Source organism: Convolutriloba macropyga, chromosome 6, assembly GCF_964194025.1.
Source record: "Convolutriloba macropyga chromosome 6, txConMacr16.3, whole genome shotgun sequence".
Taxonomy (NCBI): Eukaryota; Metazoa; Xenacoelomorpha; order Acoela; family Convolutidae; genus Convolutriloba; species Convolutriloba macropyga.
Genome location: NC_134473.1, coordinates 35,992,489 through 36,053,436, shown reverse-complemented (window position 1 = coordinate 36,053,436; position 60,948 = coordinate 35,992,489). Strand labels below are relative to the sequence as shown.

General features: G+C 39.3%; 1 protein-coding gene across 1 annotated transcript; it reads right to left on the bottom strand.

Moving 5' to 3' along the window:
• Positions 1 to 903: 903 nt before the first annotated feature.
• On the bottom strand, positions 904 to 37,550 carry LOC142340954 (uncharacterized). Its single transcript, XM_075391739.1, has 10 exons — positions 37,023 to 37,550; positions 23,811 to 23,928; positions 21,627 to 21,783; positions 20,812 to 21,165; positions 20,048 to 20,238; positions 19,438 to 19,578; positions 16,806 to 17,083; positions 3,080 to 3,245; positions 1,843 to 2,299; positions 904 to 1,341 (listed from the first exon to the last, which is right to left on the bottom strand). The coding sequence occupies exons 1-10, from the start codon at positions 37,310 to 37,312 to the stop codon at positions 983 to 985; spliced, it is 2,511 nt and encodes an 836-aa protein (XP_075247854.1). The 5' UTR covers positions 37,313 to 37,550; the 3' UTR covers positions 904 to 982.
• Positions 37,551 to 60,948: the final 23,398 nt, after the last annotated feature.

Genomic DNA, 60,948 nt, shown 5'->3' with positions numbered 1-60,948 from the left:
AGTTAAGAGAATTATGACACTTTTATGATTAGCGAAACCATTTGTGACCGATATATGATTACAGGGGAATCATTTATGTTCAAAGTATGATTACCAGGAAATTTGCTGCAAGGAAATCATAAGATCATTAATGACCATGTACGATAACCAGGAAAATTCATTACCATGATTGGAATAAATTGAACTGATAGCATAATTCAACTTACTTAAGTCGAAATGGGAGTGACAATTATGACCTTTTAAAAAGTTGTATGATCCTTGTTTGATTACCAGGATATCACACAAATCATATATGACCGTCTATGATAACTGGAATCATATATGACTTTGTATGATTACTGGTATTTTTGTATGATGAGCAACCCGGGAGCAGATAAAGTTTACTTGAAACAAAAAACACTCATCTGCAGTAAATTGGTCAAACCTGACCTTCCTTATCGAAATCAGTTCATCTTGGGATCTTTTACAGCTTTTGTTAGAATGAAAAAATAAGCAATAGTCACAGATCGAAAATTGTTCTTGATCCATTTCACCCGCACTTTTTTTAAATTACAAACTATTGTTTTTTCCTTCCGTTTAAATTTGTATCATCAGATCTCTCTTTGTTCCAAAATTATTTTGAAATTAAGAAACAAAATTTATTAAAATTGTGCCTTTTCGTACTCGATGCGTTACAAAGAAAGCTTCAAGGTAAATGTAAGATGAGACCATCACATGAGATTTTACCTCAACTTAATTCAATGTGCATTCAAATATAATCATTTTTGTTTTTTTTTTCAAGAACGACTGGAAAGAATACTTTGGAAACAACATTGAATGTTGTATTTCTAGTATTCATTCGAGTCTAGATAAGATTTATTGCTTTTGAAGATATCAATTCATAGTCCTGAGTTAACATTGGAATCACATAGAAAAAGAATTGATAGAAACACGAAATAAAAACTTACAAAACATATTTCAAACAAAGCACGCTAAAGAACATCTAATAAATTGGAGGTTTTAGTGGTTGATTCATTCTGATCTCCATTTGTCTTTGTTTTTCTCTCAATGTACAGAGCCAGTTATCTGGATCAGCTCGCCAGGGTTTCCCAAGTTTTCGCATCATCTCAGATTCCGCTTTTTCTTGTGCCGGGTTCTTCTTCTTAGCTTTGTTAATAACTGATTGCCTATAAGCTTCCCAGTTGCAGTTTTTCCTATATAATTTGATCATGTCTTCTTCAGCTGGGCAGAAAGATTTCAGGTGTTTTATTTTATTGATGAGCAACAGATACACGTCTTGATTGCGCAAACTGCGAATGAAGTCGAGGACTTTCACTTTCAGCACTTTGCAAGTTTCGCTAACTGGAACACAAAATCCAATTATGAAACAATTGTTTTCTCAATAGTTAGAAGGCTCTAGTTCTACCAATCCCACGTCAGTGATTACTCGAAATTGTTGACAGCAGAAAAATGTCTTTATAAGGTAGTTGATCGCCGAGAAAATGCAGATATCTGAACGTTTATTTTTATGCACTGTCGATGAAAATAAACGATACACCTTGTCAAGATCTTGATAAGCCAAAACTGTCATGGGTTATTTTGGTATGATCTTGCAACTTTGTAGATATTACGATATTTTTTGCTTTATGTAACATGGCAAGGTCTGCGTAAGATTAACCATGCTTTATCATGTTTATTAGCAAGAATATCAAGCTTTATTTCACTGGGCAAATGCATCGGTCAAAATATTTTTCCCTAGAAGCTGAAACACAAATTTAGCGATTTTTCGTATTTAGCTAGTTTTATCCTCAGCTAATGTAAACAACTGCACGTTTCCAGAACAAAACTGAATGGAAGCTTTACCTAGAATGAGATCATTTTGGTTCTCATCTGCCCCCAATGAGTCCCTAATGTTGAACACATCCCCTCTCTGCAATCTGCCAACTTGCATGAAAACTGCAGTTTTGTTCTTCAACCGCGCTGCCTTTTCGGTCAAACTCATAAACACAGTGAACGAGTTCGTGGAGTTTTTCATAGTTTTTAATTCTTTGTCTCGCTGAAGTTTGATCTTGGAAGTGAAATCCATTTCGCGTTGTTCTTTCATTAGCTGTTCAAGAACGTCCCTATTTTTGGAGGAACTTGTTCCGCTAATGTCACTATCGTACGTCATGTCCATAGCGTGAAATAAACTGTCTTTAGTAATTTCTCGGCTTTCGCTCACTTTCCGTAGCTCCTCGCCTGCTGAACTCTTTTTCTTCACTTTGGCCTGGTCGTTCAGAAGGTCTACGAAGTCGACGGAGCTGCTGGCCTTGTCACTGTCCTGTAGCAAAGAGTTCTTTTAAAACATATAATTACATTTCCCTTCTATTTCAGCTTCCTTTGTCTGAATGCTTGAAAGACTGAACTTGGCTGAAAAAAGGTAGAAGTTGACTTAGCAATGCAGGTTTTGCTCATTTATCAAAAAAATAGCTATACCGTTTTTTTTTTAGTAATTGACTGTTTTCAGAATTTTATTCCTTTTATTCAGAACTTATAAAAGAAAGATCAATTTTCGCTGCGTTAGCTACAGTTGCTTGTTCTATCGATGAAACAATTTATAGCACCCATTGAATAATATGAAAACCTAAAAAGTGGGAACCCTCTGCTTTGGATTTATTTTTCCCGTCGATATTTTATCGCCACTGCTGCTGCTGTATGAAAAGTCACGAGAAAAAAGTGGTGGAAAAATAGTATCTGATCAGCTAAGAAATTATGTAATTTATGCAAATGCAATCTCAACGAGTGTTGATTTAAAAGGCCCTCTCGAAGCTAATCAACAACTCGGTTCTCCCTCGGAGTTTGGTAACTTCTCGATGGCGACCACAACCGTGTGTTCATATTCATTGAATTGCTCCCCTGACTTTCTTTGCTTACTAAAATCTATGCCTAACTATTTCTTAGCAGCAGTGAAATCTTCTAGTATGTTTTTAGTACTAAGTTCGTCGTAATTTTTGAAAAAAAACTTTTATATTTGCTTAAAAAAATGTAATTTTCGCTGTTCGAAAAAACATTTTTGAACAAACGAAGATCATTGTCATCAAACGAAGTTTAAAGCCATTACCGCGTCTGGATCGGGAGTGACTGTGACTGTTATGCTATTGGTTGGTTTGGAGGGCTGTTCGTCCAATGAGAGGCACTTGACCACTGTGCAGAATCCGTCCATGACAAAGTACATTTCTGGGTCATCGAAGGCATTCTTGCTGATCACTTGGTTTATTGCATACTCTCTAAATTCAGAAAACTATTGGTCAGTACCAATTCACGGAGATGGAATGTTAGAGGCGAACGAAATTCGTATAGCCATCAGGAAAAACGATTAAAGCACTTAAAAGCGGTACTTCAAAATTCAGTTGACGCTATAAAGTACTCAAGTGTCCCTAAGAATTATCTTCACATTTTTAAAAAAGTTAAAGTACATATGAATTGAGAGTACCTTTTTTAATGTTTTGCATATCTTTATCTGTACTCAGTGTTACCAAGCCCAGTGAATTTGATTAAAAAAGTAACAGGATAGTGAACATTTAAAATTGCTTGCCAATTGCTTTAAGGTAAATAATTTAGAGCTACCGGGTTAAAAATGTAGGGCGGGAAAATTGGTTGAGTTGGAATTAAACTCAATTTGTGAAAATGCCCAAATTTCGAGAACATTATTCAATTTTTAATTGTTTTCGTAAACTATGTTTCTGTGGCGACTATTTTTATGATCACACGCCTACATTTTTTTAATAAGCGTGTATTGCAGTACCTATTTTAAGTGCCTCAATTAGTATTCGCATAATTTCCACAAAAGTTTACCTCGTAGTTTTCTCTTGATGTTACTGAGTAAATAAAATAGCAGCGAGAAAACAAAGCGAGAAATGAACAATCTAATACGTCATAATTTCTTAACCATGTAAGCCTTACAAAGAGATTAAATGCACACAAAATACGTTCTATTTGGCATAGAAAGCTCGGAAAAAACTCGTTTAACATAATTTTCGTCGAGCCTAATAATATACTAAATCGATTGCGCTCTTTTTGGGCTTAATATTTTTATGTTACGAAAACGTATCGGTGACCAATCTGAGCCGAAAATCGGCTCAGAAAAAATACCTGCTAGCAAATGCAGATGGATTTGCCGGGCCATTTAGATGTGCTCTTTTGCCTTGATGTGTTCCAATATTTTAGCTTTATCGTGGTTTACTTGAGAATTGAAAAAGTTCCGATAGACTGTATTTATCAGCTATAATTTTGATGCCGCGACGGCTTACGAACCCGCATTTTTGTTTGTTTTAACCTAATTGCTGTGATAAACTTATCAAATAGATTAATATGCAGTATGATGAAATTTTGCAGCAACAGCTATTGTCCACGAGACGAGCCAATGTGTTGTCATTATGATCAAATGGTAATTTGTTACTTGAATTCTCGGAAATAATCGAAGAATAGCTTGCCTTAGTTTATGTTATTACCAAAATATTTTGCAGCGTGTACCACAAACAGCCTTAATTCTACTCCTGCCTTAAATTGGTGATTTTTTGAGAGAGTTGTCCAAAATTGTCTCACTAAATTATTGGGAAGCAGTTCTGTTGTCGACATGCGTGCTTTGTCTTCCATTTTCTTCAAGGGTGACTAATACTGGATTACTTCCCAGCGTGGATCAATATGCCCTAATGTGTGGCGAACACTTTACTGGAATACTTTCTTTGCTTGCGTGGAAATATCACATTGACATGGACGCCAAATTTTTTCTGTTGGAGAAACGCAAGGAGTATGATCTCGAGGTGAAAATGAGGTTCTAGTGGCAACTCATGACATCTGAAGAGTCGATTCTGACGTCAAAAAAACTTGTAAGACTCATCCAAATTCTCATCAACTTTCCCTCTTCTTGATGCTATATTTTACCGGCAAATCTATGTATCCCCTCATTTTTCCGTTTCATACCCATATTAACAGTTAAAAATCTATTATCCAGGTCACCGATAGCCCACCCCATACACTTTTTTGTTGAAAAATATCGAATTTGAAAATTTTTGGTCAACATTTTGGAATTGACCAAATCTGGCTAAATACTAGTAATTGGAACGGGTAAAGTCTTATACGAAATAAAATCAGCGAAGCAAAAAAAAAGTTTGAAAAAATTGACCAAATTTGAAAAATTGAGAAAAAAAATCTATCTGATCATTCTAGCATACTTATATAGTAGTTAAATAGATTAAAGCGTTGTAAAAAAAAAACAAGTTTGGTCAAGTTTTTCAAACTTCACAAAAAAAAGAATCAGATAACTGAATTTTTTGCAAATAAGCGCTTATTCTTGGTAACTCGTGAAAATTGTGCACTTAACATCAGGGTTCGGAGTTTGAGCAAAGCTCAAATCAATTATGTTGTAAAACACATTATATGGTTTTCTTATAAGCTGCAAGTTCACTGCATCACGCCATAAAAACTCTGCCTGAAGCGTTACAAGCCCATCCTAACGCGGTGAAAGTACGAAAAACTGCTCATTTCCAATTGAGTCATTTCTTCCGTGATAAAAAGAGGCTAGTTATATGGCATGATGTGGTGAACAATTCATTATCCCGTCATCGCAGTAACAACAATAAGCCTCTAACACCTTCGCAGGTTATTGCAGTGCTTGAAGAGTATCAGGAGCGCATAGAAGCTATAGTGTATTGCCCCAGAGAGGGACCTCCTAATATTTACAATCAGCTCAAGCGTAGTACTCTAGTTACCATCCCTTTAGTGAAAGACATTGTGTCCAGACGTAAACAGAAAGATCTTAGTTTACTTAAAGAGTACAAAGCGTTACACCGAAGGCCTGCGCTTGAGCTGAAAACACTCACTATATTGTCAGCACATAAGAACAACCTCCGGTCATTAATAACACGCTCCCGACCAAAAAAACTTTCAAAGCGCCGCCGTAAAACGTTCCGCACCCGGCATGCTTTCGAGGAGGCAGAACTCACTCAAGCCTTTGATAACCTGAATGTCACTTAGTCTTGCGTTGTTGTGGGAGTCGCCGTGTTTCCTTCTATCCCCGTTTATATCTTGTATTATGTAGTATGTTGAGTTTTGCTGTAGTAAATTTACTTTCTGCTAGTATGCTGGTTGGTTGTTTAGTCTCGTTCCTCGCTAGGGTGTGACTTAAGTTCTTTCTGGAGTTACGGCTGGTTTGTTTCTTGACTTTCACCACACTTGCTTGCTAGCAATTTGTTGTAGCTTGATTAATATTGGTAGTATACCCTTCTGTTGTCTGGGTATGCTGGTTTGCTAGGGTGTGACTTAAGTTTGCTCTGGAGTTACGGCTATTAAGTTTCCTGACCTTTCGACTTTTGGTTATACTACTTCGTTGCCGTAAATTATTCTAATTTTTTGATGTTTTGATACCATAGATAAAGTCCCATAATGTTTTGTGCTAGTTTACCTGGCAGTAGCTTCTCTCCCTCTTTCTAGGGTGTGACTTAAGTTTATTCTGGAGTTACGGCTAGTTTGATTGGTTGAATTCGTTGCTGTGGTCTGCTAGCATTGATCTTCCCGCCTCCTCGCTTGTGGTTTACCGTCTCCCACCCGTGCTACCCCGGTTTCCCGTCCCGTCGCGCGCTATCCGCTCGACGTTTCCTTCTCGTCCGTACCGTTTTCCCGTTTCGTCGAGCGCCCTCCGCCCGACGTTTCCGCCCTGCCTGTGCCATTTTCCCGCTTCGTCGTGCGCTGTTCACCCGACGCTCCCGTTTGTCCGTCCAGTTTCCCGTTGAGTCGTGCGTTACTTGCTCGGCGCCTCTTCCTGTCTCCCGTTCTGTCCCGTGTCGCGCTTTCTGCGCTCACCGTTCTTTCCTTTTCGCCGGGTACTATTGTACTCGACAAACCACTTTGCTTTTTGGCGGTTTGCTAGGCAAACCGTCACACTTGGGTTCGGTTTAACCCATTTGTGTTGTGTTGTGGTATGTGTGTGTACTTTGTAGTAGTACCAAATTAAACTTTTGCTTCCTGTTTTGATAAGATCATGGCAACATTGCCGGACAAATTTAACAAACTTTATAGTGCGAGGGCAAAATTAGAGGCTGAACTTAATAACATCTTTGGTGAAATTAACAATGCTGTTGATAAGCAAGACAGGAAAGTTGAGATCGAACGTCTGATTGTTAAGTGCAAGGATGCTTTTACTAGAGTAGTTGATAAGAATGAAGAGCTCTTTGATCTGGCACAAAAGACTGAAGATCCAGATGCTGCCTGTAAGAACCTTGAAAAATGGTTAGAGACTGTAACAAAAAAAAACATATGAGTTCATTGCTGCTGCTCGAGGGTATATCAATTCGGTCCATGACAAAGAGACAGCAGAGCTGTATACCTCTCACTATTCAAGATCAGGTTCACATATGACTTCCTCAAAAAGATCAAGTCAGCGTCAACGAGACTTAGAAATATCAAGACTCAAAAGGGAGGAAGTTGAGAAGCAACATGAGGCAAAGCTTCGCATTGCTAGACAGCGTCTTGAAATTGAAAAGCAAACAATATTTCGGGAATTGGAAATTGAGCAGCTTGAGGAGGATCATCGCAAGGAAGTAGCTGCTGCAGCCCTTGAGGAAATTAAGTTGATGACAAAATCATCAGCAGACGGGTCTGGTACAGGCAAAATGAGTGGGCTCTTTACCGAAAGAAGTTTAGTCAAGAGCAAGAAACTTGTTCAAGATTGGGTTAATTCGTCATCGGCCGGGAACATGGCTGATGTCGCAAACAAACCGAGTTTGCACTTCTCTGGTTGCATCGCACAATCAAACCAAGCAATTGTCCAACGACCTTCTTCAGCCCAACTTCTAAACTCACACTCCAATCTCAATACACATGGTCAAGTTGAGGCCAACATCAACCTCCCTGTCCATGAGCCGCAAGAACCAAGTAGTAGAACCAATGTAACCAATGATGCACATGTTGCAAACAGCATCATGCAAGAGCAGCGATAGCCTCAATATACGCCTCCATCATCACCAATAAACTTTGGTATGCCAACTCAACTAAACGCCCCAAACACAGCCCGACAACTGTCTCAAGCAACAATGCACTTCGATGGTTTACAGTTAGATCATCACTTCCCTCGCAGGCCGAGCATGCCGGGACAGTTGATTTTAGTCAGCCCTCCGCGTTCACCACCTTTAAATACACTCGTTAATGCTCCGCTAGCACTTAATCCGCAACAGGCACACAAATGTACCAGCCCCTCCATCCCCAGTTCTAAACCCCGCACCACCGCATTTCCCGTTAATCCCACCAGCATTCCGCTTTCCTCCTTCGCCGCTACAAGCACTCCCACTACACGCCACTAACTCCGTAGCGAATAATGACAATCTGTTACCCCATTCTCCGCCTGCACCATTCATTTCCTCTGCAAACGTTTTTGTACCTCAATTAATTCATCCACCACCCCCACAAAAGAGTTTTCAGCCCCAAAATGTTGTCCCTATAACCCACGCAGCTCCTGCTCCTCCGGATCCAAATGTCTGCCGTTTTCCGGCAGCAGTCCCATCTAATGCAGTACCACTTTTCCGAACATCTGCAAACTTATACACCGTACAACCGCCCATGTTAATCAACCCTCATATTACTACATCGCTCCGCTCTTCTCATGTACAAGCAGCAGCAGGCCCTCAAAATTACGTAACATCAGATTTCATGCAAGCGAATCCCTTTAGTTCTTCCACAGGTATCGCCCCCACCTTTGTCACTCCGATCATTCCGCCAACGTTTGGAGCTACCGTTCCGAACTCGTTGTGTTGGTGTGGCCCGCTGCATCCCACCCCTTCGGATCCTTCTTCGGACTCTGCGGATTTGATAAAGCAGTTGGCAGAGGCAATTACTTGTAAGAAGAACGATCCACTTCCCGAGTGGAAGTTGTCACAGTCCAATGGTGATCCACTGCAGTGGCACGAATGTTTCGGACAATTTAATGGCGCCATAGACGCACAGTCCTTGACTGATGATGTCAGGTTAACATACTTAAAAATCCTTGTAACTGGAAAAGCTAAAACCGCCATCGCTGAGTTCGCATACTGTGGTGTAATGTATAAGGACGCACTTAAGACACTCGAACGTAATTTTGGCCAACCACAGGCAGTAGTCAGTGCACACTTAGACAAACTCAGCTCTTTTCCTTTTCTAAAAATGCACAATAGTGATAACATCAAAAACTTTTCTGCAACAATTTCAAGTCTTGTTGGGGTCTTTAAATCACTTTCATATGACTCGGACCTTAAGAGCGCCTCACTTCTTAACACGGCTGTGCAAAAGTTGCCGCCCAATCTAAAAGAGTCTTGGTCACTCTTTACAGTGAAGAAACATTGGGTTAAGCCAACACTCCTTGACTTCAACGATTGGTTGAAGGAGAAGGCGGAGGCACATGATTTAATGAAACAAACTTCATCAAAGGCAAGAACTGAGGATAACACCAACTCAGTAGTAAAGACCAAAGTTGCCTCAAGAACTTTTGCTGCTAAAACGCAATCTAAGGGCACTCAGAGACCAGCCTCAACATCGGCAACGCCTCCAACCCCTTGCTGCGTTGTGTGTAAAGGTAACCACCGCATCTGGGAGTGTAGGGTATTTAAAGAAAAGTCTCCCACTCAGCAAGAAAAAGTAGTGGCGGAAGCAAAGCTGTGTTTCTCATGTTTGAGAGAAAAGCATATGTTCAGGCAATGCCAAAATCCTCGGAAATGCAGGATGGACGGTTGCAACAGCTCCCATAATACACTTCTTCATGGAGCTGGGAAAGTTTATCCATCCAAAACCCCATCAAACAACAATAGTAATTCTAATGCTGGCGCAAATCAAAGTAAACTTTCTAGTGTCTAATCATCGAGTAAGACCACCACTTTGTCATTTGTGAGTAATGTGAAAGGCCTCCTTCAGGTGACTGAATTACAGTTGAAGAGCTCTTCTGCTAAAGATACCACGGCTTTAGTTTCGTGCGACACCGCTTGAAGAAACTCTTGGGTGTCCAATGATCTTGCGAATAGGCTTTGTTTGCACGGCACAACATTGAAACTAACAGTCAAGGGTATAAACACCGAGGAGGTTGTAGACACTAAGTTAGTTGAATTAATTGTAACACCGAGCGACAACCAAGCATTTGAACCATTTAAGCTCAGTCCTTACGTGAAGGAATATTTGTATGTAGGCGCCAATGTCATCAACATTAAAGCACTTCAGAAAACATACCTGCACCTAGCAGTTCTAGACCCAGTTACATATTGCTATGGAAACATTGAAATGATACTTGGACAGGATGTGTATCATGCCATCCGCCAGTTAGAGTACTTCGCTGCCCACGAGAAGTGCTCGCCCTTCGCTGTTCGCTTACCCATAGGTTGGGTTCTAAGTGGCCCTCTACCGTCGTCTTCAGGTTTAGTCTCGACTTGTTTTAAAGCAAATATGGAGCAGGATTTTGAACTCGCTAGTCAGGTAAACTCTTGGTACGACATGGAGTCGTACGGCGCACTTAAACAAGTAGACCCACGATCCACGTCAGATGCGCGTGTGCATGATATTCTTGAAGACATCACAGTGCATAATGGAATAAGGTACAATGTCGGAATGCTATGGACTGACAACAACATCGAACTGCCCGACAATTATTTCTCAGCGCTGGTTCAATTAAAATCTTTGGAAAAGCGGCTAATGAAAGATCAGACTTTATGGGAAAAGTACTCGAATACCATCAAAGAGGACTTAGACAATGGCTACGTAGTAAGGGCCAAAGATGCTAATAATTTGGAAAGCCGCTCGGAACGAGAGTGGTACCTACCACACCATCCGGTTGTTAACCCGAACAAGCCGGGCAAGGTCCGCAGGGTACTAAACGGAGCAGCTAATTTCCATGGCGCATCTTTTAATAATTCATTATTCACCGGACCTGACTTACTGCAAAACCTAATCTATGTACTCCTACGGTTCAGACAACATCCATTTGCCGTATCCGCCGACATCGAGGGAATGTTCCTCCAGGCTGGAGTGTTACCATGTGATCAGCCATCATTGTGCTTTTTGTGGCGGGAGAACCCCACATCAAATGTTGTGGTACACCAGTATACACGCCACATCTTTGGGGCAAAAGATTCGCCCACCTGCGCCAACTACGCACTTCAACGCACGGCAAGTGATAATGCTAAGGAGTACCCAGAAGCTGCAAAAGCCGTCCTAGAGAACTTCTACATGGACGATTACTTAGACTCAGTGGAATCCCCCGAGAGGGCCCTCATTAGGTCGAAGGAATTGGTACATCTCCATCTAGGTGGGTTCAAGTTTACTAAATTTGTAAGCAATGTACCAGATCTGGCTGACCGAATTGATGGGTCAGCTCAATCCACTGAACCGAAGGTCATCATTTCATCCAAGGAGGAATCAATGTACGTGCTTGGGCTTAAGTGGGATCACAACAACGATACTCTCGCTGTGAGTAGAGGTACTAACAGCACCATCACAAAAAGTCTAACACAGCGCTTGGTTTTAAGTCTAGTGTCAAAGGTCTACGACCCAATTGGTCTTGTCGCACCGTTTACTGTTGGTGCTCGTTTAATCTTGAAAGACATCTGGCGTGTCAATGGACAAAGTTGGGATGACGAGTTGCCTAAAAACACAGTTGACAGATTCCTTGCTTGGTGTGTGGAACTGCCGCCGTTAGCTGAGATCACTATACTGAGAAGTTACTTTTCAGGACCATTCCAACATCTTGAACTCCACATGTTTGGTGACAGCTCGCAAGACGTATTCAGTGCAGTAGGTTTTCTTAGGGCTCAAGTATTTTGCACCTCCGGGGAGTTTATAACAGAGCTGGCGTTTGTCTTGGGCAAGGCCCGTGTTGCACCTATGAAGGTAATGACAAATCCTAAGTTGGAATTACAGGCCACTCTCCTCGTTGCCCGTTTAAAAAGGGAAATCTGTCGAGCGTTAACGGTTACTGTGGACAAAGTCTTTATGTGGACAGATAGTACCATCGTCTTGCAGTGAATAAACTCAATAAACAAACAACCCATCTTCATTGCAAATCGTGTTAGTGAAATCCTGGAGAACCCCAGCGTTGACCAATGGAACCACGTCGCCACTTGTGATAATCCGGCAGATGCTGGCACGCGTGGTATGTCCATTGAAGTTTTGCAATCCAGTAGCTGGGTGAGGGGTCCTGACTTCTTGAGAACTAAGCAATTCCATTTTGTACCAAGTATGGACGTCGTTGATAACATCAAGCTCGGCGTTGTAACTAAGGAACAAGAAGATGACTCCATCGCATCTCTAGCCGCATCCTTAACCAAGCTCCCTAAGGAACAAAGCATTAATCTAATCTCGTTGGATAAGTTCAGTTCTCATCAAAAATTACTTCGTGTCATCGCATATGTGCTCCGTCTCATTTACCATCTCATGAAAGTTACCTTACCGTAGACGGCAGCATAGCCGACCCTGTTGAGCTTGACGAAGCCGAGCCGCATCTCCAGTACTTGGTTCAGGGAGAGTCCTTTAATACTGAAAGAAAGGATCTTCTTGACAACAAATCCGTTAAGAAGAGCAGCCGCATTGCTTAGTTTACTCCGTTTATTGGGCCTCATGGTCTCATCCGTTCTTCTGGTCGACTCCGACGGCTAGGGGAAATTGACTTTGACACTAAGCATCCTATCGTGCTGGATGCGCGTCATACTTTTGTTAAACTGTTTCTGCGGCATACTCATTTGAAGAACCATCATCAGGGCATCGATTACTTAAGGTCAAAGGTACAGGAACGTTATGCTATCCTTAAACTACGTTCCACACTGCGTTCCATCAAATCAAACTGCGTCTTGTGTAGAAAGTTCCGTGCAGCAACCATTCAACTGACTATGGCAAACCTCCCAAAGGAGAGACTCGCATACCAGTCTCCTCCTTTTACCAACACCGGGGTTGATTACTTCGGCCCATTCTACGTCACAGTTCGTCGGACTACCGAGAAGAGGTGGGGATTTCTCTTCACTTGTCTCACTAATCGTGCTGTCCATGTTGAAGTTGTCCCGTCCATGTACACTAGTTCCTGTGTAATGGGAGTGGAGCGGTTCGTCTCCCGTCGGGGTACTCCTGCTTTGATTTGGTCGGATATTGGTACGAACTTAATTGGAGCGGAGAAAGAGCTCCGTGAATGTGTGGACAAATGGAATACGCTTAACATTGCCCCCGAACTTGCACATAAGGGCATTAAGTGGAGGTTCAATCCACCCAGTGCGCCACACCAAGGTGGCATCTGTGAGAGGTTAGTTCGTAGTTCTAAAAGAGTACTGTACACTATCCTCGGTACGCGTCGCCTCACAGATGAGGTGTTGAACACTACTTTTTGTCTGGTCGAATACGCACTAAACTCACGTCCCTTAACGCCCGTAAGCGGCGACCCGTCCTACCTAGGCGCAATAACACCTTACCATTTTCTACTCGGTAATCAAGCAACCGGAAATCCGTCTATCGTTGGCGCCGACGAGTTCGATCATCGTAAGCGGTACGCCCGTGCACAGTCCTACGTCAATGCAATTTGGGCACGTTGACTTAAGGAGTATGTACCTGCGCTGAACCGCACCTAGGGGTTACTATCCAACTGCTCAATTTGAAGAACTCCGTTACGGCTCCGAGAGCGCCTCCCGCTCCGCCGTCGTACGCGCGTCGTCTGGATTGCTCATCAGCCCACTGGTTAAGCTTGTACCAATCCTCCCAACATTTTCTTCCGGGCCGGAGGATGTTACTGAGTAAATAAAAGAGCAGCGAGAAAACAAAGCGAGAAATGAACAATCTATTACGTCATAATTTCTTAACCATGTAAGCCTTACAAAGAGATTAATTGCACACAAAGTACGTTCTATTTGGCATAGAAAGCTCGGAAAAAATTCGTTTAACATAATTTTCGTTGAGCCTAATGATATACTACATCGATTGCGCTCTTTTTAGGCTTAATATTTTTATGTTACGAAAACTTATCGGTGACCAATCTGAGCCGGAAATCGGCTCAGACAGAATACCTGCTATCAAATACAGATAGATTTGCCGGGCCATTTAGATGTGCTTTTTTGCCTTGATGTATTCCAATATAGTAGCTTTATCGTGGTTTACTTGAGAATTGAGAAAGTTCCGATAGACTGTATTTATCAGCTATACTTGATTGATGCAGAAATTCTTTTTGCTTAATCGAGTTTTCGACTAATATCCTACGCCCCCGATTAACTGCATCATAAATCGCGAGTACAGAAGTTATGGACAGAAAAACTGCCTACTGACTACAAAGTCCCTCAGATCGCCATCCGAGTGTTAGTTAGTAGGTTAAAGAACTCAACAGTTCAACTTCGAACAGCTTTTCGAACCAATTAATTAAATAGGTTGACTTTCTTCTTGGTAGTTAATTTAACATTCACGTGGCATAAATTTTCTCTGAGACCAGAGACCATGGTGACTTTTTTGATGAAGAGCACGGGAAAAATTAATGGCTTGGCAACGAAAAGAAACTATTTCACATTTTAAACGGCGAAATAGGCGTTGAAATGAGATGGGTAAAGGAACTGGAAATTTGGCAAATATTTATGCACTCATCAATTTAAACTCACCTTTTGGTGTTAGTAGAAATCCAGAAGAGAGTGGAATTTCATGCAGCACAGTTTAAAAGATTTTTTAGAAGAATGAACAGGTTGCTAATTTGAATCAACTTTACCCAAAATTGTCTCATGAAGAAAAAAATGCAAAAAATCTACTCTTCTGGTACCTAGTAATGAATTTTCACCCCTATTTTAGCTATTCTTGTTAACATATGTAATCAGCTTACAGTCTAGATAAGCTCATATATCGTGGGCCACTTATTACGGTGAAGCCGAGAAGCTCACACACTGGTCTGCCAATTAGAAATTTTTTAGCTTTATATTAGCTTTCGGCTAACCGCCATTTCAATGTATTATTTAATCTATTAAGCATAACATACAGTGCGCATGCATGATAAGCTTAATTCTTTTTTCTGATTTCTCACCTAAAATCTATTCAACAATCTCCCCCTTTGCGAAGGAAGAGTGTTGAAATGATCCATTTTTTATTTTTTTTATCAAGTAAGAACATATAGTTAGCCTTGTCCCGGGACTCAATTGCAAACGTCATGTTCTAACAGGTAGAAATAAAATTTAAAATCAGAGCAACTGTGATTTACCTTGTTTGGAAAACCGCCGTTAAACCACTATTCGGTTAAATTTTTGTGTTATATTTAATAATCCGGGCAACGCATAAATCAAAAAGGATGAAGATGAACGTCAATATTGGAACGTAAAAAATGCCGAGGTTTGAATAGGTCAAACAGTTTCTGTTAGGGTATTGTTCCAGGAATCATAAGGCAATTAGAACTTAAAACGTAGGACTGAGCTCGAATTTCCGATGGCTTCCGAGAACTATACTCTATCTAATTTAGAACCTCTTTTCGTTGTTCGAAAAATCCAATTGCATTTTATAGTACCATTTCAATGCTGCATATTTAATTGTTCTATTTGCAAATCTTTACGCTCTTCTGACGTTTCAACTTCAACAATAGTTTTTCTGATAGTAGAATGCAAACGAAAATTGCTCTACTTGCAGTTTCTGAAAACTTCCGAGAGCTACACTTTGTTTTTTAGACCCCTTTTCTTTCTTCAAACCTCCAAGAGTTCAATTGAATTTTATGGTAACATCGCATTTCTGCAACTTTCCAAAAAATATTTGTTCATCAACTCGTTTTTTAAAGATAAATTTGTTTGTTTTTTCCCTTTCCAGTTCTTTACGCTCTTCCTGCGTCCCAAACAAAACAAATTGTTTCTCCAAGTTACAACTATCATCAAAATTTTTCTCTGCATCCAATTTTTTGATAAATCTTTATATTCGGAATTGTTGACGTTTCAACTTCAACAATTGTTTTTCTTGTAGCAGAATTTAACTCAACATTCTCTGACAGTTGGCTTGCAGATACGACAAATCAGTTTTAGAAAAATTTAGCAAAATCTTTGCATTTTTTTAATTGAACCAAACGTAGACCTTAACAAAAATCCTCTTTGCCAATTATGCTACTTTTCTGTGACTGTTAACTATTTTTAACTATCCCCTTTGATTATTTTTGAAGAAAAAATTGCGTTTTCTTATAAAATTTTCCAGGAAACATGCCTTAAGACTTCCAATAATTTTTTTTGAAGTGGTTGGCTCAGTTTATTGCTCATTTTATACCATTTAGACAACTTTATTTGTTCGAGACAACTAATTTGGTGCTTGATCAACTCTGAGAATCAGTGATCAAGCTTAACTCAATTGTTGATTTTCATTAAAAGCGGAAGTAAGGTCTAATGTCGGTTATAATTAACGTGTGCTTGAAACTGTGACCGTTTATTCTCCCATTGTCAATTAGTGCTATCTGTAATTGATTTCTTAGGGCCTTTGAATATTTTCGTTCTTGTTAAAATTCTGTTCAGGCTATTGAAACTATTACACAGCTCATCATGAGAAATTTTTTATTAATGAAAAAATAAAAAGTTTACCAAGTAATTGCAACAATCTTTAGTAGAGTGTAATAAATTATGCGACCTGCCAAGCACTGTGTTTCTGGTCTTCGTCAAATGCAAGCTTTTCTTTTACTCATAATATTTGGCGCACTATATAACCTCTAAGCGGGGACATGATCCAGCAATAATTCATTTTTATACTAACCCTAGGCACAAAGTATATCCGCACTGGAGTAAAAAAATTGACGAACGCATTTAATAAATGAGAACATTATTGAGTTCATTGTTGTATACTCACTGAGAACATTATTGTATACTCACGCCACAGATGAAGACAAAGCCATGTTGTATAATGCCAGAGCATCCCACCCCTCTACAAAGAGATCATGAGTCTGCATGTATGCCACTCTGTTCTTCAGTTCATCGTCAAACATCTGAGGACACACTTTGGCAAAGGTGTCTTTGTCAACACAGAGCAGTTCGCACCTCTCTCGCGCTATCACAGTCGCCATTCTGTTCGTCTCTCGCAGCAGTGCTACTTCCCCGAAGGCTTCACCTCTCGTAAGGATGGCACGAGTTTTTTGGTATTGAGTTTTCCTCTAAAAAGACCTCAACTTCTATACTTAGAAATAACAGAATACGGAGACTGCACTGATTGGTAAAAATTTCATTTCCACAAATATTCTGTATGCTGCCAATGGTGCATTTTATCGAGTAAATTTACTCAAAAATGTCACTGTTTTTCAATACCATGTTTTAAGGTTAATGCTATAAGCGTCTACGGATAACAGGAAAACCGAAAGAGCAGACAAAAACTAGTTAATATGTGCTTCAAAATTGAAAAATCTGATACATTTGTCAGTTTTTGAGGAACCGTCGACAACAGAGACATGATTTCGTCCCTACAGTCCGCTTTTAACGCCACAGATATCCACACCATCCATCACTGTTCACCATGGTTACAGTATCTAATTTCCACGATAGTTAACAACCTGCCATGTAGACCAAAAACAAGGAAAGGCTAATTGGCGATTAATTAGCAGACAATTAGCAGTTTTGCAATTATCACTACCAATAACACTACTCACAGACACAATTTAGCTTGGCTAATGAATTTTATCTCAAGTAAGTACGTGCTAAAAGAAAGCGGACAATAGATTTTTAGGATATCTGGAGAGTTTTGCAAACCTCGCTTGCTTTACCTTGCTTGTTATTATAGACACTCAAATTAACAAGTATATTCTTCAATCTAATTTTCAAATTCATATGTATTTACAGCACAACTTCTAAAGAAAATTTACAAACTGTCCACTACCAAGGCCACCTAAAAAAATTGCACACACTATTTTGTACAGCTATGTATTTCAGGACATCGTCATCCCTCCTTCTAAAGAAAAACTCAGTAACAAGAAGCTAATATGAAATTTAACAAAGTATTCAACCTCAAAAACTTTTAATGCTTAATTATTATAAAGTTAAGCAAAACGAAATTATTTATCTTTGTAACTTTTGATGTTTTGATTTAATACTTATGGACCGATATGGGATGTACTGAAATGTGCTACACTCAATAATATTGTTTGATCATCTTAGTGCTATTTTGAGAATTGAGTTATAGTGATTGAAGCACAAACTTGATTTGGATAGAGTCCAATTGAACATGTGAACAAATTACTAAGTAGTTTTGAATAAACTACTATTTTCAGATCATGAACTTGAACTGAGAATACTACGACGTGATTATATCACGCCACTTCGAGAATATCAAACTAACCTTGATAATTTTGTCGACACTGTTATCTCTATCCAATGGGATGCTAAAGAAACTTGTGTCCACAAGTATAAAAGGAGCTTGCACGCTCAACCACCACCTCTTTTTGGTCCCCAATAACTCTTAAGTTACTTGAGATAGGTTTTAACTTAGATTTTTTTGTGACTGGTTCTAAACTAAAAACTCTCTAAGTCATAAACTATTAACTTAGCACAATTTTGGATTTAAGGTAAGTTCAAATTAACATCTCTTGAAATCTATCTTAGTAACAGTTTAACTTAGAATTATTCAACCTGTGCTAACTAGTGCTATTTCAATCTTTTTTACTTGACAGCTCTATCTCTTCATGCGCGGTTCACATTCAATGTTGTTTAACATAACTTATTAATTCATATTAGCATTTAACTTTCTTTAATACTTAACTATATACCAAGAGTAGAACCAGGGGTTGAGCTCTCAAATTATACATGTGGTCCCGCGAATAACCCCGTCGTTTAAGTATCGTATAGTACGGACCAGCATTATAGCGTCATCCGCGAATACGAGTGACGACACTCATGACAATTTAATCACTCTCATCCGCAGTTAACTATATCTTTTTCAGTGCAAACAACAGGGTAACAAGATAATTTTCACCGAATTCAACACTTTCGTTTTATATGGCATCTTTGAGGAGTTTTGAGGAAAACTGTGGATTTTAAGGAATCTTCGTGAAGTTTTCCCGAGCAATTTTTGACAGTGTTCATCGTATTTTACTCAGCGTATTCCGTCTTTCTTTTCTGACAATTTTGACGTCTGAAGAATCTTGGCCAAGATTTGCATTTAGACTTAGGCTGACAAGTTTTAAATGTGACATGTCCATAGTTAAGTTAGACTTGTGATTAAAATTGCTCAGTACTGAAATTGACATGGCGTTAGGCCCCGGCGTATGCCCATCACTCGGTGGCGAGCACTCGATGATCTACTTTATAATTATAGTAAACAATTATAAGCTGTGATAACCAAATTGTAGGGGTATTAGCTGTAGATTTAAATTCAGTATGAAATGATCACTTTTGACAAAGAAAACGAAGACAACTCTTTTAATTTGACTTTTTCTTGTTAAAAGCCAGTTTATTCTTCAACGGCGTGAATTAAGTTCTAGATCGCGTGAAACTTGAGATCTATAAAGCTCGGCCATACCCTATCGTTAGCTGTCTCTGTGATGTTGATGAAGACAGATCCAGTGTAGATAAAGTAGAAGGCCTGACCTTTGTGACCTTCACGCAAGATTACCCTCATCGGCTCTACTTTCAGTAGGGTACACGCTCTGCTCAGTTCTATCTGAAAAAATAAAGCGACATCTGAAAAAAATTGAACAAAAATACGATCCAATTCTATGCAACGCGAAGCATGATCAACTAATTCAGCTGCTTGAACAGCAATTTCTCAGGGATTATCATTTAATTTAGAAAAATTCTAAACCTGGAAATTTTACGAACTTGAGAACCTTCTCAACTGAGATTTGACGATAAATGTGCAGTGTAATTTGCCTGTACTTCGTAAACCAAAGTCTATCAAAGTTTCTTAGTTTGACCAATTCCGCAGTTTTTGTGCAAATAACGAAAAAATCTGCAGTGAATCATCTTGTTATTTTTTCTAATAAAACAATGCAACGTTTGAAGCGGAAGCCCCTAAAGTTCTTTTCAAATTTTTTATCCGCTTATTTTTTGGAGAAAAATTCTCGTCTCAAGTACGCGATTGAATCCCGTCAAATTCACGTGGAGGGCATTAACAGAGAATATTTCTATACCTGCACTTTCTGGGTGAACTTTTCGAAGTGACTGAGTCCCCTGAACATATCATGCAGCTGTTTCACATCATTCTTAGTCCTGTCTGCAGGGTGTTTGCTCAATATCTCCTTCATCCATTTGGCCATTTTGGTCTGTTTCTTCTGCTGCTCAAAAGACGCACGGTCGAACTCAAATTTCTTGTGACGGTGTTCTGCAAAGGACATCAGAGGTCGGAAGTTAAACAGACTAGAAACATTCTGACCTCGAAAAGCGTCCCATTCATGGTAGAAAAAAAACATACAATTACAATAAGAAATGCAAGCGGAAAACAACAAGGCCCAGATGTGATTCAAAAAAACGCTTTGATGAGTTGCGCGGCATTTTTCAAACCTCAATTTTTCTTCCAGCGATGAAAATTTTTGATTGGTTGCTATATTCTATGGTGTCCTTATTTTTGTTGATAGAGTTGGGGTGCCATTTTTAATTTGAAGTTATGGTTCCCATGGTTTGCGTATCCACAAAGCTTTGTTCATCAGAAAGTTTTTGGCGCTATCCACTTTTGTGATCACCATAGTAAGTTCTTCGATGACGTGCATGTTTTTTAGTAGTTGAAAAAGAGCCTTTTTTCATTGAATTCTTCTCTTCCTTTTTACGAATTTACTTAGAAGATTTTTAGGCATGAAATGCTTATCTCACAGAAGTCGGAATTGAAGTCTATAAAAACAGTTGCAAACATAAACGCCGTCAATTCTGACTACAAATTATAGAAACAAAAAAGAGCTACCTCTTAGATATGATTCCTCCCATTGCAGTTCTGAAGCTGATCTCTCTGTCTTTGCAATTGAGAATGCCACGAGAGACTTATACCACCTGTAAATGAGCATTATAGCCTTAGCTCGTTTCTTAAACAAACTCTTGATGTACAGTCTCCGCTTCTCTATTTCCTCAGTGTTGGCCCTGCTTTTGGCTAGAGTAGCCAGTGCTTTGTTTTTCCACTTGATAACCCGGAAAGCCATGCGAAGACTGAAGTATTGAGTGAGGGTTTGTCTCTGATTGCGTGACTTCTTGTAGAAAACAAAGTCTTGTGGTGTCATGCGTTTCAGTCTCCGCAGTCGAGATTCCTGGCGTAGACGATTGACTGAAAAAAAACGAGGAAGGACGACGTTCAGAAGAGAAGACAGATTAGGACCTCGAGTAAGATTTTAATACTTTGATCATGTTACCTCAGAAACCGGAGTCGCTTGAAATGTCTACAGTAAGTAACTTCCAAAACATTGCAGTTTAAATGTTTTTGAAAAATTTTGTCTTTGAGCTTTGATATTTTTTCACTTTTGAGCACAAGTGCCATATTCAATTAATTCATTACATGGAGGTAAAGGACAAAGCCCCTTTGAAAACAAAGCAGTTCGAGACCATTTCAAGGGCTCAGCTTGGAAATGATGCTTGAAATGTTACCTTTGAGAAAATATGGCAATATTAAGAACTGCCCTGCCCTGTCTGTCTTTAGACACATTTACCATTTTGCGTCAAAAGTTTTTTTATGGAATCTGTAAATATGAATTTATAATAAACTCCTCGATGTGATGGAAATATATTCACCTATGTTTTGCTGAGTGAGAGTATTGTAGTGGAAGTACTCGGTGTCTCTGAACCTGCCAACCTCCTTCATAGCCTCACACCTGTACATGTCACTAGACAGAGACATCCTCTCATCTCCTCTGAAGTTGATCGGAGCAGAGAGAGACGTCGAGGGACGCTGAATTTCAAAGCAAATCATATTCTACATATACACGCAAATGATGGTTCCCGGTTTCCATCATCCCAGACAAAATCAATTCTATCTCTGGTAAATTCAAGATCAATTCAGTATGGCCTCTGATCAACCAAAGTCGTTATTTCTTAATGGTCATACAAGGATTATATATGACGTAATGCAAATCATAACGAATTTCCAAGTGCGATTCTCACATGGGTACTAAGAAATCGTACAAATCATATGTGACGGTGTTTGACTGCTTAGAGTGACTGGTAAGATGCCCTCGACATTTTTTATTCAAACTGAGCTCAAAAGTATCATTTATTTTTGTGGTTAAATAGACCCTGTTGTTTTACGTACCAGGTATTCAATGGTTACTAGAGCGCTACTTGGCGCCACTATATATACTCGCACTTTTTACTGTTTTCCATGACAAGATGTTTCAGATAAGGACAGAGTGAGCAAGAGTGGAAATTAGTGATATCAAGATAATATAATAGAAGTGCCTTTTAACTGGCAATGTATGTCACTACACTCGGCAACTGGAGTTTTTGAGTGTCCCGGTTCTCACCCCTATATATTAAACCCCCTATCATCTCACCCCGATATATTCAACCCTCTATCATTTAACCCCACTGTCATTTAACCAATCTATCATTTCACCCATAAATAAATTTTTATAAAAATTAGGACCACTAAATTAGCAAAAAATCATTTGGCTATACCTCGCGGGCCATGGCCACGCCTCAGTTGCCCGTGGGACTTGATTGAATTGCTCGGGTAAGGAGTGCTATTATTTTGTAACTATAATCCGTAGTTATTGAATGAAATGCGTTTTCAATGCTTTCCGCAAAAATCATTTCAATAGAGATAAAAATTGCTTATAAGAGCTTCGTTATCAAGTACCTAAGATTAACTTGAGATACCAAAAATGCTCTAGATCTGAGTTATTGGTGAAAGCTAATCAGCAATGAGTCTTTTTAATACGCAATTAGTAAACCTACGGATTTTTATGAATCCGTTCACCAATTAATTTTTTTTAATTGTCTTTAAATTACTCCAAAACCTAGTGAAGTTACTGGTGGCAAAATTCAATTTATTGATTATGCAAAGCGCCAACAGTTTCCGCGGTTAACGTGAGGTTTTTTGACGCAAGAAAACTGATGCTCAGCGCACATTAGTGACAAAATGTTTCTATTGCTGTCCACAATTGGCCCAAAATCCTAAGCAAGAGCTCTTTCTTAGGTAACTGTAACTTGAGTGAATCTTATCTGAAGTGATTTTGGCTGCAGGACACACTTTCAATGTTAACTGCGATTCTGCGCTTGATTGATAAAAAAATGCGCGTTGTTGATAAAAAACTTAAGCATTAGGGTTACGCTTTTTATTGATTTATTTAGAAGTCACAAGTATGTATAATATTAGAAGGCATTATCCTTATTATCAGCAATGTTAACGTTCGTCACATAACTGTGATTCCTTAAACTCCAGGGGTCTTTCCCATTATAGCCCCCCTGAAAATATAGCGCCCATTATGGTATATTTACCATGATTGTGGGGGGGGGGGGCTATAGGGTATCTGACCACTAAGCTGGGGGGGGGGGGGGCTATAGGGTATCTGACCACTAAGCTGGGGAGAGGGGCTATAATGGGAAAACCCAAATCCTGATTAAGATTGAATAATCAAACTCCGAAAGACATTATAATCGTTTTCAGATTTCGGATCCCACTCTCCTCAGCTAAGTGGGCGAAGAGTTAGAGCATTATCGTAATTGTAAACATAGTAGGGAAATAGCTTTGTAATTTTGTGGGGATGAGAGTGAAATCTATAAAGGGAAAAATCCAAGAAAACTCTTTTTTGTCCAATTGGTATGAAAGAAACTTCAAATTACATAAAATTTAGTAGAAACTTCTATTGGTGGCAAGCGGCTAATTTGTGTTAATAAGTTTAAATATTTAATATGTCTGAAAGCCAAAGATGGCGAAGGTGTTTCAACTGCCGCCAAGAGCCATATAACTTTACTAACATATTGCTGTAGTGCAGCTGTGGTTGAAGAGTTGCGTGGGCGTGTGATGCGACTGGTGGCACTGTTGATCTTGCGTCTGGGCTGTTTTGGACTAGGGGACCTGATGTACGTCAGACCACTGAAAAATATTTTTTTCAAACTTTCTGCATAAGGAACTGTTTCCTTATCTCCAGTTCATTATAACTATATACAATTGAAATAAACATTTATATCGGTGAGTATTTACTATAATGGATAGTCCCATTTCTGATCAGGCTAAGTATGAAAAAAACAATATCAATTCAGAATCTCAGAATAGTTCGATCCCGCGTAATAAAAAAACAGAAATTCTTAAGCAACGAGTTAAGAAACTGATAGTGATTGTCGATTTTCTATAAACGCGTTTTGTACTTTCCATGTCGCTAGACTAAGTTTCCTAATTTCAATCGATTCATTCGAAAAAAATGTTCACCAGGAAAAAGAAAAGATTCCACACCTTACCGGCAGCCTGTGTGAAGCGGTTTTTTTGCGGTTGGTATCCACCACCATCCGTCCACTACCCAACCCACCAACCATCTCTTCCGTTTAATTTAACCGCCCATGACGGATATTTCTGATATATTTACTCTTTTATAATGGCACAAACAAAGTGTTATTAATGGTTCCGTTTCTTTAGAGATTCTGTAAATTGAACTCAATTTATCATTTGCAGATGTATCATTTGCTAACGAGAGCAGTATTCTTGTTCACGGCAAGTAAGGAAGGATCCAACGGATTCTCTTTAATTTCAAAATTTCATATGATGCCTGTTATTGCTGACCATAAATTTTTTTGAAGGTCTACCAATGGACTCACATTTTAAAAAATTACCGTCATTATCTCTGGTTGATATCCGATGGCAGTTATGACCATAACAAGGTTAACCTAATATTCCTAATTTTGTCGACGAGGACTCATCCAATGAGAGCGTAATGTTGATTTGAAAAATTGTCAAAATTGTGATACAATTATTTGCATTAAAAATTCGATTGTGTGGGATAACGCGATAATAATGTGCCCCAAATGATTGTTTATTTTTTCATGATTTGAACTAGCGAGAAATTTCCTATTAACCAAGATTGTTTAAAGAAACGGATATCTAAAAAATTTCTATTTCCTGAAACTCCTTAACCCAGATCTCATTTGTTGACATTGGTAATAATATTTCGGATTGGCTTCCAATCATAAGTCGAAATGTTTAAAGTTTTTGATTTGTGCACAATAGATATAAGCCTCTGGCGATAATGTTTGCAAACTGTATAGCTAATATCATCCGGAATTGAAAGATGAAAATTATTTCGTCAAAATTTTGAAAATTACGGTTAAAATGCCAAATAATTTTTGTCCTGCTCATTTAATTAAGTCGGAACATTTAAATGTCTGAAAATAACTGCTTGCATATTAATTTGGACAAGTGTCCTATGTAACGGCTGCTCTCCTTGTGTTTCACAAAGAAAGTTTTACACCGCCCAGTTCGTTCTGAGTGGTTACAAAATCTGTCCGGATACTTCGTTTATGCAGTTCGCTTTTGTAACTGTATATCCACTCTGCTGTACTTACCGTTGCATTAACTATTTTAGTTCGTAACTATTTGCTGATCTTAGTTTTTTCAACTATCAATTTGAACTGGGTTGCTACAGATCACACAATACGGGATCTCTTTATGTATACCAGTACAATCCGATAGAAAAAACAAATCGAAGACAAAAATTTATGTCTAAGACCTGTTTGTGCAAAAATATTTAATTTTAAACCTAAGTTGGCTTTTGCTGTTTGTACTCACAAGTTGAGAATACCAGAAGTTGGGGTTGTAACAGTTGAATTTCAGCTCCAATAATTCGTTGATGCAAGACACAGTAACAGAATTTACTGCTCAAGAATAATATTTTGAATACAAGACACAGTAACAATTTACTGCTCAGGAATATTTCTAGTTCAAGACACAGTAACACGTTATTTACTGCTCAAGACAATTTGTTGTTGCAATTTTTTTGCTGAGTTATACTTTAAGCCGTTTTCTGCGGCTGCTACGTTGTGTTCTGTGTGTTGCTTTTGTTATTTCCCCCTTTTTCTCTTTTTTCTCACGTGACAAACTGTAACTAGAACTAGAACTTCAACTATAACTATTAAATGACTAAGACAACAGAAAGTGTTTTGTTTCTATTTTCCCCAACTACGCAAGCTTGTTATTCCTTAAGCTCAGCTCCAACATCGCCGGCCCTGTTTTCCTTCGTGAAAACATCTTCGTCCATTGATAGCACTGGAGCGAGCGTCACTACTGGTCTCTTGTAGTATCCATCTTTCGTTCGGATTGTTGCTGATCGAATCACTCCGTCGGAACCTTCAAAGGTTTCGATTATTCGACCCAGATCGTAATATCCACAATTGTCACTGTCTTCCACTAACCACACAAGGTCACCCTGCTGAAGACTTCTGTCCGTTGTGGTCTGCCATTTTTTTCGACTATTCAACGTTGGCAAGTATTCTTTACGGAATCTGTCCCAGATGAGGTCTGCGTAAGCTTGTGTTTGTCGGAAGAGCTTTCTATGATCAACAAATTGCTCTGCACCTGATAGATACGGTAAACAAAGGTTCTTGTTGCCAAGTAGGAAATGGTTTGGAGTAATAGCTTCTAAATTGATAGCATCAGAACTGACTTTTGTCAGCGGTCTAGCATTCAGCGTCTGTTCAACAAGACACATCGTGGTTGACAGAACATCCTCCGTGACTGATCGATTGCCCAGCACTGCGTACATTGCCTTCTTGCAACTCCTAACCAGTCTTTCCCACACTCCTCCAAAGTGTGGTGCTGCAGGTGGGTTGAACTTCCATCTGATACCCTGTTGAATCAGATGTTCTTCAATTCGAACCTTGTTCCATGCTGCTATATACTCTGCCAGTTTTTTTTCAGCTCCATCGAAGTTTGTCCCGTTATCGCTAATCATTTTGACCGGTTTGCCTCTTCGTGCAATGAACCTCATAATTGCGTTCAGACAACAATCAGTGTCTAGTTTTGGTGCAATCTCTATATGTACCGCACGTACAGTAAGGCATGTGAATAGACAGCACCAACGCTTTTCGTTTCTTCGACCAATCTTTACTGTGAATGGTCCGAAATAGTCTACGCCCACATTCGAAAATACTGTTGATGCGACTAATCGTTCTTCAGGTAGATCTGCCATTACTGGTGCCTTTGTTTGGGCTCTTCCCTTTCGACATCTAATGCATTTGTTTTTGATCGATCTCAAAGCATTTCGTATGCCTAGGATCCAGAATTTCTGCTGAACTATGTTTCTGACATGTTCAGTACCTTCGTTATGACTATTCTTATGTTCATTTCGCAAGAATAATTCAACTACATGGTGCTTCCAATGTAACAGTATTGGATGCTTCGTTTCGAAGCTCAATTGACTTTTACCTATTCTGCCTTGGGCACGAATAATTCCTTGCTGGTCTATGAATGGTGAAAACTGGAGGATTTTGCTGTTTTTTGGAATTTCCCTTTCAGCCTTGAGAGATTTCATCTCTTCAGTAAACTGTTCTTGCTGCAGTAGTCTGAAGATGCTTGCTTGTGCATCCTCTCTTTCTTCAACACTTAATGTTTTTGTTGCCGGTTTGTGTTTTTTGAATACACGCTTTATGTATGCCATTGTATTTACTAGTCGATTGTAATTGCTGAATCGTTCCCACTGAATCACCGGCTTCTTCTCTTCAACCTTTGCTGAGAAGACCATTTCGTCGTTTTGTTCATCTGAAGCAAATGTTAAATTCAACTGTTCAGGCCATTCGTTCTCTCGTAGCTTCAACCAGGCCGGCCCAGTGAGCCATTCGCTTCTCTTAAGTTCGTCAACATTGATCGCTCGTGTCCCGATGTCAGCTGGATTGTTAATACCACTCACATGATTCCACTGTGAAACTTTAGTTGTATCCAAAATCTCAGCTACTCTGTTTGCAACAAACACCTGTTGCTTACGGTGGGAGCTGTGAATCCATTGCAGAACAGTAGTGGAGTCTGTCCAGAAGTTGCAACTCTGAATTTTCGATTCGTGTTCCTTCACTGTCTGTTCTTTAAGTCTCACCGCCATCACTGCTGCTTGTAGTTCTAAGCGTGGTATGGAAAGGTGTCGCATCGGTGCGACTGGGCACTTTCCGATTACAAATGCTAAGTCTGCTGAGTATTCTTTGGGCTTTGAACGTAGGTATGCCACTGCACACATTGTATCTTCAGATGCGTCAGCAAACACATGAAGTTCCCATTTGTCCTTGGCTGTGCTGAAGTATCTTCTATCAATGCTGGTTTCTGCTACTTCTGGAAGCTGCGCCTTCCACTTCAGAAACTCTTCTTCTTCGTTAGGTTCTACTGAGTTGTCCCAATGTTGTCCATTTTTCGTCCAGATGCTCTTCAGGAGTCGTCTCATATGGACACTGAATGGTGCAAACAGTCCAAGAGGATCAAACACTGAAGAAACTAGAGATAAGATCTTCCTTTGTGTGATTGGGGTCTCAACTTTTTTGCTTGTACCTCTACAAACCTGTAGACTATCATCGGTAATCGTCCACTGAAGCCCAAGCACTGATGACCCTTCCTGGCTGGGCTCTACTTCAACCTGCTTTGTTTTGCTGATTGATCTTAAGTCCTCTGGGATTGCGTTGGTTACCACGTCGCTGTTGGTGATCCACTTCTTCAGTTCAAATCCATGTTTTGAGAGAAGAGGTTGCAGTTGTTTGAAAACCTTGATTGCTTCCTCAGGTGTTTCGACTGACTTGATGAAATCGTCCATGTAGAAATTGTTTTGGATTGTTTTTGCTGCAATTGGGAACTCGTCCTCGTTATCGACCGCTACTCGCTTCAGAGCGTAGTTGGCACATGTTGATGAACTCTTTGCTCCGAAAACATGACACTGATATTCGTAAATTTGCACAGGTTCGTTCATTGTTGGTCGCCACAAGAATCTCAAGCAGCTTTTATCCCGTTCAGGAACTTGCACTTGCAAAAACATTGATTCAATATCTGCGGTTAGGGCAATTGGTCCTTCTCGAAATCTGAATATTGTTCCGATCAATCCGTGTAGTAGATCGGGTCCGGCTAACAACTTGTCATTTAGACATACATCCTTGTATTTTGCTGCAGCGTTGCAAACACGGCGAACTTTAACCGGTTTGTTGGGGTTTAGTACTGGATGGTGTGGCAAATACCATTCCTTTCCGAAAGTGCCTTTGACTTCCGATTTACTAAGGATCTTCACAAATCCTTTTTCAACATCTGTATCAATTGACTGTTGATACAATTCTTTTAAATTTGGGTCTCGTTGGAATCTTCGTTCCAGTGAGTAGAGCTGACCAAGGGCCGAGCCGTAGTTGTTTGGGAGATTGAGTTCTGGTTCACTCCAGAGCATGCCCACTTCGTACCGCTCGCCTGTAAACTTTGTCGTGCTCTCTAGAGATTTCTGAGCTTGCTGCTCTTTCTTTGATTGACTTACAACATTTTTTTTGGAAGCGTAGGTTTCTATGTCCCACCATGATTGGATATTTTCTACCACTTTCACATCTTCTGTGAAGGCGAAATGACAAACATTTTGACTTTTCTTGCCTGTCATGGGACCACTGACTACCCATCCTAATTCTGCTAAGACTGCGAAAGGCTCACTTTGTGTTCCAATCTTATAGTCTAATGGACGTTGAATTTCGTAGGCATCTTGTCCAAGTATGATGCCTACTTCCATCAGGTTGAATCTTCTGTTTGTGAGAACATTCAGGTGTCTGAATTTGTTCTTCAGTTCCTTGTAATCTTATGTTGTGTTTCCCAACGAGATTGATGGGTGTGCAAACGCTTCAACTGAAGGCACTTTTGAATTTAGTCCCTTTATTGTGATAGGAACCTTCTCTGTCCTCAAATCTTGCGTCCCATGTATGCCAGCTATGTTCAAGGTAACGTCCGTGCCTTTGGCTTGTAGTTGATTCTTGACACTTTGGTCGATGAATGAAACTGTTGAACCACTATCGAGGAAAGCATAGGTAGTCAGCCTGTTACCACCACTCTGAACCGATACAGGAACTATTTGAAGAAAACTAGTAACTTGGTTACTCTGGTTGATTGTTGCTGCGCTTACATTAACTGCGTGACTACCCTCGTCCATTTGGTTTTCTGAGTGTAGCAGTCTGTTGTGCTTTTTGGTACATCCATTTATACCGCACGGGTGGACTTTACAATCTTTGATTGCATGCCCTTTCCCCAGACATCCATAACATAAACGTTCTTTTCTCACTGATGAATAGCGATCGGTGACATTCATATTCTTAAATATTGGACAGTTCCATATTTTATGAGTGCCATCCGCTAGTGGGCAGTTGTTGTTTTGCATTTGCTTCGTTTCGTTCGCATTTGAACTCGCAGTAACGTTTGACGATTTTGAGAATCGTTTTTCCTTGTTAGCGTTTGGTCGATCATCTTCCTTCCGTTCGCTCATGGTTGATGGCATTCCTTCATGGACAAAAGCCATTCGAGCTAACCATTTTTCAAGGAGAGTGAGATCGGGCCTATCTTCTTGACACTCGTCAACGAAAAAGAACCACTTTTCTTTCAAGTTTGGGGGCAGTTTTTCAATTGCCACTTGCAGTGTTGAACTTGATTGCAGGTCGCCCTCATAGTTGTATTGCTTCAGTACATTAACTAGGTTGCTGATTGTTATTGAGTAATTAATTATAGACGTTGAGTCGTGCATTCGAATTGGTTGTTGTTTGCGCAATGTGTTAAGCTGAGCGTCGACAATTAGGTAAGGTCGCCCAAACTTCCGTCCCAGGAGTTCCCACGCTTGAGCGTAGAATTCTCCTGAATAGCCCATTCCTGATATAGCTGACTTTGCTTTACCAGTCAACAAAGTTTTCAAGTGGCTCATTTTCTCTGGTTCGGGTATATCGCGATGGTGAACCGTCGCTTTGAACATATTCGACCACTCCGGCCACTCTAGCGGGTTTCCGTCGAATGAACTCAACTTCAACTTAGGTAGCTGACTACTACTGCTTGGTTTATTACGCTTAAATTTGTCTTGTTCCCGGGCTGCGCTGGCACGCTCTCCACTTGGTGACCGTGATTTAAGTACACCTTCGCGATTGAAGCTTACGCTGGGATAATTGTTGTCGATCCTGGTTTTCGCACGCTCGAAACTATGATTGTGCAAGTTGGAGACTTTATCCGAGTCATCGAGCCAACCGGAAACATCTTTATCCTTCGGGGTTTTCCAGTTGAATGGTGATCTACATCGAATACTAGGGGTTGCACTGTCATCAGATTCTGGTGCTCTTGCGTCAAGAGCTTCTTTCTCGTATTCCAGTTTCAGTGCTCCTTCTTCTTCAAAAAGTTGCATCTCCATTTCAAGCTCCTTCCTTTTCAATTCGAATTCAATTTTCTTCAACCTCAATTTTGATGCAAAGTCTTTCTCTAGAGCCGCAAGTTTTTCTGCCTTCTTAGCTCGTTTATGAGAGGAGGCCTTTGAATTGTTGTCTTTGTTTGGGTTTCCATTTTCAGCAGTTTGTTGAGAAACTCCTACAACAAATTGTGAAGACTTAGCGGCAGTTGGTTCTGCATCGCTTGTCAATTGTACGGTTTGATTCTGTTGATCCGTCATATTTGTTTCTCCGTGAATGTATGGTAACCAGTCTGCGTTTAATTTTTGTAAGAAATTTAGTCGTTCGGCTTCGTAACGTTCAAACAATGCAGAATCACGAAGAAAATTTGCTCGCTTTCGGTTAAGAATGCAAAGAGAGTCGTCAAGTTTCAGCACCTGTTTATAGATGGTCTTGAGTTTGCTTGATCTATCGTTGTTTCTGATTAGCTCCTGGCCCTCCTGAATTTTTGCTTCGATTTGTTTTTCGGAGTTGCTAATCTGTCTTTGCAAAATGTCTTGACTCTGTGACGGAGTCACTGCGTTTGTACTTTGGGACTGCAGCTTGAATCTCTACAGTACCTTTTGTTTATTTGCTTTAATTAAGCCTTGCTATTTAACTTCTAATGCACTTTGCCTAATTGGCTTTGCGTTGTTGATTTGCTCGTTGAGTTTTGTTCTCGTTCGTCGATGACTTCGTCACTTCGACTGTTGGGTTGGACAGCAGTTTATTCCACTGTCCGGGTCAGCGGACCAAATGTAACGGCTGCTCTCCTTGTGTTTCACAAAGAAAGTTTTACACCGCCCAGTTCGTTCTGAGTGGTTACAAAATCTGTCCGGATACTTCGTTTATGCAGTTTGCTTTTGTAACTGTATATCCGCTCTGCTGTACTTACCGTTGCATTAATTATTTTAGTTCGTAACTATTTGCTGATCTTAGTTTTTTCAACTATCAATTTGAACTGGATTGCTACAGATCACACAATACGGGATCTCTTTATGTATACCAGTTAAATCCGATAGAAAAAACAAATCGAAGACAAAAATTTATGTCTAAGACCTGTTTGTGCAAAAATATTTAATTTTAAACCTAAGTTGGCTTTTGCTGTTTGTACTCACAAGTTGAGAATACCAGAAGTTGGGGTTGTAACAGTTGAATTTCAGCTCCAATAATTCGTTGATGCAAGACACAGTAACAGAATTTACTGCTCAAGAATAATATTTTGAATACAAGACACAGTAACAAATTACTGCTCAGGAATATTTCTAGTTCAAGACACAGTAACACGTTATTTACTGCTCAAGACAATTTGTTGTTGCAATATTTTTGCTGAGTTATACTTTAAGCCGTTTTCTGCGGCTGCTACGTTGTGTTCTGTGTGTTGCTTTTGTTATTTCCCCCTTTTTCTCTTTTTTCTCACGTGACAAACTGTAACTAGAACTAGAACTTTAACTATAACTATTAAATGACTAAGACAACAGAAAGTGTTTTGTTTCTATTTTCCCCAACTACGCAAGCTTGTTATTCCTTAAGCTCAGCTCCAACATCCTAGATCCTAGATACTTCTCCTTATCACTTGCATGCATCAGCTGGTGTTTTCCCCGCTTCTTCGGATAAAAGCAGTTTATTTGTTGGGTGGTCTAAGCAGGCTACAGAACTGTGAAAATGGAATGGTATTGGACTTGATCCAGCATCTCTTACTTTCAAGTCTAGTGTGCTGGCCATTACACTATCTGATCTTAAACTCTAGATCTTGTTCATCTCTATAAAACCATTCTCTTGTTCTTTCTTGTTCCTCGAGGTTTCATCTCTCTAGCCAATTACACGCTGAACAAGCAGTAGAGCTTCTTGTCAAGCTATGTCAAGCGTATCTTATGGGATCTTTTATGTTTTTCCTTCCAGTCCTATATACCCAGTATGTTTGCACCCCACAAATGTGAACTTTTTCCTCCTTAGAGATCCTTCAGTTTACTGACAATAAATTGACGCTATCGCTAGACGATTGGATGGATTTTTGTTTATGGTTGTCAGAAAAATTAGTACCATGAAGCCTATCCTATGAAAGATAAGCGCGAAAATAGTAATACTACAGAAACAGAAACAAAATTGTAAAAGATCCATCTTATGCACATTTCACATTAGGTTGTTCTCCTTCAAACTTTAAACATTAATTTGGGAGAAACCTTTGCATATTAGATTGAATTACTGTTGATGTTTACCTGTCCCATCAGCAGGTGGTTTCACTCTTAATCAAGTAAAAAAACATTTTAATGAAATCTGGAATTGATTTCTCTTATATTAGGATGGACTAATGTTCGTATGTTTGTCAAAAAATTGAGTTTGCAAAAATTTAATTTTATATTTTCTTTTATGGTAATTTAAATGTCTTTAAAAATTTAATAGCCCCCCCCCCATTAAGTTGGGTGTTTTCTGCAGCTTTCAACCGCACGTGCTGTATATCATTGAAACCATTCGTTCACTAGACAAGTTGCCCAATTTATATGCTCAGGACTGGGGGTTGGGCATCAACGAAAAATATACCAACCCGGGTCGAGGTGTCAACGCTAAAAAACGCAAAATTATGTAAGATTGGCGTTGAATGCGTAGAATTTATGTAAGATCTACGCTTGAGCGTAGATCTTACATAAATTCAACGCATTCAACGCTAATCTTACATAATTTTGCGTTGAATTTTGGCGTAGATCTTACATATTTAGCGTTGAATTTTAGCGTAGATCTTACATATTTAGCGTTGAATTTAGCGTAGATCTTACATAAATTCAACGCATTCAACGCTAATCTTACATAATTTTGCGTTGAATTTTGGCGTAGACCTTACATATTTAGCGTTGAATTTTAGCGTAGATCTTACATAAATTCAACGCATTCAACGCTAATCTTACATAATTTTGCGTTGAATTTTGGCGTAGACCTTACATATTTAGTGTTGAATTTTAGCGTAGATCTTACATAAATTCAACGCATTCAACGCTAATCTTACATAATTTTGCGTTGAATTTTGGCGTAGATCTTACATATTTAGCGTTGAATTTTAGCGTAGATCTTACATATTTAGCGTCGAATTTAGCGTAGATCTTACATAAATTCAACGCATTCAACGCTAATCTTACATAATTTTGCGTTGAATTTTGGCGTAGATCTTACATATTTAGCGTTGAATTCAGCGTGGATCTTACATAAATTCAACGCATTCAACGCCAGTCTTACATATTTTGGGTTGAATTTTGGCGTAGATCTTACATATTTAGCGTTGAATTTTAGCGTAGATCTTACAAATTTAGCCTTGAATTTAGCGTAGATCTTACATAATTTCAACGCATTCAACGCCAGTCTTACATATTTTGCGTTGAATTTTGGCGCAGATCTTACATATTTAGCGTTGAATTTCAGCGTAGATCTTACATATTTAGCGTTGAATTTAGCGTAGATCTTGCATAAATTCAACGCATTCAACGCCAATCTTACATATTTTGCGTTGAATTTTGGCGTAGATCTTACATATATAGCGTTGAATTTTAGCGTAGATCTTACATATTTAGCGTTGAATTTAGCGTAGATCTTACATACACTCAACGCATTCAACGCCAATCTTACATATTTTTTGTTGAATTTTGGCGTAGATCTTACATATTTAGCGTTGAATTTTAGCGTAGATCTTACATAAATTCAACGCATTCAACGCTAATCTTACATAATTTTGCGTTGAATTTTGGCGTAGACCTTACATATTTATTGTTGAATTTTAGCGTAGATCTTACATAAATTCAACGCATTCAACGCTAATCTTACTTAATTTTGCGTTGAATTTTGGCGTAGATCTTACATATTTAGCGTTGAATTTTAGCGTAGATCTTACATATTTAGCGTCGAATTTAGCGTAGATCTTACATAAATTCAACGCATTCAACGCTAATCTTACATAATTTTGCGTTGAATTTTGGCGTAGATCTTACATATTTAGCGTTGAATTCAGCGTGGATCTTACATAAATTCAACGCATTCAACGCCAGTCTTACATATTTTGGGTTGAATTTTGGCGTAGATCTTACATATTTAGCGTTGAATTTTAGCGTAGATCTTAAAAATTTAGCCTTGAATTTAGCGTAGATCTTACATAATTTCAACGCATTCAACGCCAGTCTTACATATTTTGCGTTGAATTTTGGCGCAGATCTTACATATTTAGCGTTGAATTTCAGCGTAGATCTTACATATTTAGCGTTGAATTTAGCGTAGATCTTGCATAAATTCAACGCATTCAACGCCAATCTTACATATTTTGCGTTGAATTTTGGCGTAGATCTTACATATATAGCGTTGAATTTTAGCGTAGATCTTACATATTTAGCGTTGAATTTAGCGTAGATCTTACATACACTCAACGCTTTCAACGCCAATCTTACATATTTTGCGTTGAATTTTAGCGTTGAGCTTACATATTTAGCGTTGAATTTAGCGTAGATCTTACATAAATTCAACGCATTCAACGCCAATCTTACATATTTTTTGTTGAATTTTGGCGTAGATCTTACATATTTAGCGTTGAATTTTAGCGTAGATCTTACAAATTTAAGGTTGAGTCTTTTCCATTCCATTTCAGACCCCTTTACGATTTCAAAAGTTTTCCAAGTTTTTACTTCACAGGTTTGAAAAACGAGGTCAGCAAAAACCAATTTTCTAGTGCACTTTTATAGTGCAAAATCCAATTCAGACCATTTTACGATTTCAAATTTTTTAAGTTTTTTTTTTCAAAAAATCATTTTTTCTCCACTGTTTCCAACCCTACTGTAAAGGTGAGAAATATGAAGTCAGAAAAAAATCATTTTTAAAGCTCTTTTATAGTGCAAAATCCAATTCAGATAATTTTACGATTTCAAATTTTTCAAGTTTTTTTTCAAAAAATTAAATTTTTTACTGTTTCGACCCCCTATACAGCACAGTAGAAAAAAGTGAAGTCAGCAAAAAACACACTTTTTAGTGCTCTTTTATGGTGCAAAATCCGTTTCAGACCAATTTACGATTTGAAAAGTTTTTCAAGTTTTTTTTCGAAAAATCAATTTTTTTTACTGTTTCGAACCCCATACTCCAAAGGTGAGTAACATGAAATCAGAAAAAAACTTCTTTTTTCGAGCTCTTTTATAGTGCAAAATCCAATTCAGACCATTTTATGTTTTAAAATTTATCAAGTTTTTTTCGGAATAGCTAACATCTATGCTAAATTCAACGAAATATATGCAAGTTCTACGCTAAATTCAACGCAAAATATGTAAGATCTACACTAAATTCAACGCAAAATATGTAAGATCTACGCTATATAAGGATTGCGGCTCTTAAGGAAACCAAGGTACGGTGGCACAATGGTAGAAGAGGCGACAAGTAAACAGGAGGTCAGTGGTTCGAGTCCCATACCCAGAGTTCTACGCGTTGATTTTTTGTAAGATCAACGCTAAATTCAACGCAAAAATATGTAAGATCTACGCTAAATTCAACGCTAATTGTGTAAGATCTACGCTAAATTCTACGCTAAATATGTAAGATCTACGCTAAATTCAACGCTAATTATGTAAGATCAGCGGCAACTAGTGTTGACAAGTTGGAAAATTCAACGCCAATTCTTACATAATTTTTGCGTTGAATGCGTTGAATTTAAAGACAAAAATTCAACGCATTCAACGCAAAATTATGTAAGAGAATTGCGGTGAATTTTCCGACTTGTCAACGCTAGTTGCCGCTGATCTTACATAATTTTGGCCAAATTCCTCGGCCCGGGAAGTAAGAAATTCTATCTACCTCATTCTTGCCACAAACGAGGGTCTGTATTTGAGAACATCGTCTATGTCATCGTGTCCAGACGAATCACGAGGTGAACTTCTAGCGCCCCCGGATGACCCGGTATCACTAGTGTCAAAAACTGGCACTCTCGGCAAGAACCCATGTGACTCCGTTCGCTCTCTGATAACTTTACCCTCTCGGCTCGCAATATATTCCCGCCTAGGAACTACAGAGCGCTTAAATTCACCCTTTCCTCCTTTTAACTTCGGGTAATTAAGCAAAATCTCGTTGGGTGTTTGCTTTTGCATAATATTATATAAATATTGACATGACTGTAAGTAGATTTTACAAACAAGCCTTCAAAGAAGATTTATTAAGAGGTATTTACACGAGTAAATAGAGCCAATTACAATCAATTTTTGTCAAAAAAATCGCATTAGTTTGAGAAGAGACGGCCAAAATTTTTAGCACATGCAGAGAAGACACAGCGCGTATATTGACGCCTGAAAGCGTTATGCTTCTCTTATGACGCATATAAACAACGCTCTTTACAATAAACTTCAAGTTAATTACAAAAACTGGTCAAAAACAAATGAAAATATTACACATGTAAACGTGTTTAATAAGGGTATGGAAATGCTTTTTTATTTATCAAAATTGCTTAACTAAAACTCTTTTTATTTGCAGATTAACCGAGCCGTTTACTAATATAAACAAACGTACTCAAATGAAACTAGTCATTTTTTGGTTGTGCAAGTTTTTAATTTTAAATTGGCCACTTTTTATATAATCACAATGTATTTATACAAAGTGATAGCTTGATGGCCAGCTTAATTTTGCCAATTAACTTTAATGAGCAGCAGATTTTTGTAAGTCTGTATTGAACATTTGACTATAATTTCACGTCTGATTTCATCGATATTGTTGAAGTTTTGGCAAAGCTTAACATGAGAAAAACGCTCTTTGAGCTCTTTGTAGAGATCAAAAAGAAAAGGAGTTTCGTGTTCTTTGTTTTGAAACAAGAACCCGCTTGTATGTGTTCGGAAACCGATCATTCGTATCTGATAGGAGTCATCAGGCGTGAATTAAGTAACACATGACATGAACTGTCGATCAAGTAACCAGAAGAATCTTTGAGTGCCAGTGTCAACTTTTTCACCTCAAAAATGTGTAGAACTAGTTGGTCATCGGGGAACTGAAGTAGCAAGAGTGGGTCAAGGGATTGAATTATGGGATGAATCGAAAGCAAGGGTTGACAGCGATCTTCGAATGTGATCCCCACGTTGAGGTCCAAGCCAAAATTGGCTCCGATCAGACCGTCCCAGACAAGATTTGACCTCTGATCAGACTCTCGTGCTCTGGAAACTCCGTGTGCACTCGGAGTGCTTTCGAAAACCTCCTCTGATCAGGCTCTCGTGCGCTCAAAATTCAGTCTTGATCAGACTAATGCGCTCTCGAATCCGCCTTTGAGCAGACTAGCGTGCACTCTAGTTCACTTCTGACCAGTCAAGTTACAGACCATTGTCGAGACTAAATTGTGCTCGCGAAAACTTTTTCAGACCATGTATTTCGAGCACACCAACCGCATGTGTTCGCTCAAAGTTGGTCTGATCAGAGGTCTAGTCGGTCTGGACTCCTTGGCCTTGGGACCCGAGGTGAAGGGGTCGCAATATGACTTAACTGCACCGCCTGGAGTCTGGATTATCGCGCTATCTCGAATCATAAGTGCACTAGTTGGAATCAGGACCCGACCGTTCAATTGAGTCCTAAGCTCGGTATATCAAATCAAACGCAATAATTCGCCTCATGGTCTGACTGATTCTGCCTCCCAGTCCCACTGTATCGACTCATAAAGCCACTTTATTGAGCCACAACTTTTTCTACATTTTTAAACTTCAATTTTGTTCAGATATCTTTTCAGCAGGAGCTGCGAATTAACAGAAGCAACACAACAAAAATTTCAGCTTATGACAAAAAACTTTTATGACAAAAAACAATGCATTCAGTCTTGTTTTTTGTTCAGTTTTAAAGATTTTCTTAAAAACTAAAAAAATCTTCGAAGAAACAGATTTGGTCCTTTTTTGACCTTTCATTAGTTCTTTTCTGTATTTATATCAAATTCTCTGCTGATATTATATTCAGCAGCACTTGTTGGAACTGTGATAGGAAAAGTCTAAATTATAATTAGATAAAAAAATTTCAGCACTTTTTAAATATGGTCTGATCATTGTCGTGCAATTTCGCATTGTCTGTATTTTCAAAACATATTTTTCCACGGTCGGATCTTGTTAGTGCTCATTTGCTTAATTTCGAACAATTTATCGCTAGTTCCCACAAATGCGCACAATTTTGAATCATTCTGATAATCTGATCATGGACTTTTTTTTATCGTGATCACACGGTTTATAATTCTTTACATCCTTGACTTTTGGCTGATTATTTTTGTACAATTTCAAATCGTGGCTTTTTCTATTCACAGTAGCAAAAATCTTGCTGCAAGAGGACGGTAAGGGGAATTTATGGGGTTTAATGAGATAGTTTTGATCTTAAAGTTGGAGATGATAGCGTGGTTTTCATTTATACCCAGGGGTTTATGGCGTGATTGGGTATTGCGGTGAATGTGATAAAATATCAGTGGTAGGTGGAACAAAAAATGTATTTTTGGGCAAAAAATGTAACACTGGAGTAATTTTGAGGCAGAGGTCGGAGGTGGACATAACCCGGGATGAGGTCCAGACTTTTGTTTAGACTTTGAGCTTGTATGCACAAGACCCCCTGTATCAGACCCAAGTCCGTCTGGAGTGGAGGATGAATTGATGTAATGGCGTCAGTTTCAAATAGTGTAAATGTGGTGACTTTAAAATAAATTAAGTGGTTCTTCATAAACATCTTCCTGAAACAATGTTATTTAATAGGTTCGAGCAATAAGGTAAATTCCATGTCGTCTTCTGAATTTCTAACTAGGCTCAACAGTGAGGGGACTCTGTCGCCCAGAAGATCGATTAAATAAAATAACCAAAGTTTTTGAATTGGTGAAGCAAGCGTTAATTTGTTACTCTGCTATTCCCCTCGTCCACTCTTTTATGCTGTTGCAAATTAGATTGCCTTGAAATAATTTAATTCACTATGGCGCTCGTAATATCAATTCTAGTTAAATGGATAACAAAGGTAAGAGAATTACTTGCACATCAATGAAAAAGACAAATTCAAGACAATTTATAATAGTAATTACAATAATAATACCAATATCCGTGGTTCACTTCCCAAATGAACTAAATCAAAACAGCTCACAGTATCCCAACTGGTCTTGCATTTAAAAACTTCCAGAGTTAAGCCTCACTCTCAATCTTCTCCCCGCTTTTTGCACTATCATTTAAGGTTTAGTCCAACTAAACCAACTGCTTTCTCTCGCTTGTGCAAAAATCTCTCCTGTGTTCAAACTTCTCAATTCTCCCTGAATTCTCCAACGTCTCTCTCTGCCTAAATTTCTCTGTGTCACTTCAATTGATATTCAACCAATACGCTCTTATCTTAAGCGGACGAACCTTAATCTCTTAAGTAAACATTGCAACTTACAATTGAAATTATCACAATCTGTAGGAGGGCTTTGTTTGCTATGCAAACAACCAATATCAAATTATGCTCTGTCATTCAACTGCTACCAACCCTTGTTCAATCTTCTCCTTATCTTTAGTACACGACCTTTGGACTCTTATGTAAATAAACCCAATTCGCTTTATCTCACATATGCACTTGACATGTCAATCAGTGTACGCTTAGTAAACATTGAACTTCGCTCTGAAAAGTTCTGATTCCTCTATTTCCGCTATCAAATTAACTAGCTGCAATCAATCCCTGTCAAACATCGTATGTTGAATAAATAATTAAACTCAACCCCAAACCACAGGTTATTTGTAACTTCCAACTTCAAATTCATTTCATGCATTTCCTCAGTTAAAAACCTGCCGAAAAGTCTAAAATTCCTAAAAACCCACAATTTGACCTCTAGGGGTCATCCAAAGGAAACTAACCATTGTCACAGAAAATTCGCTCATGGTTGCACCTACTCACAAAATTTCATCACCTCACTCTTAATAGAACACGAGCAATGACCGCGCACAATTTTCATCGACCTCCCGGATGACCCCAATTTTCCAAACTTAATAACTTGCGAAGTAGTGGTAAAAACGTCTTCGGGTAAGATTTTATAGTAACTATAGGGTGCCACCTACTTGCCTGCCAAGTTTCGTAACCAACGGATCAGCTGTTGCGAGTCGTTTGCAATTTGAAAATTTTTAACGAGTCGTGTCCACAAAAACCCGAAAAATCCGACTCGTCAAAACTGACCTGGGTGGTTATTTTTTGTCACTAACTGTCTCAGGTTATTATATTAAAATCGTTTCAAAGTCATTCAGCCGCTCAAAAAGCCAATTTCGGATATTTGGCACTCGGTTTATCCCGAAGCACCGACTTCCGGTCGGAATATGGGTTTGAAAATATCACCAATCGATAGCCCTTGAAAAGTTACACTAACCCTCCAAAAATCATACGGCTACTACCAATACTCCACGAGCAATTCAAATTTTACCTTACGCATCACGGGCGTGCGCTAGTTCCGTGCAGGGTGGTGTGGGGTCAGATCTGACATTAAAATCGGATTCCTCGTACCCAAATTAGTCTATCCCCCAATTTTCAGGTCAATCCGACTTCAACTTTTTGAGAAAATACAATTTCAATTTAGGTGCTAACTACATTCCTGTGATAATTACCAATATTCGCAAAAATTGCCATTTTACATCGTAAACCCATCCCGAGATCATCTGATACATTACTCTAGACTTGATACCCATTTCAACCCTTAACTAGCTTTATGTCATACTCAAACAGTCATTTTTCACAGTAAAATACCTAACAACCTTCAAATCACACTACTTGCGGTGTTAATAGCTAGAGATTGGGCGGCCTGAAAATTATACTTGCAATAGAAGACCATTAGGGGTGCCTCCCGTCATTGACCAGTTATCAACCAATAACTCCTTCCCATCCCAGGGGGGGGGGTCGGACAAATTTTTACAGGAGGGTATTTGGAAAACTGATAAATTGCCTTTTTATTTACTTTAAGTCAACAAATTTCTCCCACAACCTTCTAAACTATTCCCATGATCACCGGATAGATTTTTGCACAAAGTACATGCGAGTACGACTGCTTTATACCGTTATTTCATCCAGAAACTATTGAATAACACCACTTCCCGTGCTAACAAATCAGATCGGAAAAAGTTTACCCGGCCGCGCATCCATACTATAGTTGAACAATCACTAGGGGAACCTCGTCACAAACTTTCAGAGTCCAATGATGAATATAATTTAAAGTGTTCGAGTGTATCGGGTTTTGGGGTGCTAATTATTTTACAAATTCGAAATCACACTTTTAGTTACTTCAAAATGAAATTCCAAATCTGTTCAAAGTATCTAGTTCACTTCAAATGTTCGCTCTCTAGTTTTCTTCTAAAGTCAAATCACTCATTTTGACTTTGGTCTGATGCACAAACACAACTTTGCTAATTAAACGAAATATATCGACAGCTCACATGCTTTTGTTCATCAATTTGTTTGTTTAAGATATATCACCCAACTCCCTCTCTGGCGCCTACGAAACAATAACCATTCAAGAAAGAACGCTTATTTCGAACACCTAATTAACTTGTCTAAGTTGACCTAAACTATCTAACTTACTGGCGTTATCCACTCATGAAATTTTGTTATGTTCTACATTCCATTCGAGGTCAAATACTAGCGCATTTTTGATTCCGAAATGATGTGAAGTTTAATGTTGCTAAACTAAATCGACCAGAAGTCGTAATAATTGTTGCTATTTTCGTGTCAATTACATTTTACGTTATATATTGTATTGATTTATTGTTTATGTTGAGTTAATTCTCAACTTGGGGTATAAAAAATTCTGCAAGAATGTAAATCAGGATATTGATGCAAATTTCAGCTCAAATTCCAGCTTTAGTGTTTTAAGCGGAAAATATCCTTTCCATACTTGTTCGATTTCAGCTTCCAACGTCAAGGCGACCAAAAAAATCAGACAAAAAAGAAATGTTCGGTATATTCAAATTTAATGCACGAAATTGTCTGCATATTTGGCGGATTTAGTAAGCTCGTTTTTACGCGTACGAATTCGTCGTTTTCTGGGGTTTGGAACGTCAGAAAACCTGAAAGACCCAGTTTAAAAAAGGGGGTACTATGTAATTTTATAATTTAAATTGTCATGACATCATTGTCATATCGTATTTAGTTTAATTTAATCTTCGTTGCAGTTTGTACTTTGATCATAAATTTTAGTTCCTAACTTTAAGTTGTTCATATTCATAGGGAGGATACTGTCTCTTGACATTTTAGACAAAGTTACCACTTCCGTTGTGTTGCGTGATCAGTTCGTGATCACACAGCTTCTGATTTTGAATTAATTTGTATTTAATTTTATTCTCTATAACTTCCACTCTTCAATTCAATTGCTAATTCTATTCTTGATCACGTGCTCTTCAATTCCTTCAATTCCACTGTAGTACTAAGTCTGTCATTTGCGACGAAATCTCTAATTGCATTCTCAGAGGGGAATTAAAAGACTAAGCAAAGTGGTAAAAAGCGGTGCAAACTCCTAATTAAATTGCAATATAGCAATTGTAGTGCATTCTCCTAGCCTATATTATAGCACTAAATAACGAAATTGTAGCAAATTGTCGTATTGTCACGTTTAAAAACAATAACTGAAGTCTTTGCAAGTTTTATATGTCACCAGCATAACAGAGCCGACACACCTGGAGACCAACAGACACATTAGTGAACCGAAAACATATTTATCGGACTGACTGACTTGTCTGGCGGTTTGTTCCTGGAAGGCAAAGGACGCTCCCGGTTGCACACAAAAGGACAAATTAAAATTTTGAGCCGAATTGACTATCCTCTGACTATCCTTTGGGACTCCAAACAGATTTTAAATATATTTGGCAAGACCCAAAAGTCCAAGGCAACTGTTGTTTTTTGATTAAGTGTTTTTTATTAAGATCTGTAATATATTTTTCTGTTAGAGTACTATAAACAGAAAAGTTGTTATATACTGCACCATTTTTTATTAACCCACTTTTGCTCAACTAAACGTTTTCCTAATTTATTTACAAATTTCAAAAAATTTTTCAGTTATGTGTTGGTTTTAACTGAACCAATAGTTGTGAAAGCTATCCAATTAGCCAACAGAAATTGTTTGTTTGGAGATTGGGTGAGAAAAAAGTAGCCAGCTTTTTGGCATTAATATGAGTTTGGCATTAATATGTATCCAGAAATCCGAGAATGAATAAAAGCGTTCGAGGATGCTAGCTTTTGTTTGAGATTGTAGCCATTCAATAAGCCTAATTGTTGTCCATGATGATTAAAACGCTATTAATGTCACTTTCGCATCAGTACCTCAAAGTGTGATAGGAAAGCCACAAGCAAGTACTCCACTTTGTGCAGGAACGTCCTTTGGGAGTGAGTCTTTTTTAAAAAGAGATTTTTCACTAAAAGTTGCTTAAGATTTAAAATCCTGACTTTTCTCTTACCTTTTTTTGCTCTTAGCCCTAACTCTTTAAAAGTTCTTTTAAATACACGCCTCATCAGCTCTAGCTTTTTAAGTCGTTTAAGTTAGAGATCTCCCTTTTATTCGTTTACAAGTTTCTAAGTTGTTTTCCCCAATGGGGGAGAACACTTTCCCTTCAATAGTAGCCCCAACCGCAAGCGAAACATGTATTCCGCTGCGATCCAAAGCGGCCTTTCAAAAGTAACAGCTTCCAACGACTTCCAAATCATGCAAATTATTCCTCCATTTACTAAATCGATGCTTGCAAACACAGGAGCTTTGAACGATGCTTACATTCAATGTGCGAAATCTATTCTGAAAGAGTTCCCACAAGAAGTACGATCTCAAATAACCATTAGCTAAACATTCGCGCAAGTACGAGACAAAACACTGCACACACTGACGGTTACTTCTCCTCCAACTGTTAGAACGCAATATCATTCGATCAGATTACGAGGCCTCAAATTACTAGGCAAAACTGTATTTCCAATGGGAAAGCATATCCTCAACAAAGAAAGAAGTTTCTACCCCAGAAGATACAACATTAAATTTGTAAAACTTCCTTACGTTTGCTCGGATACCGAAACTCTTAAATTGATCGAACTCCCAGAAGGAATAGAGCACTCCCCGACAAACAGTCGCATGAAAATAAATATTGATGGGGACTTTATTTTCGACGGATATGCAACTTTAGGTGTTACTGTCCACAATGCTAACGAAGAGGAGAAGCTAAGAAAATGGTCCTATCGGAACAAAATCGCCGAGTTCAAAGACTGGAATGGCCTAGAAATCAAATTCCATGTTCCCGCGCTTCATAGCTGTAGTTTTTGCGAAGAAAACAGCCGCCAATATATTGGACACCATAAAAACTGATGTTTCCTATGTCAAAAAGAAATGCACAAAGTTAAAATGCAAAACCGTCAAAATGTAAGCACAGAACAGCAAAAAATCCATCTGAAAACACAAGAAAGAAATACTGACAACACTCAGGAACAAGAAACTGTTGATCAAGACTCATTTGGCAATCTAACTATAGACGAGGAAGAAATTCAAGAAATGTTTGTAGAAGAAATTTGCAGCGGGTCAACAGAAAGCCCTGAAATGCGTACCAAAGCAACAGAAGGCACAAAAACCACAGAACAAAGTGATTCTTTGTCTAACCAAATTTCAATTGAAAAACAAAGCAACGACATTATGAAATCAAACTCTCCAAAAAGGCTTAATTTATCAAATGTTGAGCCTCTCAAAGGTGTTGTTTTGAAACAATACAGAACCATCAACAAACAAACACAGAACCATCAACGAAAGCATTAGAGCTCTGAAATACCAAGACATTTTCTTAACACTGAATGGCGTAGAAAGAAAAACGAATTGAACAACAATAGCAAACGATTGAGCATAAAATGTTCAGCTTGAATTCCTGTGGCATTAGGTGCCCGAAAAAGTTCTTCTCAATAATTGAAAAGTGCTACCATCTAGCTCGAGGAACTTATTGTTTTCTATGTGTTCAAGAAACGAAAATCCTCGCTCTACCTCATTCACATGAAGCAATTCTTGAACAGTACAAATTCAGCAACCGTCTAGTACCGGCAATAAACTGCAGTGGCGGTTTAATAACAATTTGGAGCGAAGAAATCAAGACCAACGAACAAAGATTTCAATCAAGAGATCATTCAGCAGTAACGTTTCCAAATTTAAACTTTGTCTTAATCAATACGTATTTAAATCCAAACGATTACACAACAAAGCTCAGACAATTAAATTCAAGCCTCACTAAAATTGAACCTGGAAGATTTGTAGTTTTAGCAGGAGATTTCAATGCTTTTAACCATGATCCAAGAAACACCTCAAATGCTCTGAGAAGTGAAGATGGCAGAATAAAGAGATTCGCTAAGCTAAAGCCGGTCATCGAAAAAGCGCTCCTTTTTGATATAGCAGTTGAACTAGACGTCCAAGACTTCACACACTATGATAAAAGAACATCATCTTTCGCGCGCATAGATCATTTCTTTACTAATCATCTCAATTACAGTAACAAGAAAATACTTAGAGATAATCTCTCAGATCACATGCTTTTGGAGCTAAGCAACAAAATTGAAGAAAACGAACGTGGTCAGAGCTTTTGGAAATTGAATGACACTATACTCGTTTAAAATAAAAACTATATCAGAGAAGAACTGAAACAATTTGGTGATCTTTATCCGATTGAGGACACATATGAAGAGTTGATGCGTCATATACGTGATGTATGCCAAGCCTTAGCGATAAACAAATCCCGAGTGATAAGTTCAAAGATGAAAGGCAGCTTAAGTGAAGAAAAGGAACTAAGAGATAAAATTCAGCAAGGTAAATGAGACCAAACCATTTTAAATCGATACAATGCAACAATATCCCTAATCAACGAGCACGAGAACAACAAACAACGACTGAGCTTTAAACATTTTAAAAAATTGATGCAACCCTGTGAAATTGGTAATGCCAGAGATCTCAAAACATGGTCGAAAACTAAAAACAGCACAAATAGTATTACGTCATTGAAAGTTAGTGACAGTGTAACAAGTAATCAAGAAGAGATAATTAAAATTTTTGAAAATCATTTCTCAAAACTGTATAAAAGTAAAAAGAAATCGTCATTTGAAAGCTTGCTTGATCAACTGCAGGAGCAAGAAACTGAAATGACAACAGAAAACGAAATCACCTTAGACGAAGTGAAGAAAGCAATCGACAAACTAAACGCAGATAGTTCACCAGGATCAGACGGTATTACTTCTAATTTTTATAAAGTGTTTAAACGAGAAATGGCTCCCATATTGAAAAAAGTTTTCAACAATGTAGTGAACACCAATAGACTTTCAGACAACCAGCAAATTGCAATATTGAACCTCCTTGCAAAAACCGAAAACCCCAGAACAGTAGACGAGTTCAGACCCATAAGCCAGCTGAACACTGATTTATAAATTCTGTCGCATGTCTTGGCTAACAGACTAATCAAAAACCTCGAAGAAGTAATTGGTCAACATCAACACGCCTACCTAAACAAACGACAAATTAATACAGCACTGATGAAGGTACACAAAGCCCACAAACAAATGAATAACAGTAAATGCATCGTAAATCTAGACTTCTCAAAAGCTTTCGACAAAGTAGATAGGAATTATATATTCGCTCTTCTCGATAGAGTAGGTGTAGATAATATTACAAAATCTGCAATCAGAACAATATATAAGCAAACCAAAGCAATTATTGAAATCAACGGCTACCTCTCCCAGACAATTGTTCTCGAACGTGGAGTAAGACAGGGGTGTCCTCTATCAGCTTTGCTTTTTATTCTTGCTATTGAGCCGTTACTTTGTTCCGTTGACAACTCAATTCACAACAAAGGTTTCGTAAAGGCCAAAACTGTTGCATATGCTGATGACATTACATGTCTAGTTCATAAATCATCGATTGAAGCGCTCTTTGATACTGTGAAAGATCTTTGTGATCAAACCCAGCTAGAAATTAATGTAAAAAAGAGCGAAATCCTATCTACTAACAATATTCCCTTTCATAAAACTGTGCGATCAACAAAAATCCTTGGTATAGTACTCTACGCTGACAACTCTCATCCGAAATTTCTTAGTCTCCTGAAAACACAAATAGCCATCTACAGTCGTTTTAATTCTCGAGCGAAAACACTGAAAGCCAAGAAAAATAATATCGAAACATTCATTTTTCCAAACTTCCTTTACTATGCTCGACACACAGATACGACCATGAAAAGCTTGAGAATTATGCAGAACCTCGTTAACAGCCTTTTGAAAGCGGGATAGAGAAAGGAAATTAGAAGCGAAGTCCTATACCAGTCATCAGCTAGAGGCGGGATCTCCCTTCCACACATTATTTCAAAAATTGTTTCTGCAAAACTTTTTGACGAATTTAATTCATCTGACGAGAACTCGATCACCTTTTCGAAGGAACTATCCATTTTAATAAACTCTTTAAAGCTTAAAGTTGTCCAGAACGAGAAAGTTCTACTTCTAATCAAAAACAACAGAGAATCCTCGCTCAGGTTGCATGATCACATGAAAACAAAAGAAATCTAATGCTACATAATCAATGAAATTTTCCCCTTCAGTTTCATTGAAAATCGTTTACGCAAAGCTGTCACTAAATACAATTGTTCAACCAAAGAATTAACCCACTTTTGTGGAGATATTTGGAAAATAAACAAGCTCTTACTTCAACAGCAAAATTTGTTGTATCGACTAGCATTCAACTGTCTTGTTGACAAACAAGTAAGATGGCTGAAAAATTTCTCTGACCCGCCGATTTGCAGTTTCTGTGAAAATAAATTTGAAACATCTGAACACCTGGTTTTTGAATGCGAAAAATTAGATGCAGCAAGAACTTTATTACAATTGACAAACTGGCTTGAGATAATTGTCCATATGAGAGTCGAAACTCTACGATTTAATGCAAGTGTTTTAAACGGATCATGGCAAGAAGCTCCTGAGCAAACTAAAAACTATTTAAACTTTTTATTCAATCTGTAATGTTGTTTCGATTAAGCTACTTTCATAATGTACAGTTAGCATTTGTAAATACCTCCTTTTGAATTTATTAAAAACCTAATTGTTGTATAAAGCCCCATTGTTGTGTTTGACTCTAATCTTGTAATTATTTGTGAAGCTTCATCAGTGTAACCTATGAAACCTGCTGAATTATTTTAAATTCTTTGTAAATACCGAGTGTAACGATTCATCAATGGAACCTGCTGATTTATTTTAACTTCTTTGTAATTACCAACTGTAAATAATAGCAACTGAATTTATTATTTAAAAGCCATTCAATAAGCTGCATCAATTTATTGTTGGTCAGAAAACAGAATAAAAGAGACTTTTTGCACTAAGTTCATCTTTAATAAAACTTTAGAATACGGATAACAAACGGATTAACCAGTTAAAAAGTATAAAACTCTTTTGACAGATCTCTCTTCTTCATAAAGTTGGGCAAAGCCAGCTCATTTATTTCGGATGCAAAAAATTAACTTCTTTGACTGCCGTTCCACCTTGAAGCTGATTCTGTGGTTCAATATGCATTACCGATACCGCTTTGAGTAGAATATAAAGTCAAAAATAAGCCTTGTGTCTGCGAAAACTATGAACAATTAATGAAAAAGTAAAATCTTAAAATCGGCAAGATGAAAAATTTTTTCTAATTTGAAAACCAAACACAACCTGGATAAAAAAATTATGAATTGTTATGATATTATGTTTTTTCTCCTTGAGCAAAATCCAGCTATATTCTACCGATCAGACATTCCTGCCAATCAATAAAACAAGTGCAAAATAATATGATTTACAATAGCTGAATTTCAACGAACACAAGACACCTGATTTACATTCTTTCAAATAATTAAGACCTTTATAACAATTAACAAATTTTATCAGGTTTTGTATAGTGGTACACCACATTTTATGGCTGATGTAATTGAAAACAATTTGACATATAATTTTGTAAATTTTCAAATGGTCATGTAGCTTATGGTACCTGCTGTGGGGAATAGGAAATGAGTATCTGTCAAATTTCCGCTGCCACGGAAAAAATAGTGTAGATGAAAAATTTTACGCATAAGGAAATGTAGGGAACCGGACAAAAATCTTTGTTGCATGAAATTTTAGCCGACTTCTTTTTTCTGCGTTTGCGAATTGCAGATATCAGTGAAGACTTGAGAAAAAAGGTAAAATAAAATAAAATTGGCGGCATTAAGCTCTAGACCGATTTGTTACACTGATACACCAAAATGGAGTTTAAATGAAGACTCAAGACTCAAAATCACCATAACAAAATTCTTCTTAAAGCTGACAAAAGGCAGTCTTTCGTAAATTCAATTCATCGAGATATATATATATATATATATATATATATATATATATATATATATATAGTCAGTCTATAGTCAACTGTATATCGAAACGTCAAGGCAATAAGCATCGTTTACTTGGAGGCAAATCGAGCTTGATCTTTTTTAGCAGGTCTTAGTCTAGGTCACCGATTTAAACTAATCTGTTCAAAAAACCGAATTTGTTAGGCTAAGCGATCAGTTTTGAGCCATTTTGGAAGTTATTCTTAGTGGGAAATCGGCCTTTGTATTTCTCAGAAATAATACGTATGTTGCTTTTAAAACGGAAAATCTAAGCGAAAGTTTTGATATAATGCGCACAAAAATTCTCTATCTAGTGATATAATTTATACAATTCAATTTACTCGGTAACATTCTCCGGCCCGGAAGAAAATGTTGGGAGGATTGGTACAAGCTTAACGAGTGGGCGGACGAGCGGTCCGGATGACGTGCGTAAGACGGCGGAGCGGGCGACGCTGTCGGAACCGTATCGAAGTTCTTCAATCCGAGTAGTTGGATAGTAACCCCTAGGGTTGCTTTCTTCAACGATCCAAACTAAATCACCGACCTTGAGGTGCTGCTCGGCAGGCGTCTGCCACTTAGATCTACGGTTCAGTGCAGGTACATACTCCTTGAGCCAACGTGCCCAAATTGCAATGGCGTATGACTGTGCACGGGCGTACCGCTTACGATGATCAAACTCGTCGACGCCAACGATGGACGGAATTCTGGTTGCTTGGTTACCGAGTAGAAAATGATAAGGTGTTTTTGCGCCTAGGTCGGACGGGTCGGCGCTTACGGGCGTTAAGGGACGTGTGTCTAGTGCGTATTCGACCAGACAAAAAGTAGTGTTCAACAACTCATCTGTGAAGCGACGCGTACCGAGGATAGTGTACAGTACTCTCCTAAAACTACGAACTAACCTCTCCCCGATGGTGTGGCGCGCTGGTTGGATTGAACCTCCACTTAATGCCCTTATGTGCAAGTTCGGCAGCGATGTTAAGCGTATTCCATTTTTCCATACATTCACGGAGCTCTTTCTCCGCTCCAATGAAGTTCATACCATTATCCGACCAAATCATAGCAGGAGTATCCCGACGGGAGACGAACCGCTCCACTCCCATTACACAGGAACCAGTGTCCATGGACGGGGCGACTTCAACATGGACAGTACGAGTAGTGAGACAAGTGAAAAGAAATCCCCACCTCTTCTCGGTAGTCCGACGAACTGTGACGTAGAATGGGCCGAAGTAATCAACCCCGGTGTTGGTAAAAGGAGGAGACTGGTATGCGAGTCTCTCCTTTGGGAGGTCTACCATGATAGGTTGGATGGTTGCTGCACGGAACTTTCTACACAAGACGCAGTTTGATTTGATGGAACGCAGTGTGGAACGTAGTTTTAGGATGGCGTAACGTTCCTGTACCTTTGACCTTAAGTAATCGATGCCCTGATGATGGTTCTTCAAATGAGTATGCCGCAGAAACAGTTTAACAAAAGTATGACGCGCATCCAGCACGATAGGATGCTTAGTGTCAAAGTTAATTTCCCCTAGCTGTCGAAGTCGACCAGAAGAACTGATGAGACCATGAGGCCCAATAAACGGAGTGAACTGAGCAATGCGGCTGCTCTTCTTAACGGATTTGTTGTCAAGAAGATCCTTTCTTTCAGTATTAAAGGACTCTCCCTGAACCAAGTACTGGAGATGACGCTCGGCTTCGTCAAGCTCAACAGGGTCGGCTATGCTGCCGTCTACGTTACGGTAACTTTCATGAGATGGTAAAAGACGGAGCACATATGCGGTGACACGAAGTAATTTTTGATGAGAACTAAACTAATCAAACGCGATTAGATTAATGCTTTGTTCCTTAGGAAGCTTGTTTACAGATGCGGCTAGAGATGAGATGGAGTCATCATCTTGCTCCTTAGTTACAACGCCGAGCTTGATGTTATCAACGACGTCAGCATTTGGTACAAAAGGGAATTGCTTAGTTCTCAGGAAGTCAGGACCCCTCACCCAGCTACTTGATTGCAAAACTTCAGCGGACATGCCACGCGTGCCAGCATCTGGCGGATTATCACAAGTGGCAACGTGGTTCCATTGGTCAACGCTAATGTTCTCCAGGATTTCACTAACACGATTTGCAATGAAGATGGGGTGTTTGTTTGTTGAGTTTATCCACTGCAAGACGATGGTACTATCTGTCCACATAAAAACTTTGTCCACAGTAACCGTTAATGCTCGACAGATTTCCCCTTTTAAACGGGCAGCGAGGAGAGCGGCTTGTAATTCCAACTTAGGAACTGTCATTACCTTCATAGATGCAACACGGGCCTTGCCCAAGACAAACACCAGCTCTGTTATAATCTCCCCGGAGGGGAAAGTTACTTGAGCCCTAAGAAAACCTACTGTACTGAATAGGTCTTGCGAGCTATCACCAAACATGTGGAGTTTAAGATGTTGGAATGGTCCTGAAAAGTAACTTCTCGGTATAGTGATCTCAGCTAACCGCGGCAGTTCAATACACCAGGCAAGGAATCTGTCAACTGTGTCCTTAGGTAACTCGTCATCCCAACTTTGTCCATTGACACGCCAAATGTCTTTCAAGATTAACCGAGCACCAACAGTGAAAGGTGCGACAAGACCAATTGGGTCGTAGACCTTTGACACAAGACTTAAGACCAAGTGCTGTGTTAAATTTTTCGTGATGGTGCTGTTAGTGCCCCTACTCACAACCAAAGCATCGTTGTTGTGATCCCACTTAAGCCCAAGCACGTGCATTGATTCCTTTTTTGATGAAACGATGACCTTCGGTTCAGTGGATTGAGCAGACCCATCAACTTGGTCAGCCAGATCTGGTACATTGCTTACAAACTTAGTAAGCTTGAACCCACCTAAATGGAGAAGATGTACCAATTCCTTCGACCTAATGAGGGCCCTCTCGGGGGATTCCGCTAAGTCTAAGTAATCGTCCATGTAGAAGTTCTCAAGGACGGCTTTCGCAGCTTCTGGGTACTCCTTAACATTATCACTTGCCGTGCGCTGAAGTGCGTAGTTGGCGCAGGTGGGCGAATCTTTTGCCCCAAAGATGTGGCGCGTATACTGGTGTACCACAACATTTGATGTGGGGTCCTCCCGCCACAAAAAGCGCAATGATGGTTGATCACATGGTAACACTCCAACTTGGAGGAACATTCCCTCGATGTCGGCGGATACGGCAAATGGATGTTGTCTGAACCGTAGGAGTACATAGATTAGGTTTTGCAGCAGGTCAGGTTCGGTGAGTAATGACTTATTAAAAGATGCGCCATGGAATTTTGCTGCTCCGTTTAGTACCCTACGAACCTTGCCCGGCTTGTTTGGGTTAACAACCGGATGGTGTGGTAGGTACCACTCTCGTTCCGAGCGACTTTCCACCTTATGAGCATCTTTGACCCTTACTACGTAGCCTTTGTCTAAGTCCTCTTTGATGGTATTCGATTATTTTTCCCTTAATGTGTGATCTTTCGTGAGCCGCTTTTCCAAAGACTTTAATTGAACAAGCGCTGAGAAATAATTGTTGGGCAGTTCGATGTTTTCTTCAGCCCATAGCATTCCGACATCGTACCTTTTTCCATTATGCACGGTGATGTTTTCAAGAATTTCATGCGCACGTGCATCAGAGGCGGATCGTGGGTCTACTTGCTTAAGTGCGCCGTACGACTCCATGTCGTAACAAGATTTTACCTGACTAGCGAGTTCAAAATCCTGCTCCATATTAGCTTTGGAACAAGTCGAGACTAAACCTGAAGACGACGGTAGAGGGCCGCTTAGAACCCAATCTAAGGGTAAGCGAACAGCGAAGGGCGAGGACTTCTCGTCCGCAGCGAAGTACTCTAACGGGCGGATGGCATGATACACATCCTATCCCAGTATCATCTCGATGTTTCTATAGCAATATGTAACCGGATCTAGAAGTGCTAGGTGCGGGTATATTTCTTGAAATGCTTTAATGTTGATGACATCGGCGCCTACATTCAAATTTTCTTTTACGTAAGGGCTGACTTTAAATGGTTCAAATGCTTGGTTGTCGCGTGGTGTTACAATTACTTCAACTAGCTTAGTGTCTATAACTTCCTCGGTATTTATACCCTTGACTGTTAGTTTCAATGCTGTACCGTGCAAACCAAGTCATTGCAAGGTCATTGGACACCCAAGAGTTACTGCAAGCGGTATCGCACAAAACTAAAGCCGTGGTATCTTTACCACAAGAGCTCTTCAGCTGTAATTCAGTCACCTGAAGGAGGCCATTCACATTACTCACAGATGACAAAGTGGTGGTCTTACTCGATGATTGGACACTAGGAAGTTTACTTTGATTTGCGCCAGCATTAGAATTACTGTTGTTGTTGTTTGAAGGGGATTTAGATGGATAAACCCTCTCAGCTCCGTGGAGAAGAGTATTATGGGAGCTGTTGCAACCGTCCTTCCTGCATTTCCTGGGGTTTGGGCCTTGCCTGAACATATGCTTTTCTCTCAGACATGAGAAACACAGTTTTGCTTCCGCCACTACCTTTGCTCGCTGAGTGGGAGACTTTTCTTTAAATACCCTACACTCCCAGATGCGATGGTTACCTTTACAAACAATGCAGCGAGGGGTTGCAGGCGTTGCCGATGTTGAGGCTGGTCTCTGAGTGCCCTTAGTTTGTGTATTAGCAGCAAAAGTTCTTGAGGCAACTTTGGTCTTTACTACTGAGTTGGTGTTATCCTCAGTTCTTGCCTTCGATGAAGTTTGTTTCATTAAATCATGTGCCTCCGCCTTCTCCTTCAACCAATCGTTGAAGTCAAGGAGTGTTGGCCTAACCCAATGTTTCTTCACAGTGAAGAGTGACCAAGACTCTTTCAGATTGGGCGGCAATTTTTGCACAGCCGTGTTGAGAAGTGAGGCGCTTTTAAGGTCTGAGTCATATGAAAGTGATTTAAAGACCCCAACAAGACTTGAAATTGTTGCAGAATAGTTTATGATGTTATCACTATTGTGCATCTTAAGTGGAGGAAAAGAGCTGAGTTTGTCTAAGTGTGCACTGACTACTGCCTGTGGTTGTCCAAATTTACGTTCGAGTGTCTTAAGTGCGTCCTTATACATTACGCCACAGTATGCGTACTCAGCGATGGCGGTTTTAGTTTTTCCAGTTACAAGAGTTTTTAAGTATGTTAACTTGACATCATCAGTCAAGGACTGTGCGTCTATGGCGCTTTTAAATTGTCCGAACCATTCGTGCCACTGCAGGGGATCACCGTTGTACTGTGACAACTTCCACTCGGCAATGGATCGTTCTTCTTACAAGTAATTGCCTCCGCCAACTGCTTTATCAAATCCGCAGAGTCCAAAGAAGGAGCCGAAGGTGTGGGATGCGGCGGGCCACCCCAACACAACGGGTTCGGAACGGTAGCTCCATACGTTGGCGGAATGATCGGAGTGACAAAGGTGGGGGCGGTACCTGTGGAAGAACTAAATGGATTCGCTTGCATGAAATCTGATGTTACGTAATTTTGAGCGCCTGCTGCTGCTTTTACATGAGAGGAGCGGTGCGATGTAGATATATGAGGGTTGATTGACGGGGCCGGTTGTACGGTGTATAAGTTTGCGGATGTTCGTACAAGTGGTACTGCATTAGATGGAACTGCTGCCGGAAAACTCCAGACATTTGGATCTGGAGGAGCAGGAGGTGCGTGGGTTATAGGGACAAAATTTTGGGGCTGAAAACTCTTTTGTGGGGGTGGTGGATGAATTAATTGAGGTACAAAAACGTTTGCGGAGGAAATGATTGGTGCAAGCGGAGAATGGGGTAACTGATTGACATTATTCGCCACGGGGTTATTGGCGTGTAGTGGGAGTGCTTGTGGCGGCGAAGGAGGAAAGCGGAATGCTGGTGGCATTAACGGGAAATGCGGTGGTGCGGGGTTTAGAACGGGGGATGGGGGGCTGGTACATTTATGTGTGCTTGTTGCGGATTAAGTGCTAGCGGAGCATTAGCGAGTGTATTTAAAGGTGGTGAACGCGGAGGGCTGACTAAATTCAACTGTCCCGGCATGCTCGACCTGCGCGGGAATTGATGATCTAACTGTACACCATCGAAGTGCATTGTTGCTTGAGACAGTTGTCGGGCTGTGTTTGGGGCGTTTAGTTGAGTTTGCATACCAAAATTTACTGGGGGTGATGGAGGCGTATATTGAGGCTGTTGCTGCTCTTGCAAGATGTTGTTTGCAACATGTGCATCATTGGTTACATTGGTTCTACTACTTGGTTCTTGCGGCTCATGGACAGGGAGGTTGATGTTGGCCTCAACTTGACCATGTGTATTGAAATTGGAGTGTGAGTTTGGAAGTTGAGTTGAGTAAGGTCGTTGGAAAATTGCTTGGTTGGATTGGGAGATGGAACCAGAAAAATGCAAACTCGGTTCGTTTGCGACATCTGGCGTGTTCCCGGCCGTTGACGAATTAACCCAATCTTGAGCAAGTTTCTTGCTCTTGACTGAATTTCTTTCCGTAAAGAACCCACTCATTCTGCCTGTACCAGACCCGCCTGCTGATGATTTTGTCATCAACTCAATTTCCTCAAGGGCTGCAGCAGCTACTTCCTTGCGATGATCCTCCTCAAGCTGCTCAATTCCCAATTCCCGCAATTTTGTTTGTTTTTCAATTTCAAGACGCTGTCTAGCAATGCAAAGCTTTGCCTCATGTTGTTTCTCAAATTCCTCTTTTTTGAGTCTTGATATTTCTTGTTGACGCTGACTTGATCTTTTTGAGGAAGTCATATGTGAACCTAATCTTGAATGATGAGAGGTATACAGATCTGCTGTCTCTTTGTCTCGTTGACGCTGACTTGATCTTTTTGAGGAAGTCATATGTGAACCTAATCTTGAATGATGAGAGGTATACAGATCTGCTGTCTCTTTGTCATGGACCGAATTGATATACCCTCGAGCAGCAGCAATGAACTCATCAGTTTTCTTTGTTACAGTCATTAACCATTGTTCTAGGTTCTCACAGGCAGCGTCTGGATCTTCAGTTTTTTGTGCCAGATCAAAGAGCTCTTCATTCTTATCAACTAATCTAGTAAAAGCATCCTTGCACTTAACAATCAGACGTTCGATCTTAACTTTCCTGTCTTGCTTATCAACAGCATTGTTAATATCACCATAGATGTTATTAGGTTCAGCCTCTAATTTTGCCTTCACATTATAAAGTTTGTTAAATTTGTCCTGCAATGTTGTCATGATCTTACGAAAAAACAGGAACCACAAGTTTAATTTGGTACTAATATAAAGTACATAGACATGCAACAGCACAACACAAATGGGTTATACCGAACTCTAGTGTGACGGTTGCCTAGCAAACCGCCAAAGAGCAAAGTTGTTCGTCGAGTACAATAGTACCCGGCGAAAGAAAGAAAGAACGGTGCGCAGAAAGCGGAAACGGGACAGAACGGGAGACGGAACGGACGGGAAGAGACGCCGAACGAGTAATGCACGACGCAACGGGAAACCGGACGGACAAACGGGAGCGTCGGGCGAAAGCGCTCGACGAAGCGGGAAAACGGCACGGGCGGGGCAGAAATGTCGAGCGGATGGCGCGCGACGAAACGGGAAAACGGCACGGGCGTGGCGGAAACCTCGGGCAGATGGCGCGCGACGGTACGGGAAGCCGGGATAGCACGGGAGGGAGACGGTAAACCACAAGCGAGGAGGCGGGAAGATCAATGCCAGCAGACCACAGCAACGAACTCAACCAAACAAACTAGCCGTAACTCCAAAATAAACTCAAGTCACACCCTAGAGAGGCGGAGAGAAGCTACTGTCAGGTAACCTAGCACAAAACATTATGGTGCTTTATCTACGGCATCAAAACATCAGAGATGAAACAATTAACGGCAACGATGTAGTATAACCAAAAGTCGAAAAGGTGAGGAAATTTACTAGCCGTAACTCCAGAACAAACTTAAGTCACACCCTAGCAAACCACCATACCCAGACAACAAAAGTGCATACTACAAAAATTAATAAAGTTATAACAAATTGCTAGCAAACAAGTGTGGTGAAAGTCACGAAACAAACCAGCCGTAACTCCAGAATGAACTTAAGTCACACCCTAGCAAGGAACGAGACTAAACAACAAACCAGCATACTAGCAGAAAGAAATTTTACTACAGCAAAACCCAACATACTACATCATGCAACAAATAAACGGGGGATAGAAAGAAGCAAAGTGACACGGAAACAAAAGGATGGAAGCGGAAAATGAAACCAGATAACCTGCGGAAAACGGACGGTAGTGAAAAACTTGAAGAATGGGGAGAGCGAAACGTTTAGTAAAGCGCCATTCAGCGGGTAGACTCCCACAACAGCGAAAGACTAAGTGACATTCAGGTTATCAAAGGCTTGTGTGATTTCCGCCTCCTCGAACGCATGACGGGTGCGAAGCGTTTTACGACGGCGCTTTGAAAGTTTCTTTCGGGACCGTGTTATCAAGGACCGGAGGTTGTTCTCATAAGCTAAGACTATAGTGAGTGTTTTCAGCTCAAGCGCAGGCCTTTGGTGTAATGCTCTGTACTCTTTAAGTAAACTAAGATCTTTCTGTTCCCTCTCTGGGGCAATACACTATAGCTTCTATGCGCTCCTGATACTTTTCAAGCACTTCAATTAGCTGCGAAGTTGTTAGAGGCTTATTGTTGTTACTGCGATGATGACGGGACAATGAATTGTTCACCACATCATGCCATATAACTAGGCGCTTCTTATCATGAAAGAAATGACTCAACTGGAACTGCGCTGCTTTTCGGACTTTCAAAGCGTTGGGGTTGAAACTTAAACCCGGTAATGCGTAAATGTTACGTTTGTAACGATTTTGTGTTACTTGAGGCGCAGTTTTTATGGCGTGATGAAGTGAACTTGCAGCTAATATGAAAACCATATGATGTTTTAACAAGATAATTGATTTGAGCTTTGCTCAAACTCCAAACCTTGATGTTCAAGGCACAATTTTGACGACTTTCCAAGAATAAGCGCTTATTTGCAAAAAAAATCAGTTATCTGATTCTTTTTTTTTCAAAGTTTGAAAATCTTGACCAAACCCTTAATTCTACCCTTTTTTATACAAATGTTCGATCCGCCATCTATCAACGCTTTATATAAATTTTTTGCAAAATTTCATCAAGTTTGGTCAATTTTTTCAAACTTTTTTTTTGCTTCGCCAGATATAAGGTGTATACAGCGTTTTTGCAATTCAGAGATACCAATACGTACTACTGCTAATTGTTCAAATATCGGCCAATTTTTTTCAAATTTGATGAATTTTTTCTTTTGATAAACAAAAAAATATGATTTAGGTTATCGGTGGCGAGGGATTTTTGATAGTACCAGAATAAAGAAAACGAAACCAAGATGGGGGTTTACTAGATTTGCCGGTATAAAAGTTTAGAGCATCAAATGAAAATTAAGTTGAAGTTTGGGTACCTCTTACAAGTTTTATGTAACTTCTCTCAGTTGAAGGAACTGGCACATCTCTCGTACTTTCGGCCCAACTCAATCATCTGTTGACCTCTATTTTACCGGATGCATTTTTTGTGAGATGTTTCCGGCTCATTCAAATTCATCTGGCGCTCCAATCAGTTGACCTTTTTTCACTGATACAGCTAGGAACGACATCTGAGCCCCGGTTAACTATAACAGCCTGGAATAAAGTAGGAAAGTAATGCAAAAGAGGGGTCCCCTTAATGCTAGTAAATAACCACTGATTGTCTCAATTTAATGGATATGGTTAAAGATCAAACTGGTGCCCTAACTCAGACCAGTTTGCCGTTAATCGATGAAACATCTCAAATGAACTTCAGTCTGTTCAAATGAAATCGGTTGACGTGAATTCCTTGCTTGTTATCACCGTCAATTGCGTATGTGTCTGACTGCTTGCGTGAAATTGAATCTGTCTACGTTAATTGAGTTAGAGATAAATAAGTCCAACTGTAAGCGATAACGGATACGTTTAATCAAGGGCGCTCAAGCAACCCTCGTCTAATCAGGAATTAGAATAAAATTGCGCAGTCGCAACTTCTATCAGACAACAAGAGGAGAAACTGCGGGAAGCTAAATAATGTTTTTCGTAGATTGAGAACGGCACCAGAATAAAGCTGACAAAAGGCAGTCTTTCGTAAAGTCAATTCATCGAGATCTATATATATATATATGTATATATATATATATATATATATATATATATATATATATATATATATATATATATAGTCAGTCTATAGTCAACTGTATATCGAAACGTCAAGGCAATAAGCATCGTTTACTTGGAGGCAAATCTAGCTTGATCTTTTTTAGCAGGTCTTAGTCTAGGTCACCGATTTAAACTAATCTGTTCAAAAAACCGAATTTGTTAGGCTAAGCGATCAGTTTT

Excerpts from the sequence above, each read along its gene's own strand:
- LOC142340954 (XM_075391739.1), bottom strand. The coding sequence starts at position 37,312 with ATGCAAAAGCAAACACCCAACGAGATTTTGCTTAATTACCCGAAGTTA. Across the intron at positions 21,166-21,626 it reads TCTCACTCAGCAAAACATAG|TCAATCGTCTACGCCAGGAA; the intron begins GTGAATATATTT and ends GTTTTTTTTCAG. Across the intron at positions 2,300-3,079 it reads TCACTCCCGATCCAGACGCG|GACAGTGACAAGGCCAGCAG; the intron begins GTAATGGCTTTA and ends TCTTTGCTACAG.